Raw genomic sequence first — 61,763 nt, 5'->3', positions numbered from 1 at the left:
CATAGTGGAGAGTGGTGTGGGAGCAGTTAAAGAGGCAGTTATGTCCAGGTCCCAACTGTTAATAATGGAGGGAAGTGGAGTTTTAGACCTTTTTGCAGGTATAATTTCACCCAGAAGTGAAATTAAGTGGTGGTTAGGGTGTAAGTTGGCTAATTTGCAGGGTGTTGGCTTACACCAAAAGGACAACACATGAGGAGGGAATAGAATGGGTTAAGCACAAACCTAAAACTGCTAGGTGTTCCTTGATGCAGTGGAGTAGGTAATAGGCAATGGTAGGTCCCTGTATGCTGTCATTCATCAGGGCTTGGTTAAGTTTAGGTAAGTAAGGGTCTGTTTACATTGTGTAGGAGAGGGGAATATGGAGGTTGCAGAGACTTACTTAAGCAGGGAGAATGGGAGCTTCAGTTAAGCAGTCTACAATGTTGGTATGGGCTAGGTTGGGAACAACGTGTAAGCAAGGCTGCATAGATTGAAACTTGGGAGATAAGACGGAAGGTGAGTGAGAAGAAAAGGCAGTTGGAGAAGTTATAAGGGATACTGGAGGAAATACATTAAGTGGAAGAGCCAAGTGTTGGGTTTGGAGCAGAGGGGGCATCAGAATCTTTATATGATGAGTTCTGGCGTGAAATTCTGATAGGACATCTCAGGGTGTCAGGATCAAGGTTGGAACTGTCGATTGTGCTGAAGTCATCATTTGGGATGCTTTGGTCTTCGGGGCTGAAATCTTGATCTCTGAGCTGATGGTTGTCTGCTCTGTCATCTGTGATTGATAGCCTGTGGATGGTACCTGTAAGGACCTTTGTATAGTAGAGGATGGAGACGCCTAATATGAGTCCTGAGTTAACTGCAAGACCTCAAGGCAAAGTTCTACATTTGAGAATTGTTTCAAGAGTGACTGAAGACCAGTAGATGCTGTAGGGCACAATTGGCTCTATATTGGGTGGCCACATATGCGTGATATGTCAGATGTAAGTAGCCTTAAGAGCATTGCCCATGCAGGTCCACGTTTTGTCTTCTATCCTTTTTATCTCCACTTGTTATTGAGTAAATTCTTATGGGAAAGCTGTGAAGTGATTGAATGCCCCAAACAAATAGAGATGACAGAGGAGTTTGGCGTTGAGGAGGAGTGAGTTTAGGTGAAAGGAAGCCCAAGGAGTGTGGCATTGAGTTGGAGTGGTAGAATCCCAGACACAGATCATGAGCCAAAGATATGGTCAGGCCAAGTAGAGCCAGAATGCCCCACAATTACATGTTTGTGCCTCTGATGTATAGGCCTCAGCATGCAGGGGCTGCCTGTTTATTATGATGGGAATCATGGGCATTGTCATCCAGGTCATGCAGTGGCTCCCCCATTAAGTATCGCCATAATAGGCGGAAGCCAGAGCTGGTATCCTATTTGGGGATGTTGGTGCTGGGAACTGATTTAAGATCTTCCCTTGTTGGAAGATGTACACAATTATAGGTGCAGGGTGAAGTACCAAGACTAATGTTTCCTGCAAAGAGGGGCCTCCCTTTAGCCAACCTTTAAAACTATCCTACTGCGGAACAAGTAGTTTTGACAGAGAGCTTTCTTGTAGCATATAGAATAGCCTGTTCAAGGGTCATGGGCCTTCAATTCTCAGTGGATCTCATTTTATAATCTGCCCTAGAACTAGTTACCAGTCCAGCATACATTGTGCCAGAATTAAAAAGAAATAGGAGACTGTGGAAGTGTCATTAAGTGGGAAAGAGAGTTCTATCTGGGTATTGAAGAGAGACTAGAAAGAGGAGGGTTTGGGGCCTCAAATTGCATTTTGACAGAGCATCTTAGGACCTAAAGGTTGAAAGTTCAGGGTAACTAAGGCAGTGGGCAAAAGAGCAAGACATTTGGGAAACCATTATCCATTTTGTAATTTTAATAGGTTGTCCTTCAGTAGGCTATTATTTCTCTATTTGTAGATAATAGGACAAATGAAAGTTCCAAATGATGCCTTGTTGTAAAGTCTGTGCCTGAACTGAATGAGCACTAAGGTGTGTTTCCTGATCAGAGTCAGTGATATCTGGGGGCCCAAAGGAAACTAACCAAGTTTTGATGAGGCCTATAATGGTGATGTCGGCAGTGGCACACCCGGAAGGTTAAGCCAAGAGGAGACAAGTATAAATATCAGTCATTATGAGGGCAAAATGATTTGTGTCAGCGCACGGGCACAATGGCCCAATAAAATCAAGTTGACAGAGAAGGGTCATTTATCTCTTGGTATAGACCTTCATTGGCCATGACCCCAGTATTCACATTGAGAGGGTAGGGTTTGGGTTAGGGCCAGTGGCATGATATAGATTTTGGCCCAAAGTATAGAAGCCTGGGGTCCATGATGAGGGTAATACTAGAGTTTATTTGAGAAACAGGAACAAAGTGCACTCTATTAAATGCAAAGGCATTTAATAGAGCCTCATCCATGGTCTTGGTAGGAGCCAAGATGGGAGAATTTAATTGTAATGCATGAGGTTTGAGAGGCAATATATTCCCAATGTGAAAGGCCCCGTGGGGGATGAGCCTAAATGTGAGATCTGTTTTGAGTCCGTGAACTGGACCAAACAGCCTAGGAGTCTGTAAAAATATGAAAAATTGACATAATTTTGTTGAGAGTGTCCTCCAGTGCCAAAGTGACTAGTCAGCTTTGTGAGCTGGGCCAAGCCTTGGGTCCATCCTTTATCAGGGATGTCCCAGCCATGGGATGGAATAGGGTAGCTCTCTGTTGGGCTCCATCATGAATGATGTGGTGTTTCTGTCTGTGAGATAAATGGACTCCCTTCCTACTGGACTCAGTTTATCACAAGGGGCCCCACAAATGGCCAGTGGGTTGAGAGGGGTGATTTCTCCTGGATCCATGGACTTGGGCAAAGGACAGAGGGCAAGAGAAGCCACATTTGCCTGTAGTTTGGATATGCCTGAGGGCTCAATTCAAACTGTATCTGTTGGTACCATTTCTATTTAATAAGGAGGCTTCAGTGGCTGATTGACGCTTGTAGGCTGTTACTTCTACGACCCTAGAACTTCTAGGCAGTTGCTCTTGAAGGGGCATGGACTCAGGGCCTGTGATGGTTTCTTTCTAAAGTAGAGCCCAGTCAGTCACTAGGAGTTGTCTTTTAAGAGGAGTATAACTCTCAGCTACTGAGGGGAGTTGTTTGTATCAGAAACACGAACAGAGTTGTTGGCTATCCTGTCTGGTCTCGAGACTCCAAGAGGCATAAGACTTATTTGCTAGGACTTCCGCCATAAAGGAGTCTCCAGAGGGATTAGTGGTATCACTTATTGGATGTTTTTTTTGGGTGGGCCTATTGTTGGGTTGGCCCCTATTCAAATTGAAATGGTTTTTTAGTGACTTTTATAAATAGGTTTTTTAAAAAAAACTATTGTAAAGGGAGAATTGTTGTAGCCAAAAGCCAAATAGGACACGTAGATATTGGGCTTGTTTGAGAGAGGTGGGAGCAAAGAGAGCCAATATTTACTGCTTGGCTGGATCTGGCATAGACCTGCGTTCCCTGGGCCAAATTATGCCCCCAAATTTGACAGATGTGATAAAACCTTGGATCTTTTGAGTGATGATGGCGCAGCCATGATCGAAGTCTAGTAAACATTTCAAATGTCTTGTGCAATGACTTCATGCATTTCTTCCTTTAGTACAGTATGATCCATGTAATGCCATAGCTGGGTGCTTGGGACCAGTGCAAACCCTTGAAAGTCCTGTCTGCATAAATCTTGAACAATGGTGAGCTGCTGAGACAGCCCATAGATAAATGAGTGAATGTAGACTGGGATCCTTCAAGGGTAAATGCAAATTGTGGCTGTGATACTGGAGAAATGGGGACAGAATAAAACATATTGGCTAGATCAATAACTGAAGTAAGTTCAATAATATTTGGTGTAGGGGCCTTAATTGGAGGTAGCACTATGTTGAGATGGTGGAGTCTGCCTAAAGTGCCATTTATTTTTATTAGGCTTAAGGATGGGCCAAATAGTGCTGTTGAAGGGAGAAATGATGAGAATGAGGAGCCACCAGTCATTAAAAATGGATCTTAATTCCTTCAGATCTTCTTTAATGGGACATTGTGGAGTGTTTACAGGTTTATTAGGGAGTGGCAGATTCCCTGAGGTCCATTTAGTATGGCCAATGATAAGGGCATTGGATTTGAGCTTCTATTTTTTTTACTCCCAACACCTCTGACACCAAATGTGTGGGTTTTTTTTTTTTTTTTGTGGGGAAGATCAGCCCTGAGCTAACATCCGTGCTAATCCTCCTCTTTTTGCCGAGGAAGACTGGCTCTGAGCTAACATCTATTGCCAACCCTCCTCCTTTTTTGTCCCCCAAAGCCCCAGTAGATAGTTGTATGTCATAGTTGCACATCCTTCTAGTTGCTGTATGTGGGATGCGGCCTCAGCATGGCCAGAGAAGCGGTGCATCGGTGCACGCCCAGGATCCGAACCCGGGCCACCAGTAGTGGAGCGCGTGCACTTAACTGCTAAGCCACAGGGCTGGCCCTGTGTGGGGTTTTTCGTCACCACTTTCTCCATCTCTCTGACACCACCTGGATATCCAATGATTCAATTCAGTTCTGACACTAACTACGCAGTGTTAGCATCAAACCCCACAAGTTAAGAGCTCAGTCCCACAAGACTGCCCCCCCTTCAGACTCCAATCACAAGTCCTATGTCTCTGGTACTTCTGATAGACCAGCTACAAATTGGGGGTTCCCATGATCCCTTCCTTGAGTTTGCTAATTTGCTAGAACAACTCACAGAATGCAGGAAGACAGTTTACTTAATATTACAGGATATTATAGAGGATACAACTCAGGAACAGCCAAATCGAAGAGATGCATAAAGTAAGGTATGGGTGGAGGGCTCAGAGCTTCCATGCCCTCTCCAGGCATGTCCCCTTCCCAGCACTTAGATGTGTTCACCAACTAGGAAGCTCTCCAAACCCTGTCATTTAGGGGTTTTATGGAAGTTTCATTATGTAGGCATGATTGATTAAATCATTGGCCATTAGTGATTGAACTCAACCCTCTAATCATGGCTTGGTCATTCTGGTGCTATCTAGGGGCCCATCAAGAATTACCTCATTAGAACAAAAAGTCTCATATCACTCAGAAAATTCCAAAGGATTTAGGAGTTCTGTGCCAGGAACTCCAGATGAAGAACAAATACACATTTCTTATTATATCACAATATCACAGGGCTTAAACTAATATAAATGTCCATTAGTTAGAGCATCTAACCTAAGATGGAGTTGGGCAATTTCACTGGGGCCACGGCAAGTTTATTAGTGCCTATTATAAGAGATAGATATTTGAATTCCATGGACTTGGTGTACAGTGACATTCCTAATAGTGAAGCTTGTCCCTTTTTAAACTTTGAAGAGTCATGAGACACCAGTGTGACCTGGTATCCCATATCAATAAAATACTCAATAATATTGAGAATTTTATGGGGACCAAAATACCACCAATGAAGTATATCAGTATTTCCAGGAGGTGATCAGAGCACCGAGGACTGCTAGGTCCCTAACAGGGGCGAGAAGCAAGGGATTACCATTGATGGAGGTTGGTAAAGGGGTTTGTTATAGGGTTCAGCAAGGCTGTGGAACGAGGGCCTTGGGTAGATCAATGGGTGGCATGGCAGCTGGGGGGAGCTATAGGAATGTCCGGATGATGTTAGGACCGGGTAGCAATTGAATGGCCTATCAGGAGTGAGGCTTGCATCTTTGAGATGGACTTTTCTGTAGTTCAAATGATTGAGGAGTCTAAATCTGTGTATCTCCAGTACCAAAAAAGCAAAACAAAAAGCTTTTGCATGGGATCTTGATGGGGGAACATTGTTTTGTGGACCCTGTTTTTATTTGTGTAACCACCACAATAATTTTAAGTTTTATTTAGGTCGATCTGGGATTGAATTTGGTACACAGTGGCATCCAAGACAGTTTCATTGTTGCTATTAGTTCTAACTGATTAAGGGCCTCCCTAGTGGTGGCCTGGCGTATTAATGACAGTAATGAGGCTTGATAATTGGGAGGGGCTCCTCATATATTCCCTTATCCTTCTAACGTCAGTGGCGGCTGTAGCAACGTTCCTTCTTTCATCCCTGATATCAGTGATTTTTGTGTTGCTTCTCTCTCTTTTTTTTTTTTTTTGTGAGGAAGATCAGCCCTGAGCTGACATCCATGCCAATCCTCTTTTTTGCTGAGGAAGACCGGCCCTGAGCTTACATCTATTGCCAATCCTCCTCCTTTTCCCCCCTTTTTCTCCCCAAAGCCCCAGTAGATAGTTGTATATCATAGTTGCATATCCTTCTAGTTGCTGTATGTGGAATGCCACCTCAGCATGGCAGGACAAGCAGTGTGTTGGTGCGCGCCCAGGATCTGAACCTGGGCCGCCAGTAGCAGAGCGCGCCCACTTACCCGCTAAGCCACGGGGCCGGCCCCTCTTCTCTTTTGTTTTAATTGGTTATTGTTGCTTGAGGTTTACCAATTTATTGATCTTGTCAAAGAACTAGCTCTTGGTTTGATTGATTTTCTCTACATTTCTGTTTTTAATTTAATTTTTTTTATTTTTATGTGTATTACATTCTTCTGCTTGCCTTTTGTTTACTTTGCTCTTCTACTTTGTTAAGGTTGAAACTTAGATCATTGATTTGAGACCTTTTCTGATTTAATCATTTAATTGTATTTATTTCTCTCTAAGTACTGCTTTAGCTGTATGACACAAATCTTATGTTGTGCTTTCATTTCCACTCAATTCAAAGTATTTTCTAATTTTCCTTGGGACTTCCACTTTGACCCATGGATTATTTAGGATTGAGTTTTAAAATTACCCTATATTTGGGGATTACCTAGATATCTGTTTCTGATTTCTATTTTAATTTCAGAGCACACATTTTGTATGGTTCAGTTCTTTTCAATTTGTTAAGGTTTGTCTTATGGCCCAGAAATATGGTCTCTCTTGGTAAATATTCCATGTGCACTTGAAAAGAATGTGTATTCTGCTGTCATTGGGTAGTCTATAAATGTCAGATCAATTAGGTCAACTTTATTGATAATGTTGTTCAGGTCTTCTATAGCCTTACTAATTTTCAGTCTACTTGTTCTGGCAATTGCTGAGAGAGGAGTGTTTAAGTTGCCAGATGTAATTGTGGATTTGTCTATTTCTCTTTTCAATTCTTTCAGTTTTTCCTTTGAGTACTTTGGAGCTCTGCTGTTAAATCTATAAATATTTAAGATTATTAACAGTCTTGATGAAATGACTTCTTTATTTTTATCATTATATAACATTCCTGATAATATTCCTTGTTTTGAAATCTATATTGTCTGATACTGATATTAATATTTATCTAGTCATTTCTACTTCATTATGATTAGTGTTTGCATGGCATATCATTTTCTTTCTTTTTGAATTTTAACTTATCTTGATCTTAATATTTAAAGTGATTTCTTGTGGACAACCAATAGTTGGAATTTTTTTTCCATCCACTCTAAATATGAATCTTTTTTGGTGTATTTAACCTTTTACATTTAATGTAATTATTGATGTGGTTAAGTTTAGTTCTTCATTTTATTATTTTTGTTTTCTGTTTATCTCATGTATTTTTTTATCTCCTCTAATCTGTCTTCCCTTCCTGTTTTCTTTTAAAATTTTTTTAAATGTTTTAATTTTCCTTGAGAAAATAATTTTGAATGACTCTTAAAAGTTTATTACCTTGTTATTGTTTTGTATTTATATACATTGCTAATTTTTATATGTAATTTCATACATTCCAATTTATATATTTATATATACGTAAATAACATTAAAGTCACTCAGCAAATACAATGATAAAGTTCAATGTTACTACTTAAAAACTATTTTAATTATTATCAGAACATGTAACTTGAGATCTACCCTCTTAAAAATTTAAGTGTACAATACATTGTTTACATAGGTACAATGTTGTACAGCAGATCTCTAGAACTTATCCTCTTGCTCAACTGAAACTTTATGCCTGTAGATTAGTAACTTCCCATTTTCCCCTCTCCCAGCCCCTAGCAACCACCATTCTACTATATTTCTATGAATTTGACTACTTTAGACACCTTACATAAGTGGACTCATATAGCATTTGCTTCTTGTGACTGGCTTATTTCACTTAGCATAATGTCCTCAAGGCTCATTCATGTTGTAGCATGTGACAGGATTTCCTTCTTTTTTTAAGACTGAATAATATTCCATTGTATGTATATGCCACATTCTGTTTATCCATTCACCTCTAAATAGACATTTGGGTTCCTTCCACCTCTTAGCTACTGAAAGTAGTGCTGCTATGAACATGAGTATGCAAATATCTCCTCGAGACCCTACTTTCAATTCTTTTGGATATATACCCAGAAGTGGGATTGCTATGATCATATGGTAGTTCTAGTTTTAATTTTTTGAGGCGTCTCCATACTATTTTCTGTATTGGCTGCACCATTTTGCATTCCCACCAACAGTGTGCAAAGGTTTTATGATGTCGCGGTACATTCCTTCTATACCTAGTTTGTTGTGCGTTTTCATCATAAAGGGATGTTGGATTTTGTCAAGTGCTTTGTCTACATCTATTAAAATGATCCTATGATTTTTATCCTTCATTGTGTTAATGTGGTGTGTCACATTTATTGATTTTTGTATATTGAACCATTTGCATCCCAGGGACAAATTCCACTTGAGCATGGTATATGATCCTTTTAATGTGCTGTTGAATTTGGTTTGCTAGAATTTTGTTGATGATTCTTGCATCTATATTCATCAGAGATATTGGCCTATATTTGTCTTTTCTTGTAGTCTCCCTATCTGGCTTTGATATAAGGATAATGCTGGCTTTGTAAAATGAATTTAGAAATGTTCTCAATATTCTCTCCTATTCAGTTTTTTTGAAGAGTTTGAGAAGGGTTGGTGTGAATTCAAATGTTTGGTAGAATTCATCAGTAAAGAAAGTCATCTGGTCATGGGCTTTTCGTTGTTGGAACATTTTTGATTACTGATTCAATTTCCTTACTTGATATTGATCAGTTTAGATTTTCTATTTCTTCATGATTCAGTCATTGTATGTTGTGTATTTCTAGGAATTGGTCCATTTGTTCTAGGTTATCCAAATTTTTGGTATATAATTGTTCATAGTAGACTCTTATGATCCTTTGTATTTCTGTAGCATCAGTTGTAATGTCTCCTCTTTCATTTCTTATTTTGAATCTTTTTCTTTTTTTAGTCTAGCTAAAGTTTTGTCAGTTTTGTTTATATCTTCAAAAACAAAACAAAACAAAAACAAAAACCAGCTCTTAGTTTTGTTGATCTTTTCTGTTGGTTTTCTAAGTCTCTATTGCATTTATCTCTTCTCTGATCTTTGTTATTTCCTTCCTTCTGCTAATTTGGACTTAATTTGTTCTTCTTTTACTTATTCCTTCAGGGGGTAAACTTAGGTTATTTATTTGAGATCTTTCTTTTTTCTCAATGGAGGCATTTATCCCTATAAACATCCCTCACAGAACTGCTTTTGCTGCACTTCATAATTTTGGTATGTTGTGTTTCCATTTTCATTTGTCTCAAGTTGTTTTTTGATTTCCCTTTTGTTTTCTTCTTTGACCCATTGGTTGTTCAGGAGTGTTGTTAAATTTCCACACATTTATGAATTTTCCAGTTTTCATCTTGTTATTGATTTTTAGTTTCATACCATTGTGGTCAGAAAAATACTTGATGTGATTTCAATCATCTTAAAATTTTTTAGAGTTGTTTTGTGATGTAGAATATGATCTATCCTGGAGAACGTTCCATGTGTGCTTGAGAAGAATGTGTATTCTACTGCTGTTGGTTGGAATGTTCTGTATGTGTCTGTTAGGTACATTTGGTCTAAAGTGTAGTTCAAGTTCGATGATCTATCCATTGTTGAAAGTGAGGTATTGAAGTCCCCTATTAATATTGCATTGCTCTCTGTTTCTCTCTTCAGATCTGTTAATATATGCTTAATATGTTTAGGTGCTTCAATGTTGGGTGCATATATCTTTACAATTCTCATATCCTCTTGATGAATTGACTCCTTTGTTACTATATAATGACGTTTTCTGTCTCAAATTACATTTTTTGAGTTAAAGTCTGTTTTGTCTGATATAAGCGTATCTGCCCCCTTCTCTTTTTGTCTCTGTTTGCATGGATTATTTTTTCCATCTCTTCATTTTCAGCCTATGTGGGTCCTTAAAGCTGAAGTGAGTCTCTTGTAGGAGACATATAATTGGTCCTCTTTTTTACCCATTCTGCCACACTGTGTGTTTTGGTTGGAGAATTCAATCCATTTACATTTAAAGTAATATTGATAGGTAAGGACTTAGTAATGCCATCTTGTTAATTATTTTCTGGCTGTTTTATAGTTTCTTTGTTCTTCTTCTCTTGCTGTCTACCTTTGTGCTTTGATGGTTTTACATGGTGGTATGCTTTGATTCCATTCTCTTTATGTTTTGTATATCTACTGTAGTTTTTTTCTTTGTGGTTACCATGAGGCTTACATAAAACATCTTATAGTTATAACCATTATAACTTTGTTCACATGTAAAACTCTACCTTTTAAATCTCATTTATATTTAATGTTTTTGATTTCACAACTTACATCTTTTTATATTGTGTATCCATTATTGTACCTATAGTTATTTATTTATTTTTATTATTTTTATTTTTATTTATTTATTTATTTTTGTGAGGAAGATCAGCCCTGAGCTAACAACCATGCTAATCCTCCTCTTTTTTTTTTTTGCTGAGGAAGACCGGCTCTGAGCTAACATCTATTGCCAATCCTCCTCTTTTTTTGGGTTTTTCCCCCAAAGCCCCACTAGATAGTTGTATGTCATAGTTGCACATCCTTCTAGTTGCTGTATGTGGGATGCGGCCTCAGCATGGCCAGACAAGTGGTGCATCAGTGCGCACCCGGGATCCGAACCCAGGCCACCAGCAGCGGAGCGCGCACACTTAACCACTAAGCCATGGTGCTGGCCCCGCTATAGTTATTTTTCATACTTTTGTCTTTTAACCTTAATACTAGAGTTAAGTGATTGATACACCACCATTACAGTATTAGAATATTCTGAACTTGACTATGTAGTTACCTTTCTTTACCAGTGAGTTTTATACTTCCATGTTTTCATTTTACTAATTAGCATCTTTTCATTTCAGCTTGAAGAACTCCCTTTAACATTTTTTGTAAGGCAGGTTCTGTGATGATGAACTCCCTCAGCTTTTGTTTGTCTGGGAAAGTTTTTATCTCCCTTCATTTCTGAATGAAGGGGACTTCATTCAGGTTAAGAATTCTTGGTTGGCAGTTTTTTTTTTTTCTATCAGCATTTGAATATATCATCCCACTGTCTCCTGGCGTGCAAGATTTCTGCTGAGAAATCTGCTGATGGTCTTATGGGGGTTCCCTTTTGTATGATGAGTTTCTTTTCCCTTGCTGCTTTCAAAATTCTTAGTCTTTGATTTTTTGCAGATTTGTTATGATGTGTGTTGGTGAAGTCCTCTTTGGACTGATAATGTTGCAACATCTATGAGCTTTATATACCTGGGTGTGCATAGCTATCCCCAGATTTGGGAATTTTTCAGCCATTATTTTTTTAAATTAAGATTTCCTCTCCTGGGCTGGCCCCGTGGCTTAGCAGTTAAGTGCACGCACTCCAATGCTGGCAGCCTGGGTTCGGATCCTGGGGGCGCACCGACGCACCGCTTCTATGGCCATGCTGAGGCCGCGTCCCACATACAGCAACTAGAAGGATGTGCAACTATGACATACAACTATCTACTGGGGCTTTGGGAGATAAATAAATAAATAAATAAAATTAAAAAAAAAAAAAGATTTCCTCTCCTTTCTCTTTCTCTTATCCTCCTGGGACTCCCATAATGTGTATGTTGTTTCCTAGATTGTGTCCCATAATACACATAGACTTTCTTTGCGCTTTTTCATTCTTTTTTTTCCTCTAAATAATTTCTAAACACCTATCTTTGTGTTAACAGATTCTTTATTCTCCTTGATCAAGTCTGCTGTTCATGATCTCTATTGCATGTTGCATTTCATTCATTGTATTTTTCAGCTCCAGAATTTCAGTTTGTTTCTTTTTTATAATTTCTATCTCTTTGTTGAACTTCTTGTTTTGTCCATGTATTCTTTTTCTGATTTTGTTGGGTTGTCTATCAGTGTTCTCCTGTAGCTTGCTGAACTTCCTCAAACCAACTATTTTGAATTCTTTGTCAGACAATTCTTAGATCTCCATTTCTTTGAGGTTGGTTACTGGAAAATTGTGTGTTTGTACAGTGGTGTCATGTTTCCTTGATTTTTCCTGTTCCTTGAAGTCTTGCATTGCTGTCTTCACATCTGAAGGTGTCACCTACTGCAGTCTTTATGGACTGTCTTTGGGAGAAAAATACCTTTTCTAGTCAGCTGGCAGAGGGATTCTGAGGCTTTCTAAAAACTTTTCTATGGATGCACCCACTCCACACTTTTTGTTCCCTTTAGGGGGAATTTATAAATTTTATGCCTTTTCTCAATCTTGCAAAGCCAAGCTTGGTGCTGAGAGCCTCCTTTTTATTTTCCCTAGGGTGTTGCCCTGAAATGCTCATGTTTGTGTGCCTTCTCCCAATCCTGAAAAGTCAGACGGCTTTCTACACATGCTTGCTAGCTGTCTGCAAAGGCTCACACTCAACATCTGCTCAGGCAGGCACAGGGAGCCAGGCATGCAGTGGGAGGATGAGGAGCGTGGAGTGTTGGGAGTGCCCATGGGCCAATTGGTGAGTCTGCAGGAGAGGCCTCGCCAGCAGCTCATGGGCAGGCTTCCAATTGAGTTTGTGAAGCAGTTAGAATCTATGTCACTTTGATGAGTTCTGAGTCCTGGTTGCTATGCTCCCAGCCTCTCCCAACTCCTCAGCCGTGAAGATCACCTCAATATTCTGGGTAGGGCAGGAAAGAAGTGGGCCTCTTGAGCAGCATCTCACACAGCTAAGGAATCAGAGCACTCACTTACATGGTCTCACTTTCCCCCATGGGAGAAATCTCAGGCCAATGAGATCTCTCTTGGCAGTGAGCCCTACTGCCTTGGGGGAGGGGTGACACAGGTAAAGTGAAACTGTTCTTACCCTCTTCAATGTGTCTATTCTCAGATTTGTTGCTCCAGCAGTGTGCTGGCACTTCTCCATTGGAAACCTGAACTCCTACAAATGTACTGTCATCCATGAGTGATTGTCAAAATTAATGTACTGTGGTGGGATTGCAGTAGAAAACTCCTATTCCACAATCTTGCTGATGTCAGTCTTCTAGAAAAAACTACAATAAATCTCTTAGTATATATCTCTTACCGATTCTGTTTCTATGCTTGAATCCTAACTGATATGGATTTTGGCACCAAGAGTGTTTCTACAGGAGCAGAATCTTTTAAGTGTAGACTCCTGAGCCAGAATTCCTTATGCAAATCCTAGATCTTACTAGCCAAACAATCCTATGTAAAAGCTTTACTTTTCTGTGCTTTAGTTTAGTTTAATTATTTATCAATTGCAGATATGGATAGAATTTACCTAAGATTTTCCCAGGGTTAAATAAATTATAAGTACTTAAAATAATGTTGTACATAGAAAGTGCTTTTTAGTGATAGAAATTTTTTGATCAATATTGGTTTGTTAAACTTTTTTTAAAAATTAGCCTCCTTAAAGAGCCTTTTAAACTTTTGAAAATCTAATCTCCTACACTGTGAAATTTTAATATCATAGATAAACTGTATATCTGTTTATGTGTTGTATGTATATCTAATTGCTTTATGCACAAAAAGTAGAATTTTTGTTCATTCCACAACATACATGCCCTCCCTGGGGGTGATATCACTCTGATGGAGAATGCTTCCTATAAACCAGGGTTTCCCTATTTGGGCACTGTTGGTATTTGGGTCCAGATAATTCAACCACAGTTGAAAACCTCTAATTATTACCCTGTTATCATTTCCTCATGCTTCTCAAAAGGAGACTAACAGAGTTAACAGCTCATCAACTTGTTTGCACGATCTATTATCAAATGGACCAAACCAGATCATCAGTAGTAGAACAATATTATAGAGCAGCGAACTCTAGTTTCTCAGCATTCTTGTGTATAAACAGATAGACATGTATTATTTCAGTTTATCACTTTCCACATCCATCAAGATGTGACAAAAAAGTAAATAAAGCCAATGAGCACCGTTTGAAAACATATTTCAAATCATTAGAATTAATCTATTAAATGTTAAATTACTGAACGAGTTTCATCCACAAATTTACTTGGACAATTTACAAAGACCTTACAAGTAATCTTTCATCCCAAGAATTATACTGGACTCTGTATAGAAAAAGCATGAAAATGAGTCATAGACTAACACATTTTAGCATTTCTGTGTAAGATCTCTTGTAATTTGTTTGCAAAAATATTTATTAGATATTAATATTGTTAATGAATATCTTATCTAGTAATTATTTGTCAAGCATTGGGCTGTGTGTCCAACATACAGTTAATCTTCATTCCTCTAATGTAACACTATTTTTACCCCTACTTTCATGTTTAAAAATGGAGGCTTCAAGAGCTTAAGTGAGTCACCTGGGGTCAGAAACCTATAAATGGCAAAGCTGGATTTGTATGCAGATGTGCCCAAATGACTTCACTTATGCAAGATCCACCACCAGGATGCTCTGCCTCCAGACATCTGCAGGGATTAAGATGCCCTCAGTACATTTCTCTGATCATCCCTTTCATAAGGTTCTGACTATTAGAGCCATATTAATGTCTCACATGCTAAGACAACAAGAAGAAAAAACTCTAAAACAAACAAATGAACTAAACTATATTTCAATAAATAATATAATCACACTCAAGAGGAGGGAACAAATTTGAGAACATCAAAATAAATAATGTTTATAATGTAATATGAAGAAAGATTTTAAGGAAGGAAGGATGGAAGAAAGACAACAAGAAAGAAAAAAGTATCAATTCTTATAGTAGAATTCTAACTCATAAATGTAGAAGGAATGATGGAATTAGAAATCAACATCTGGCAATCATCATGGTAATAACTAGTCCAAGTGAGGATCATCAAGGAATGCTAAATACATTAGGTGAAAGTTTGAGGAGGAACAGAATATTACATAGTCCAAAATATCTCTCTACAAATTACTAATTACAAAGGTAAGTACAGTGAGTTTACAGTGGAGAAATTTGATGATCATCACATTAGCTAAGAGATCAAAGTTAACATTATAAGCAATAGAACAATCAACATTTCAGGCCTCCAGATATGATTACTGAGAAGGACACAATGTTACTTCTGTATTATTCTTGCCAAAAATATACAACTTGAATGTAATAAGGAAACGTCAGATAAACTCAAATTGAGAGACAGCCTTCTGCTTTCCAAAGATCCAATTACAGACAGCACAATCGACCAAAAGCCCCAGCTGCTTTGCTCTAAAACCACATTGTTCAGAGGCCCATCTCCCATTGGATGCTCCCAACTAATGCAATAGGGAACCTCAGCAGGTCCATTTCTGGAGACCAGAATTCCTCTTTACAATGATTTTTTCTCCAAGAACCTCGTGATGGCCTTGGTGAACGTTTCATACTTTAAAAAGCTAAATGATCATTCCACCAAATCTTTCTTCCCGTTCTCCGTTAGTCTGGGGCACATTTGCATCATGGTCAGATGGTTCTTCTAGCCTCCCCTGACTCCCTGCCTTTCTCTTAATAATATTCTTGTTCATTAAATTCTTAATGTCGTAGTGTCCATTTCTTGAAGGACCAGGACAAATTCAGCACCCTAGAAGCATCCTTGATGCCTCATTCTAATCACAACCCTTTTACTATGGCAGTCACTAACTTGTAACATGATAGATTTGCCGAGCCTGTTTTTGTATTTTACAGAAAGGGAATCATACAATATCTACTATTTTGTGTCAGACTACATTTCCTCAACATTATGTTTATGCAATTCAGTCATACTGTTGGGACTAGATGAATTTTATTCACTCTCATTGGTGAATATTTTTAGGTGAATATTTTTGCAACGTGTAAATTTACCATAATCCATTCTAATACAGATGATCCAGGTTTTGGCTCTTAAAAGTAGTGCTGGTATGAGCACACTGGAAAACGTCTTTGGCTGAATGTATGTATGGGTTGAACCAAAGGGCTATGGGGTATGAATAGATTTAGTTTTAGTAGATACTTCCAAAAAAACGTTCCAATATGGTTGTGCCATTTTACAGTACCAGGAACAGTATGAAAGTGTTGGCATTTTGCCAAGTTTTTTTCTGTCTTTTAATTTTAGCGTTTGTGGTCAGAATGTAGTGATACCTCATACTAATTTAATTTGCATTTTCATTACATCTAATGGTGTTTAGTAACTTTACATGATTCTTGATTGTATCATTATATGCTGGTACCACTATGTCAAAAGTAGAGGTTAATACCTTCTTCGCACATCATTGCCTCTCCAAAACCATTCTACCTCGCCCATTCTTCTCCCAGCTTTACTTCTCCTGCAGTCAGCTTATATCAAACATTACCCACCTTCTTTCAGCTCCCTACTGCCCCTAAATTGAATATTTCCCAGTTCCTTCCTTTAACTTTTTATCTCGTGGCTCATTGTTTACTCTTCCAACAGTACTGTACACAGTAGACTTTTAGACTTCAGGAAGTCTGTGTCTATCGAAAATCTTCCGCTCACAGATTCAGGAGAGGGTAACACTAGCACTCCGCGGAGGTATCCATATTGTCGCCATGAAGTCAACAACGTGAACTTTGTTCCCACGGGCATCGTGGGAACTGTAGTCCAATATCTCCAAAGAGTCTCGAGCACTTCCGCCTGAGGTGCCTGAGAGTGCGGACGGCGCTCTCCTCTGGCTTTCTGGGAACTGTAGTTCACAGGACCCGTAGAGCTTTGGACGCTTCCGCACAGGGAGCTGAGGCAGGGGAATTCTGGGAAATGTATTCCCAGAGTAGCCTGGGGTTTCACGGACTTCCGCTCTCGGTGGCCTGGTTGCCGCCATCTTTCCCCTCGCTGCGGTGAGTAGGGTCCCCGCTTCGCTATCTTTCCGAACTTTCCTGGGTCCTGGTGGACCCGGCCATCAATGTAGGGGACAGAAGCTGCGTCTGAGAGCGGTGGTTTGAGAGCGGGCCCGGCGGGCGGCGTTCCCCTCGGCGGAGCCTCTCGGCGTTTGGGGCGGTCGGGTCGTGCATCGCCTGGTTGGAGTCTCCCGCGCTCTCCGCCTCCCCAAGCTGCGCGCCTTCTAGCCATTCTGCAGTTTCCCGCAGTAGAACGCTGCACGAGCTAACTAAATTTCTCTGTCTCCGATGTTTTTCAGTAAAATTGGGATGGCATCACTCTTTTCCTATACAGTGTTTTGAGAATTAAATGAGATAGTGAAAATAAAAGTCTCGAGACAGTTCCTGCCACGTGGTGAATGGTGGCTTCCTGTTATTAGTGCTGTTTAGTTTTGAGAAGTACTCAGTTCCCTGAAAATCGTGAAGCCGGGTGGCGTAAGCGCTCCAGCTGCCGCGCACCGGCACTGCTCGTTGGTCTCTGTAGGCTTCCTCCCAAACCATTTCTGGCTGCAAAGGAGGGGGGTGGGGGAGGGCAGAATATCTGTGATTTCTCAGCTACGGAGATGTTAAAAAGACGACAACAGGCTCAAAATGGAGGCACTTCTAAGCCCCAGGTCACCAAAGTGAGGTTTAACGTAATGACAGTTTCGGCTCTTCCAGTCAATCAGGAATGGCGTGAACAGCTCTAGTTAGGTCATCTGCTTGATAAGACCCCTGCCATCCGCTAAAGGAAAATGGCTTTGTAGTAACCAAGCTGCTTTTTTGCCTAGTATAACTTCCTTGTTCCTGCTTTCTTTTGCCTATAAAAATATTTAATTTTGTACAGTTCCTTGGAGCTCCTTTCTATCTGCTAGATTGGCTGCTGCCCAATTCATGAGTTGTTGAATAAAACCAATGAGAATCTTTAAAATTTACTCAGTTGAATTTTGTTTTTTAAACAGAGGCATAATTTGGTATTTCAGAGCCTCCTTTCTTTCCTTGGCCTTTAGTTCTCAAAAAGAACTGCGTTTCTTGTTGCATCGTTGTGACCGAGTGCTTATGCCTGAAATCTGTTGATATTCTCGAAATTATCTAAGATGAGTTGAAAACACCAATGCCTAGCTGGTGCCAGCTATTAGCTGTCCTTGCCATTTTTTTTCTTCACACTTTTACCTATATCTATCTTTTTTCCCCCAAAGAATCTGAGTTGTGATGGAGACATGGCGTCTCTTTGCCCCTAAATATTTGTGTGTATTTTTTAAGCACAAGGACATTCTTTTCCGTGATCACAGTATCATGATCAAAACGTGAAAATTAATTATATTGTTAATATAATGTTACCTAATCCACAGCCGTTATTTAAATTTGTTTTTCATTTAAAATTCTTATAACTGTTTACCCCCCCAGTTAAGGCCAATTTTATGGATTGCCCTTTGCTGTCATGTTTCTCCTTTAATCCATAGTGTCGTCTTTTTTTTTTTTTTTTTTTTTGTGAGGAAGACCAGCCCTGAGCTAACACCCATGCTAATCCTCGTCTTTTTGCTGAGGAAGACCGGCTCTGAGCTAACATCCATTGCCAATCCTCCTCCTTTTTCTCCCCAAAGCCCGAGTAGATAGTTGTATGTCATAGTTGCACATCCTTCTAGTTGCTGTATGTGGGACACAGCTTCAGCATGGCCGGAGAAGCCATGCGTCGGTGCGCGCCCAGGATCCGAACCCAGGCCACCAGTAGTGGAGTGCACCGCACTTAACCTCTAACCCACGGGCTGGCCCATATTGTCGTCTTTAATCTGGAATGATTCTTCATCTTTCCTCATTTTCTTTATTCATGATGTTTTTGAAGAGTGTAGGCAAGTTACTTTGGAGACAGTTCATCATTTGAAGTTTACCTGATACATTTCACAATTTGATTCAGATTATGCATTGTTGGCAGGGATTCCACAGAAGTGGTGACTTGTCCTTTTCAGTTGACATAACAGGAGCCAAAGGATGTTTTTTGAATTTGGTGATCTCAGCTTTGTTCACTTGGCAAGGGAGATGTCTCTTCCATTTCTCTACTGAAGTTACTAGTTTTCTTTTTGTAATTAAAGTTTCCTACGGGCAGACGTAATTATTTGTGGGCTTTCTACTATAAAGATGAGTTTCCCTTTTTCTCGCACTTATTTATTCATTCAGTCAAATATAAATGCTATATCCATATGGACTCAGAATCCAGTCTTGTTAATTTAAATGAGGTATGCTTATCAAATGATTCTTAAAAACAACTTAATTGACGTATTTTATAGATCAGAATTTCCTCTTTGCTTTTGCACAGTGAAGTGATTTTCGTAACATTACTGAGTGGTGCAACTATCACCTTAATTCAGTTTTAGAACATTTTCATCCCTATAAAAGACCCCTTATTCCCATTTATAGTTAATCCCTGTTCTCTTCCCAACTCAGGTAACCACTATCTTACTTTCTCTCTCTGTATTGTGAACCTTTTATTTAAGTGGGATCATACAATATGTGGTCTTTTTTGACTGGCTTCTTTTACTTAATATTTTGAAGGTTCATGTGTGTTGTAGTATGTATCATAATTCATTCCTTTTTATTGCTCGTTAATGTTTCATTGTGGCCATACCACACTTTCTCTAGCCCTTCACCCACAGGTGGACATTTTAGTTGTTTCCAGTTTGAGGTTCTTATGAATAACTTTTATAAACACTTAGGTGCAAGATTTTGTGTGGAGATATATTTTCAATTCTCTTGGATAGATGCCTAGGAGTAGAATTCCTTGGTTGGTTGGTAGCTTTAGGTTTAACTTTTTGAGAAACTGCCAAAACTGTTTTCCAAAATTTTTTTTCCAGAATCTTGTGTTTCTTAATAAACACCAGAAACCAATGTTTTTTGTTTTTTTTTTTTAAAGGTGTCTACAACAATTTAAAAATTACTGCTAAGGTAACACATTATCAGGGAAGACAATGAGGCGGAGTTAACAGATTTCTCGGAGGTTATGAGTGACTTTCACACGACAGAACAATCACATCAGAAGTCCACGTATCGTATAATGTCTTTCGGTAGAAATCACATTTAGAAGAGCAGTTTCATGTTACAGAGTGTCATCTTTGTGACTACAGCTTAACAAACCCTGATAAGTGTGCAAAGTGCTCTCCAGCTCTCAACAGTTCCAAGAGTTAGGAGTATTATTCTCCCAGTTGCACAGATGGCATTGAGGACAAGAGATGTTGTTAATTTGCCCAAGATGACACAGCTCGTGAGAAGCCAAGCTAGGATTTGAACCCAGATAGCGTTGTGCCAGAGATGCCTCTTGCTTGGTACATTATATTGTCTCACTTTCCGTCATATCCGAATCGCCACCTTGAGAGCCACGAGGCTCTCAGTGTGTGTGTGTGTGCAGGAATAGAGTACCCATGCCATGATCTGCTCTTCAAGCTGTGTACAGCAGCAGCCACCCCAAGGAAGGGGCTCCTTGGCTAATTCACAATAAGCATTCATGTAGGTGAGCAGCATCCCTGGTCACCCTCTCATGTCCTTTTTCTGCCTTTCCAGACACTACCAGGCATAGTTCTGCCCTACCAAGACTCTCCGTATCTCAGGACTCTGTACATCTGCAGGAGTAGGAAGAAAAAATGACCACATTCAAGGTGCATACGGCTTGCCTTTCTTGCTGATAAAATCCATCTCGCTACTCAGAGTACCATGTGTGGGTTTTTTTTGTTGGAATGACTTGAGAAGACCAAGCATTTAAAGACCTGTTTACTTTGTATTTGTTTTTAGTGTTTATTTTGTCGTTATTCATTTTATTTAAAAAATAAGTGTGGACAGGTTAATAGGAATGACCCGTTCTCCCACTTGATTACTTCACTGCTGATGCATTAATTATTTTTATTTTCTCATACTCTTTTCCTCCTGTGCATTTATAGCTTTATTAATAATCATAATATACATGTAATATTAAATTATGCTTTTTCATTTAATATTATGTAACATTTCGTTGTTTATGGTTATATTATATTCCTATTAAATTGATACACTTTTTTATTTTTAACTACTTACCACTCACAGACATTAAGGTCATTTAGGAGTTTTATTGTTTTAATTGACAATGCAGTGACAGTTTTCCTACCTGCAACAAAAAATCAGTTCTCCAAATAATCTGCCTATTTTTTGTCCTCGATGTACTAGGAGCTCAATATTGAAAAAGTGCATTTGATAAGTGCCACATTGGAGTTTTATAGATAGAATATTTAAATACAGCACAACGCAGTCGACTCTTAACTGCTGGTTTACACAAGTATTGTTGGAGAATTTCACGCAGGAGGAGCTAGATTCTGTTTTTCCTGTGTCTGAGTCATACCCTGCATGTCTTTTACTTACTGACCTACTTTTATTCCTTTGTGTATTAATTAGGTTTTTTCTGAGTAACGTATAACTTTAGGTTTGTGTGTGTATTTTCATAAAAGACTTTATTTTTTAGGGCAGTTTTGTGTTCACAGTAAAATCCAGCAGCAGGAACAGAGTTCCTATATCTTCTGCCCCAACACATACATAGTCTCCCGCATTATCAACATTCCGCACCAGAGTGGTACATTTGTTACAGTCGATGAGTCTATATTGACACATTATCACCCCGAGTTCACAGTTTACATTAGGGTTCACTCTTGGTGTTGTACGTTCTATGGGTTTGGACAAATGTATGACGACGTGTCCGCACCATTATAGCATCACATACACAGTACTTTCACTGCTCAGAAATCCTCTGTGCGCCATGTATTTATCCCTCCCTTCCCCAACTCCCGGCAACTACTGATGTTTTTACAGTCTCCGTAGTTTTACCTTTTCCTGAATGTCACATAATTGGAATCATACCATATGTAGCCTTTCAGACTAGCTTCTTTTGGTTAGTAATATGCATTTAAGGTACCTCCATCTCCTTTCATGGCTTGATAGCTCGTTTCTTTTCAGCACTAAATTATGCTCTGATCTGGGTGGACAACAGTTTATCCATTCACCGCCTGAAGGACACCTTGGTTGCTTCCATTTATGAACTAAGGTCTAACGTTAGTTTAAAACGTCCAGTCTTGCTGGATTTGCCGGGCACTTAGTTCTGTCTGTGCATTTACTCCTTAGAGCTGTTAGATAAGGAGGTTCTTGATTTCATCTTCCATTTAAATATGTAAAATAGAAGAAACCTGCTCAGGTTCACACAGTAAACCAAGCAAGGGTCTGGAGTGTTAGCCATTCTGTTTGAGTGAAAGTGACAAAGAAGATAGCATCTGCTCAGCGCTGTCGCTCTCCCAGTGGAGGCTGCTTGTAAGATCGAGGTTACATGTGTTTGGTGTTGTAGGAGGCGGTGGCGTTCAGGGATGTGGCTGTGGTCTTCACGGAGGAGGAGTTGGGGCTGCTGGATGCTGCCCAGAGGGAGCTGTACCGAGACGTGATGCTGGAGAACTTCAGGAACCTGCTCTCTGTGGGTGAGGACATGAGCCCTCTCTAACTGAATGTCAGCCCCCAGGAGTGGCTTTGTATCTTGGAGTTTTCAAGGCTTTGGGGCCCTTGAAATGGTTCCCTGAGTTTGGGGATCTGACTTCTGTAATATACGTGGGACACAGGGAGAGAATTATTTTGGTTTTTATCAACAGGAAAGTTTGTGTTTTGTTGAAGAACTGTAAATGGACAGTATACTCCTATACCTTATCTATTTTTATCCCAATCATGAGTTATAAAACCAATTTATGGAGACTTACTATCAATATTTAATGAAATAAATTGGATAACATCAGTCCTTCTCACACTCTTCCAAAAAATTGAGGAGAAAGTACTGCCTAACTCATTTTACATATATGTATGGGTCTTGACGAATGATATTTCTTCAAATGGGTCATGAAAAAAAGTGTTTGAAAAATGCTGCATCTGATACTTGAAGAGTATGCAGTGGGAACCTAATATTCCAGTAAGTTTTACCTAGAATGTGTTGGTTTTAAGTATGTGACTCTGAATGATCGTGGGGCATCAACCATTCACACAAGACATGTTCCACTTTGTAAGGGAAGAAAAGTTTTGGGTGATGAAGATAGCACCCCAAAGAAAAGAGAGTTCAGGTAAGAGCAAGCAGCTCTGAGTCCTGGAGGCTGCTCTCACACCTGGTCTACTTCTCTCTGTGCTTATTTCCATCACTTTGTTCTAAATTGCCAAACGTCTTTCCTGGATTGTTGTGACCACCTCCTTACTGGTTGCCTTGCTTCCACTCTTCCCATCCTACATCTGTTCTCCACATGGCAGCCAAAGTCATCCTGAGGAAAAGTGAGTCAGATTGCACTCCTCTGTTCAAAATCCCTCATGGCTTCTTTTTTTCTTAAAACCACTTAAAGTGGCTCTTGGAGTCCCCCACTCCCTCTCTGAATACATCTCCTATCCTCTCCCTGTTGCTCCATTTTTCCACCCACCTTGTCCCCCCTGCTGTTCCTCATTCCTGCCAAGGATACTGTATATTGCCTCTTGCTGCCGTGACAAATTACTATAAACGTAGCAGATTAAACAACAAAATTTTCTTATATTTTAGTTCTTTAGGTGTGAAGTCGGGCATATCTCACTGGGCTAAAATCAAGGTGTCTCTAGGACTGTGTTCTTTCTGAATGCTCTAGGGGAGAATCCTTTTCCTTTGGTTGTCAGTATCTAGGGCCTGCCCATTTCCTTGGCCCTTATTCCCCTTCTTCCGTCTTCAAAGCCAGCGATGTTGCACTCTCTGACCGTTCTTCCGTACTCTTCCTCTGCTGCTCTTCTGCCTCTGTCTTCCACTTTTCAGGACCCTTCTGATTACATTTGTCCCTCTTGGATAATACAGGATGCTCTTCCTATTTTTATGATCAGCTGATTAGCAACCTTAATCGCATCTGCAACCCAATTCCTCTTTGCTGTGTAATGTAATATGTTCGTAGGTTCTGGGGATTGGACGTGGACCTCTTTCAGGAACCATTATTAAGTCTACCATAGAAGCTTCTCTCTCAGAGTCCTTTACTTCTTCTCTCTGCGTGGAATACCCTTTCACTTAAAATCCTGCTGGCCCTTTCCTTCTTCATTCATTCTCTGCTCAGTTTTAATATGACACAGGCCTTCTGATCACCCTATTTAAAATACCGTTCTATCTTTACTCTACATTCCTTATGTTGTATCTCATGTATTTTTGTTTATCTGTCACTTCTCTCTCCCCAGTAAAATATAATCTGCAGGAGGAGAATTTTAATTGTTTTGTTTATTGCTGTATCCTTAGTGCCTACAATAGTTCTGGGACATGGCAGATATCTATAAATATTTATTGAGTTAATGGATAGGCACACCTTATTGTCTTTCTTGCTGATGGTGATGCTTTGATAGTTTCTATCCTGTTTATTTTTCTACATGTTTATTACAAGCTTCTAAATTTATTTCACAGCTCACTAAAGGTCTGTAGTTTTCAATTTGAAAAACTGATGTGAAAGACCAGTTTATCTATATCCAAAGTTTTTCCACAGTTTTCAAAGAGAAATTTTTCAAAGAGATAGTCCAAAATCCTCGTAAGAAACCAGTCCATAGGCCTCAAAGCTTCTTTTTACCCTGGGTCACTCCATGACTCATGGAGACAGCTAGAAAGTGATACATAAACTAGAGTGAATTAAAGATATTACAGAACATTTTTTGTCTTTGAATGGCTGCCTATCCAATTTCTACTTACTCAGATGCTCTTAGTGTGATTGTGTGTGTGTATGCGCACTTGACCCGTATCCCAGGGAAACTTCTAAGCATTGTGATTGTGACCACACCGAGGAACGTACCTTCTCTGTGGCTTTCCTGGAGCCTTCCATAGGGGGCATCTTCATTTCTGGGGAGAAATACTTTTTTTAAAAAATTATTTTATTGAGGTCATATTGGCTTGTAAATTTCAGATGTACATTATTATATTTCAGTTTCTGTATAGACTGCATCGTGTTCACCAGTAATAGTCTAGTTTTAATCCGTCACCATACATATATGCCCCTTAGCCCTTTCACCCTCTCCCCACCTCCTTCCCCTCTGGTAACCACTAAGCTGTTCTCCTTATCTACATGCTTGTTCATTTATCTTTCACATATGAGTGAAATCATACAGTATTTGTCTTTCTCCATCTGACTTATTTTGCTTAGCATAATACCCTCAAGGTCCATTCGTGTTGTTGCAAACGGCACGATTTTGTCTTTTTTTTTGTGGCAGAGTAGTATTCTGTTGTGTGTATATATACCACATCTTTATCCATTCATCCATTGATGGGCGCTTGGGTTGCTTCTGTGTCTTGGCTATTGTGAATAATGCTGCAGTGAACATAGGGGTGCGTAAATCTTTTTGAATTATTGATTTCATGTTTTTTGGATAAATACCCATTAGAACAGCTGGATCATATGGTATTTCTAAAGAAATTCTTTTTTTTAATAAGGATTCTGATGTCTACTCCTAGACAACTCCCCCACAAATGGGAAAAAAATCTCTATTTCCTGAGCTCTAGACAATCAGTTTGCAAGTTCCCTTTCCTTTTGCAGCCCATTTGCTTCTTACAAAGTCTACATCCACATCATTGTTGGCAAGTTTACCCTTCATATGCTAGAAGGGGAAGAATGAGGATGAAAGTAACACCAGTCACACAGCTGAGTGTTGTCTATTCGTAATCATTTTTTATCAAAAACGGTGTATATTTCTACACCTTTATTTTCTACAGATTTGACCATTAAACAGATGCTAAAGAATAATGATTTCACATAATTTCCCTTTATTTTTACAGAGATTTATTGTTTCATTTTCAATTGGTGAACATTATAACCTGGAAAGTATCAGGAAACTCCTCACTCAAGATTGTCACATCCTCAGAGAGACTTCACTCTCCTCCCAGAAAAAAACTATTTTAAAGTGACAATTTATTGAATATAACCATAAACTACAGTACCTACCAAGAGGTGCACACTCACCTAGTAGTATTTCTTCAGGGTTCCAGCCTTGGAACTTATTCTTTCATTTGAACAATTTATTTAATTAAGGACTTGGTAAGTTCCTGAACCAAGTTTTCAAACATTTTAGAGCACAAGCCATACTAAGAAATGCATCTTTCAGTGTAACCAAAAAATATTTCACGTGTGTTTAGATTTATATGTATGACTTTGCAGGACAGTTCATGCAATGACCCCATTCCTGCCAGTGATGATGCTCTGCGAGTTTCTATCTAGACTCTTTTTGCCAAATGCTCATTGTATGATTTTAAATTTATTTTATAGCTAACTAAAAGGCTGTAGTTTTCAATCTGAAAAACTGATGTGAAAGCCTAATTTATCTCTATCCAAAGGTTTTCCACACTCTATTTTAAAAGAGACAGTCCAGAAGCCTTAGAAGAAACCGTTACATAGGCCCTATTATGTTCTTTTCACCCCTAGTGATTCTTGCCACCTTTAATTTTCTCATCAGGAGCATCACCCTTTGTGTACTCCTGTGGGGTACAGACTTTCAGCTTCACAGCAAAATTGCAGTTTCCTGTCCCTTTTCTATTTCAGATATCTTCTAAGTTACTGTGTGTATGAACATAGAAAAATAAAATGAACTACACGTATGGTGTAGAATTTGCAGGAATATTTTGAATATATAGATATAAATAATTCTGGGTGCTTGATATATAAGATTACAAAAAGTTTAGCCAACTACAAGGTTTAGAGGGACAGTTTACACAGACCTTCCACACTTAACACCAACTGCAAGTTTAGGGGGTTCCCAAAACTACCTTCAGATTGAGTAGTTCTCTGAAGGACTGATAGAACTCATTGAATGCTGTTATACTCATGGTTAGTGTTTATTACGGAGAAGGATACACCTTACAATCAAACAAGAGAAAAAGCACATGAGAGGGGGTCTAGGGAAGAACCAGACACAGAACTTCCACTGTCCTCTCTCCGTGGAGTGAAGGACATGTTCCTCTGTTACTTTCCAACGTGAAGATGTAAAATTGTACACAAGGTATTACCAATCAGGGAAGCTCACCTGAGTCTCAGTGTCCAGAGTAATTATTGGAGCTCCATCCCATGGCCACTGCAGCTTGAGTAGTTTCATATGGTTATTCTCAGTCTCATGGTCCACACCACTGGGTAACTGAAAACCCTGCTCAGAATCATATTCTTGGTCATTCTGGTGTGGTTGGCCTCATCTCTAAATCATATTGTTATCCCATATCCAATGTGACCCAGGACCCTCAGGCCCTCTGTTCATTTATTTTTCCCCCAAAGCCCCAGTAGATAGTTGTCTATGTTGTAGCTGCACATCCATTCCAGTTGCTGTATGTGGGACGCGGCCTCAGCATGGCCGGAGAAGCGGTGCGTCGGTGCTTGCCCGGGATCTGAACCCGGGCCGCCAGCAGCGGAGCGCGAGCACTTAACCGCTAAGCCACGGGGCCGGCCCAGGCCCTCTGTTCAGACATGACATTCCACAGGCTTAGAGCTTCTCTCTCAGATGTCAAGAGCAAAGTCCAGACCCCTTGTTTGGTAAGATTAAATCCTTTACTACCTAAGGATATGTACCATAAACCCAAATATATGAAGTATTAATTGTGTTATTGCTTTTTCTTAAAGTTTGTGTTGATTCATACTTCATTGTGTATATAATTTATTTGCTGCGTAATTTATTATCCAAGAGTTGACCCTGATTATAAAATTCAGTAGAAATAGCAACAGATTAACATTAGGTATTGTATTATCATTTTTGTTAGTAAGTCTTTGATTTCTAACTTGTACCTCATGTGTGAGACTTGGTGTGGTTCTCAATTGGTTTCATTGATGCTTAGTGGATAGGAGCCTACTGGACTACCTCTTGGTTTCCACAGGCACGTAAACCAGAGACCATGATACACCTAAAGGACATAGTGAATATTCCCTGGATTCATTAAAGTCTCATGTTCTTTTCTAACTGAAATCTTGAAGACACTGAACAAACCCTTTACTTGTCCATATCTCTACATTCTCTGTCCTAATAGGAGGTAAGATCAGACATGAGATGGAGGCTGTTCCAGAAGCAGAACCACATGAAGAACTTTCCTGCTGGAACATTGGGCAACAAATTGCAAGTGACTTAACCAGGTCTCAAGACTCCATGATAAAGAGTTCTCAATTCTACAAACAAGGAGATTCACCTGGCCAGATTGGAGCTGCACTGTCTCTAATTCACACAGGCCAGAAACCTTACCAGGGAAATGAGTGTAAAAAATTCTTCAATGATTTCTCCAATTTTGATCTTCATAAACAGTTAAACTCAGGAGAGAAGTCTCATACATGTCATGAGTGTGGAAAAAGCTTCTTTTATAACTCAGCACTTCATATTCATCAGAGAGTTCACATGGGAGAAAAACGCCATAAGTGTGGTGAGTGTGGTAAAGAATTCAGTCAGAGCTCACGTCTGCAAATTCATCAGAAAGTCCACACCGTAGAGAAACCATTCAAATGTGAGCAGTGTGGGAAAGGCTTCAGTCGTAGACCAACACTTACTGTTCATTGCAAGTTACACTTGGGAGAGAAACCTTATAAGTGTGAGGAATGTGGGAGGGCCTTCATTCACGCTTACCATCTTCAGGACCACCAGAGAGTCCACACTGGGGAAAAACCATTCAAATGCGATATATGTGGCAAGAACTTTCGTCGTAGATCAGCACTTAATAGTCATTGTGTGGTCCACACGGGAGAAAAACCGTACAAATGTGGGGAGTGTGGGAAGTGCTTCACTTGGAGCTCAGGTCTTCATATTCATAAGAAGGTCCACATGGGACAGAAACTGTACAGATGTGAGGAGTGTGGAAAGAGCTTCTTTTCTAGGGCAAATCTTTATTGCCATCAGAGGGTCCACACAGAAGAGAAACCCTATAATTGTAAGGAATGTGGGAAGAGCTTCAGATGGGCCTCACATCTTTTGACACATGAGCGAGTCCACAGTGGAGAAAAGCCATTCAAATGTGAAGAGTGTGGGAAGAGATTTGGTCAGAGAGCACACCTGCAAGCTCATCAAAAAGTCCACACCGGAGAAAAACCATACAGATGTGAGGAGTGTGGGATGGGCTACAAGACGAGCTTGGATCTTGACATACACCAGAGTGTCCACACAGGAGAGAAACCCTATATGTGTAGGGAGTGTGGTAAGCACCTCAGTAAGGCCTCAAATCTTAAACTTCATCAGCGAGTCCACACTGGAGAGAAGCCATACAAGTGTGATGTGTGTGGTAAGGTCTTCAGTCAGTGTGCACATCTACAGTCTCATCAGAGAGTTCACACAGGAGAGAAACCTTACAAATGTGGGATGTGTGGTAAGAGCTTCAGTTCAAGTTCCTATCTTAAAATTCATCACAGAATCCATGTTCGTGATCAATTTCATCCAGCCTCACAGGGGGGAAAACATTTGTTTCATTAAAGGGAGTGTTTCACCTATAGCTCAGCATATCCCAGTGATCCCAAGACTACACCAGTGGTGCAGTAAGGGCTTCAGTCAGAACCTTGATAATTATAGTTATCACTCAAGAGGCCTTAGAAATAATAATTTGTTCAGGCACTTATAAAACTCTAATGATGGGTGTTAAAACTGATGTCCACTAGAATGTAAGCTCCCGGAGGGCAGGGAGTTTGTTTGCTGTTGAATCTACATAATGTTGCTCTCGGTACTTGTTTGTTAAATGACTCAAGGGGAGAAAATGTACCATATTTAACAGTTGTATCTGGAAGAAGAAACCTGCAAAAAATAAGCTTAATTCAGAGAAATAAATATGAGTTGAAATGCAGAACTATGTTCTACAGCATTATTTTGGCATATCCTATTGAAGTTGGCTCCTGGCCTACCCTCAGCCCCTGTTCTGAGGTTGGGTTCTTATTATTTGGGTCTCTATCTAGGTTCCATTGGTGTATACAGTATAAATTCAACTCTATTTTGTGATTTTTCTCACGGTACAGACTGAAACAATTTTAACTTTGCCAGTAACCGGCTACTGCACATATCACAATTGAAATTTTTCAACAATGTTAAGGCAGAAGTTCAAAGTAGCACACTGCAAGTGTCAGGTTTAGTTATCAGTGACAAAAATTTTCTTAGTTAATCTTGAATTCATCATTGATTTTTGAATTTCTGTATTTCCATGTAGGCTTTGATATGACTACCTTGTGATTGTTGTAGCCCTTCTTTTATCAGACTTCCCTGGTAGAGGCTCTGCCAAATTCGAAGGACATTTAGTTTGTCAACTTCCTATATTCTTCCCTCATCCCCGTGAAATAAATAACAGGAATACTTGTTGGGATTTGGTAATTTCATCAAAGGTATTCATTACTGGTGCAGGAATGACATTTACATGCCTTTCTTTCTTGGTAAGAACACATCTTTTGAAAAGCAGTATATAGGGGCTGGCCACGTGGTGTAGTGGTTAAGTGCGTGTGCTCTGCTGCTGGTGGCCTGGGGTTCGGATCCCGGGCGCACACCGATGCACTGCTTGTCAGGCCATGCTGTGGCAGCGTCCCATATAAAGTGGAGACAGATGGGCACAGATGTTAGCCCAGGGCCAAGCTTCCTCAGCAGAAAAAGGGGAGGATTGACATGGATGTTAGCTCAGGGCTGATCTTCCTCACAAAAAATAAATAAATAAATAAACTAATTCAGGAAGAGAAGAACATTAAAAAAAAAAAAAAAAGAAAAGCAGTATATAGCAGAATGTGTAAGGTGCAAGTCTTTGATCTGTAAATCCTAGTATAGGAACTTAGGTTTATGAGATTCAAACAAAAGGTGAATACCATATCAATAATGCCACGTAATTTTTAAAATATAAATAACAAGTGTTCATCAATAGGAATTTGTTTAAATTTTATATATTCTCATGATAACATGGAGCCATTAAAGTGATGGCAAGGACATTTAATAACAGAAGAACATAATATGGACTTCGTGAAGTCACACTGTGGCCCTCATAGTGTAATCAAATTCATAAATCTCTGTGTATGTGGTGTGTGTACATATACATACTATAATGTGGAAGGAGTTACTCTTATTAATGATCTTCTTTGGCAAGGAGTGTTTTCCATTATGTAATTCCATTAATTACGTGTGTTCATTTCTCAGCATCAGTTTGATCAAACTGGTAAATTATATACAATAGAATTTGAGCAGTTAATTAATATTAATCCTTTACAGTTATGGACTCCTAATAAGATTGTGCTACATTATCTTATGGCATATAAGATCAAAATTAAGGAATAGGACTGGATATTCAAAAACAAATTCTCTGTTGTTTGAATACACAGATAAATTAATGAGCGTGATCAACTGTCTTTGCAGTTAATGCGTGTGATGCATCATTAGCCATAAGCCAAGGAGCAGGCAAATACTGGAGATAGAAGTAAAGTGGGTATACATAGTTGTGGAGGTTAAGAAAAAGATTCCTTGAAGAAAAGATGTACATGGGCAGGGAACATAGCATGATAGTGGAGCCTCTAAGGAGAAAGCAGCTTTGGATGCCATCCCATGCTTCTTGGACACGTGATATTTTAAGTGTATTGGGTTAAAGGACTTTACTTAGCAAAGTATATCAAATAGATTCATTTGCATAATTAGTTTTCGATTCACGGGATACCAGGTGCTTACTAAGACCCAAGCTGTCTATTTGCATAGTGGTTTAGAGGTCCCTAAGACCATCTTTAGGTTCTGTGATTTGGAGGACTCAGAATGTAGTTGGATTGAGGACTGTATTATGGTGAAAGGATACAAAGCAAGATCAGTGAAGGGAAAACCAGGCACGAGCTTCCAAGAATCCTCTCCCCATGGTATTATATAGGACCCATTTAACTCCATAAGCATTGAATGGTGACCACACATGTGAAATGTCTACGATAGAACCTCATTAGAGACCAGTATCTGAGATTCTTATTGGGGGGTGGTCACGTAGGTACCGTCTGCTTAGCGCGTAACAAAATTCCGGTCTTCAATAGGGAAGAGGAGTTGTTCAGAACAAATCACATTGTATAGTTTAGGCACAGTGAACGGCTCTTAGCAGTTATGGAATGGTGGAAACTCTCCCCAAATTCATGTTGCTTGACACCAGCCAAAGTCCAGCTTTGCAAGCAGGCCTTTCTAAGTATCTCAGTCTCAGGACTGCTATATTACCTTTTCTGTATACATAGGATCAGAAATCTAGGACTTGTAGTTTTTTTTTTTTTTCTTTTTCTTTTAAACTTACCAAATACTGGATTAAGTCATCTCCAAGGTAATTGTTTGTACTGAATCTCAGCAGATTAAACCGAAAGTACTTGTCTCCTAAAACTGGAAAGACCACAGGTAGGGCTTACACCTAACCTGCACGGCATGGGTCCTCAAGGTGGTCCCAAGATAGTGGTAACACCTGGGATTAGCTGGTTTCTGTTGTTCACATTTATGTCTCCCGAAGTGCTTGAGGCCTAGACTCCCAACCACACTCGATATTGAATCCCTAGCTCTGTATCTAGTTCCCCAAGCCTTTGTGGGGCCTTTCAGTTTCAGCTCCCACTTGGCACCATGGACTTCACTTCCTTTTCTTTTGTGGACCCTGGGGATTTCCCTATCTTAATTTTGAACTTGGCTACGTTTATTGGGGGTTGTTACAGATCACTGTCCTGTCTCTATTTGAAAAAGAAGAGAGGCTCCCCAAGTTATTAAAGTAAGTCTAACCACATTGATTAGGATATCCGTTTAAAGATTTGAGTCCAACACCACAATTTCTCTTGTTTGACACAAAAAATGTGACTGATTCTAAAGTAATCAGTCTCAGAACCTCTGTCTTACTCATTTAGAACTTTGATGTTTTGTTACATAGGCCATGTGTTAATACAAGTATTTAATTCTTGAGAGGTTTTTTTTTTAATTTTCGAAATATAAGTACTTTGATACATTCTTTTACTGATAAGAATAATGCCTGGACATTGAAAACACACGTTAGAACAGGAAAGTCCAAAGGAGAAAGTGGAAGGTAGTAGGACTTTACCACTATTAATATTTTGGTGAGCATGCTTTAGTATATCTCTGCGTTGTGTAGAATTTTGCAAAACTGGGAACACAATGCATACTATTTTCTAACTGGGTGTTTGGCTCATTGAAACAGTTATTGAAGGTCATTTCAATAAATTGACAAACAACCTCATTTCTAATGCCTGCACAGTATTCTGTTGTACTGAGTATCATTTCCTTAACCAGTTTCCTCCTGATGGAGATCTGTGTGACAATTTTATGTGGCAAACTTACCTAGACTACCATCACCAGTTATTCAGTCATACACAAACCTAAGTGTTGTGAAGGTATTTTGTAGATGTGATTCAAGTCCATAATCAGTTGACTTTGTGTAAGAGTATTATCCTAGATAATCTGGGTTGGCCTGATTCAATCAGTCGATAGTCCTTAAAAGCAGAGCTAAAGCTTCCTTGAAAGAAAACATCATTCTACCTGTTGGTAGCATCTTCAGTTCATGGCTGAGAGGTCCATTTTGGACTTCCTGATGACCTGCCCTAGGATTTCTACTTGCCAAGCCAGCCCCACAATCAAGAAATCTCTTGTATTATATCCTAATGATCCTGTTTCTTTGGTTGAACTCTTTGTGTGTGTGTGTGTGTGTGTGTGTGTGTGTGTGTGAGGAAGATCAGCCCTGAGCTAACATCCATGCCAATCATCCTCTTTCTGCTGAGGAAGACTGGCCCTGAGCTAACATCTATTGCCAATCCTCCTTTTTTTCCCCCCTTTTCTCCCCAAAGCCCCAGTAGATAGTTGTATGTCATTGTTGCACATCCCTCTAGTTGCTGTATGTGGGACGCGGCCTCAGCATGGCCGGACAAGCGGTGCGTCGGTGGGTGCCCGGGATCCGAACCGGGCCACCGCAGCGGAGTGTGTGCACTTAACCGCTAAGCCACGGGGCCAGCCCCATGGTTGCACTCTTAATGAAAAAGATTTTTGTTCTGAGAGTAGTTCTAGAGGAACAAAATGTTAAGGATGTGTTTTCTGAATTGATTCTGTGTTTTCTGGAATTGGTTCTCTAATCTTACTAGATTTAAAGTCACTCGGCTGGCCCCGTGGTGTAGCGGTTAAGGGCGTGCTCTCCGCTGCTGGCGGCCGGGGTTTGGATCCTGGGTGCACACTGACGCATCACTTGTCAGGCCATGCTCTGGTGGCATCCCACAAAAAGTGGAGGAAGATGGGCACAGATGTTAGCTCAGTGCCAGTTTTCCTCAGCAAAAAGAGAAGGATTGGTGTGGATGTTAGCTCAGGGCTGATCTTCCTCACAAAAGAAAAATAAATAAATAATAAATAAATAAAAATAAAAAACATTAAAAAAAAAAAAAAGGGCCGGCCCGGTGGCGTAATGGTTAAGCGTGTGCATTCTGCTGTGGCAGCCTGGGGTTCAGATCCCAGGCGCGGACATATGCACCACTTGTCAAGCCATGCTGTGGCGGCATCTCATAAAGTGGAGGAAGGTGGGCACAGATGTTAGCCCGGGGCCAATCTTCCTCAGCAAAAGAAGGAGAAATGGCAGATGTTAGCTCAGGGCTAATCTTCCTCACACACACACACACACACATATATATATATATATATATATATAAAGTCACTAATGACTCTGCTTCCCATGGAACATAGGGCATTGATAGTCAATGGTGTGATGTGGCAAAAATATACAAAATATCACATTTGATGCTCCTAATGAAATAACTCTTGAAGGGAAGGTTCTGGGTTACCAGGAATTGTTACCTTAGAACATATTGGTCAAACTAAGGCATGTGATGGGATTTGCTGGTTGCTCCTGACTGTGCTGGAGAAAATGGGAAAGAAAAAAATGAGCTCATGGCCTCAAATTCCAGCTCAAGCATAATGACGTGAAAGCTTCAGGTCATTATGCATTGGCTTTTTGACCTTTTCTTGTTGATCTTAGTGTCCCTAGTAAAGAAGTAGATGGGAAGTCTACTCAATTGTTATTTGATCTATGTGGGCAGCAGAGTTCTAGGTCAAGTGAACAGAAGTCTAACCTGAATCACCAAAACAGAGAGTCACAGCTCCAAATCAATTCCAAGATGTGGCCAGTTTATAAACCCAAAATCCTTTGGATAAAGGGGAGGCCAAGTCCTCTTGAGGATGGAACCTTCTGTACTGCAAAAATGTGGGCTGTTACTCTTTTTCGCAGTGTTTCCTGAAGGGAGCTAGGGCTGTGCACCGGGGTGACTCTGCACCAAGAGGGGAAATAATCAGACTTTTTGGCAGTGGCTGGATCCTTGGTCTCAACTGGCACATTGATGATATTGTGCTGATTAGACCTGGTGAGCAGGAGGTGGGAACTACTTTAGATGTATTGGTAAGACCCTTGCATGTCAGAGGGTGGGAAGAAATCCCAGAAATATTGTGACCTTGCACCTCAGTAAACTTTCCAGGCATTCAGTGATGTGGGCATGTTGAGATATCCCTTTTAGGTGAAGGACGTGTTACATCTGGCCCTCCTCACAAAAATGAGTCACAATGCCTAGAGGGACTGCTTGGATTTTGGAGATAATGTGTTCATCATTGAGGTGCGCTACTCTGTCTTTTATGAGTGACCTGAAAACTTTTTGACGGGCCCAGAGCAAGAGAAGTCTCTGCAATAGGTCCTGGCTGCCGTGAAAGCTGCTCTGCCACTTGGGCCCTGTGATCCAGCAGATTCAAAAGGGCTTGCGATGTCAGTGGCAGCTGGAGATGGCATTTGGAGCCTCTGGCTGGCCCTGATAGGTGAGTCAAAGCACAGAACCTTAGGATTTTGGAGCAAAGCCTTGCCTGCCATCCTCTGCAGATACTACCAACCTTTTGAGAAACAGCTTTTGGGTTTGCTGGTGGACTTAGTAGAGACAGAGCACTTCACCAAGGATCATCAAATTATGGCGTGACCTGAGCTTCCCGTCATGAACTGGGTATTGTCAGCCCTTCCCTATCTTTAAGTTGAGTGTGCACCTCAGCCTTCCATTTGGATGTAGTGTGTATGAGATTGGGTTTGAACAGGCTCTGATGTTGCAGGTACGTGGCCCAAATGCCCATGACCCCTACTCCTGCTACATTACCTTCGCTCTCCTAGTCTGCACCTGTGGTTCGTGGGGAGTTCCCTACACCTGTTGACTGAGGAAGGGAAAACTCGGTTCTGGTTTACAGATGGTTCCGCACGATGTGCAGATAGCACCTGAAAGTGGACAGCTGCAGCACTGCAGCCTGTTTCTAGACATCCCTGAAGAACATTAATGAAGGCAAATCCTTTATTTGGGCAGAGAGTCTAGCAGAGCACCTCCTGTTTCATTTTGTCTTGATGAGGAAATGGCCAGAGGTTAGTCCATATTGTTTCATTGGCTGTGGATAATGGTTTGGCTGGATGATCAGGACTTAGAACACAGTTGGAAGATTGGTTACAATTTCCCAGTCAGGTGAAGTCTGGGGAAGGCCTGGGGATAGACCTCTCTGAATGGACAAAGACTGTGAAGACATTTGTATCCCTTGTGAATTCTCCCCAAAGAGTGACTTAAGCAGAGAAGGATTTTAATATTGAAATGGATAGGATGACCCTTTTTGTGAATACTAGTGAACTGTCTCCCCTACCAGTCATATCATTTCCCAATGGGCTTGTGGAAAGGGGCCATGGTGGCATAAATGGAGGTTATGCCTGGGCTCATCAACATGGACTTCCACTCATCAAGGATGACCTGCCTATAGGTACTGCTGAGCGCCCTATGTGGCACCATTCCCTGGGATGGTCATCCAGCTATCTGGTGGCGGGTTGTTTATATTGGATTGCTTCCACTATGGAAGGTGTGTTGCTTATCCCTACTGGAATAGACACTTATTTTGGATATGGATTTGCCTTCTCTGCATGCAATGCTTCTGCTAAAACTACCAACCATAGACTGACAGAATGCCTCTTCCACCATCATGTTAATTCACCATGACCAAAGAAATCACTTCACTGTAAATGAAGTTCAGCAGAGGACCCATGCTCATGGAATCCACTGGCCTGTCCACTTTCCTCATCATCCTGAAGCAGTTGCCTTGATGGTTTGAAATGCCATTTGAAGCCTGAGTTATAGTGCCATAACTTGTGGAGCTGGACAGTCCTCCCAGATGCTGTATATGCTCTAAATAAGTGTCCAGTATATGATGCTGTCTCACCCATAGCTAGGATACACACGTTGAGGAATCAAGGGGCAGAAATGGGAGTGGCTCCACTCATTATTACTCCTAGTGATCTATTAGCAAAATTTTTGCGTTTTGTCTACAGGACCTTAGGCTCTGTTGGTGTGGAGGTATTAGTTCCAAAGGGAAGAATGCTTCCATAAGGAGTTAAAACAATGTTTCCATTGGATTGGACATTGAGAGTATCACCAACCACTGTGGGATCCTTATGCCTTTGAAACAACAGGCAAAGAAGGGGTTTAGCCTTTGAAACAACAGGCAAAGAAGGGGTTTACTGTACTGACTGTGGTGGTTAATCTTAATCAAGGGAAAACTAGGTTGCCTCTATACAATGGAGGTGAGGAAGAATATGTCTAGATTAAGAAATCCCGTAGGATGTCACTTACAACTACCATGCCTTGTGGGAAAAATGGAAAAGTATAACAACCCAATACAGGCAGGTCAGCTAATGTCCCAGACCCTTCAAGAATGAAGGTTTGACTCATTCACAGGCAAAGAATCACAAACAGCTGAGGTGCTTGATGAGCACAAAGGGAATGTGGAATGAGCAGTGGAAGAACTGTTATAAATACCAGTTAGGACAATGTGACCAGATGTAGATATGAGGACTGTATAATTATGAGTGTTCCTTAATTTTGTATGAATATGTTTGTATATACATTACTCAAGTATTTGTTTTCTTCTCTCTCTTTTATCATCTAACATAAGATGTAATAATATTAGTTAACATTATATCACATTGTCTTGACATGAGTACAGCCATGTTTGGCCATTCCATTGACCTACAGCCACCAGCACACAAAGAAATATAAAGCTGCTTTCTGTGTGGTGGGAACTGGCCTTTTTCCCGGGAACTGGCCTTTCTCCCACGGAGATAGTTGCAATTTGTAACATTTCAAGGTTCTTTGGGCATCGTAGCTTGGGGCAGACTGGCCATCTGTGCTGGGCTGGGATGATAGCCAGGAGGCTCAGTGCACGTATGCCACTGATAACCATTGTGTATGGGAACCCTGAATGCTTGCTCTGTAAACTCTGTAACTGTTTACTCTGGAAACTACTGATGCTATATAAACTGCTGGAAACTGAGACCTGGTGAGAGTCCCACCTGTGGAGGGGACGCCTTGCCTAGGACCTCTGATGATCGGATTCCCGCCCAGCCGTGTCAGTTGAAGGGACTCTCCTGGACAGTGGGGTGTGGATGTTGTGAGTAACCGATCTGATGTGTTTTCTTTTCGGTCAACCTGGTGTTTCTCTTTCTGGTTGATTTGTGTCATTTCCCTTCAGTCGATTTGGTGTTTCCCTTTCCGATTGATCTAATGTTTTTCCCTCTTATTATATGACCTATTTGAATCTGCTGCTATCTCAGTCGATCTGGTGTTTCCCTTTCCGATCGAGCTGGTGTTTTTCCCTCTTATTATTTGACCTATTCGGATCTGTTTGCGGACTATCACCTTTACTTTCCTCTATATAATAAAATACACCTTGAGTCCATTTGTTTGGAGTGGAAAGTTTCTTTTACGTCTCTGATCGAATCCCCCAAACCACTCAAAACACACAGTATTTAAGATACTGGATAGCAAAGGGGAAGAGTGACCATCACCCAGAACTTCGCATCTGCTGGAAAAAGATCTAGTGTGTTTTGGGTGTATGCAGGATACTTGTATCATGGTAGATTGAAGTAAAGCTTTGTTATTGTATCTATTTGGAGATTAGATATGGTTTAAGGAGATGTGTATAGGTGCCAATTTGAGAGAATGGACTATGGTGATCAGCATTATGTGTCAACTTGGCTAGACCACAGTACCTAGTAATTCAGCCAAACACTAAAGTATTTTGTAGATGTGACTAAAGTCCACAAACAGTTGACTTTGAGTAACAGAGATTATAATAGGTAATCTGGGTGGGCCTGACTCAATCAGTTGAAGGGACTATTTGCAGTCCCTTGAGATTCTGTATAAATTTTAGGATGGGTTTTTCTATTTCTGCAAAATACATCATTGGAATTTTGATAGGGATTGTATTGAATCTGTAGATCACTTTGGGTAGTAGTGACATTTTAACAATATTAAATCTTCCAATCCATGAACATGGGATATGTTCCATTTACAGTCATGTGTCAATAAACGATGGGGATACAGTCTGAGAAATGTGTCATTAGGCAATTTCATCATTGTGCAAACATCATAGAGCATACTTACACAAACCTAGATGGTATAGCCTACTACACACCTAGGCTATATGGTACTAATCTTATAGGACTACTGTAGTATGTGCAGTCCATTGTTGACTGAAATGCTGTTATGCAGCACATGACTGTATTTATGTGTTTTAATTTCTTTCAGCAATATTTTCTAGATTTCATTGAACAAGTTCTCATTTTCTTGGTTAAGTTTATTCCTAAGTATTTTATTCCCTTTGATGCTATTGCAAATGGAATTGCTTTTATAATTTCCTTTTCAGTTTGTTCATTGTTTGTGTATAGGAATACCATTGATTTTTTGTGTTGACTTTGTATCCTGCTATTTTGCTGAATTCATGTATTTTAATAGTTTTTTAATGGAATCTTTAGGGTTTTCTATATATGCAATCATATCATCTGCAAACAGAGATAATTTTACTTCTTCCTTTCCAATATGGATGCCTTTTATTTCTCTTTCTTGCTTAATTGTTATGGCTAGAACTTTCAGTACTATGTTGAATAGAAGTGATAAAAGTAGACATCCTTGTTCCTGATCTTAAGGAAAAACCTTCAGTCTTTCACCACTGGGTGTGATGTTTGCCGTGAGTTTTTCATATGTGGCTTCTATTATTTTGAAGTAGTTTCCTCCTATTCCTAGTTTGTTGAGTGTTTTTATCATAAAAGGATGTGAGATTTTGTCAAATGCTTTTTCTGTAGCTCCATTGAGATGATCATGTGTTTTTTTCCTTCATTCTGTTGATGTGGCGTATTACATCAATCTATAGTCACATGTTGAACCATCCTTGCATTCCAGGAATAAATTGAACTTGCTCATAGTGTATAATCCTTTTAATATGCTGCTGAATTTGGTTTGCTAGTATTTTGTTGAGTATTTTTGCATCAATGTTCATAGGGAATATTGGTCTATCATTTTCTTTTCTTGTAGTGTCTGTCAAAGCTTTGTCTAGCTTTGTACTGTCTTTGTCTAGCATCAGGTTAATGCTCACCTCATAGAATAAGTTAGAAAGTGTTTCCTTCTCTTCAATTTCTTGACAAAGTTTGAGGAGGATTGGTATTAGTTTTTCTTAAAATGTTTGGTAGAATTCACCAGTGAATTTTCTTTTGTTTTGTTGGGAGGTCTTTTCTTTGTTGGGAGATTTTTGATTACTGATTCAATTTCCTTCTAGTTATGGTTCTGTTCAGATTTTCTATTTCTCTGTGATTTAGGCTTGGTAGGTTTTGTGTTTCTAAGAATTTTTCCATTTCATCTAGTATATCCAATTTGTTGGAGCACAATTATTTATAGTATCCTCTTATAATCCTTTTTATTTCTGTAGAATCAGTAGTAATGTCTCCACTTTAATTTCTGATTTTAGTAATTTAAGTCTTCTCTTTTAGTAATTTTAGTAATTTGAGTCTCTTTTTTTCTTAGTCAATCTAGCTAAAGGTTTGTCAATTTTGTTGGTCTTTTTGAAGAACCAGCTTTTGGTTTCATTGATTTTCTGTATTGTTTTCTATTCTCTATTTTGTTTATCATTGCTCTAATCTTTATCAGTTCCTTCCTTCTGCTAGCTTTGGATTTAGTTTGTTCTTCTATTCCTAGTCCCTGAAGTTGTAAAGTTAGGTTGTTGATTTGAGATCTTTCTTGTTTTTTTTTTTTAATGTAAGTATTTATAGCTATAAATTTCCCCCTTAGCACCACTTTTGCTGTATCCCATAAGTTTTGGTAAGTTGTGTTTTCTTTTTCATTTATCTCTAAGTATTTTTTCATTTCCCTTGTGATTTGTTCTTTGATCCATTGGTTGTTTGAAAGTGTGTTGTTTAATTTTCACAATTTTGTGAATTTTCCAGTTTTCCTTTTATTATTGTTTTCTAACTTCATCTCATTGTGGACAGAGAGGGTACTTTGTATGATATCTGTCTTTTTAAATCTATTGAGAATTCACTTGTGGCCTAACATACAGTCTGTCTTGAAAAATGTCCCATGTGCACTTGAGAAGAATGTGTATTTTGTTGTTGTTTGGTACAGTGTTCTCTGTCTGTTAGATCTACTTGGTTTATTGTGTTTAAGTCTTCTACTGCCTTACTTGTCTTCTGTCTAGTTATTCTGCCCATTATTGTGAATAGGGTATTGAAGTCTTCAAATATTATTGTAGAATTGTCTATTTCTGCCTTCAATTCGATCAGTTTTTGCTTCATATATTTAGATGGTCTGTCATTAGGTGCATGAATGTTTATAATTGTTATATATTCTTGCTGTATTGAAGCTTTTGTTAGTATATACTGTCCTTCTTTGTCTCTTATAACCTTTTTTGATTTAAATTCTATTTTTTCTGATATTAGTATAGCTGCCCCTACTCTCTTTTGATTACTATTTACATGAATATCCTTTCCCATCCTTTTACTTGTTTATGTCTTTGGATCTCAAGTGAGTCTCTTGTAGATAGCATATAGTTAGCTCATATGTTTTTATCCATTCTGCCAATATTTGTCTTTTGATTGGAGAGTTTGATCCATTTATATTTAAAGTAATTACTGATAGGGAGGGATATACTTCTGTCATTCTGGTATTTGTTTTCTTCTATATGCTTTATAGCATTTTTGTCCCTCATATCCTGCATTATTGTCTTCTTTTGTGTTTAGTTTTCTTTTTTTTAGTGAAATGTTTAAATTCCTTTCTCATTTCCTTTTGTGTATATGCTATAGCTATTTTCTTTGTGGTTACCATGGGGATTACATTTAACATCCTAAAGTTATAACAATATAATTTCAATTTATACCAGCTTAACTGCAATAACATACAAAAACTCTGCTTCTTTACAGCTCTGTCCCCAATCATTTTGGTTGTTAATGTCACAAAATTACATCTTTATACATTGTAAGCCCCCAAACATAAACTAATAATTCTTTTAAATGCATTAGTCTCTTAAATTGTGTAGAAAACAAGATTTGAAGTTATAAGCCAAAGTTAAAGTAATAATAGCTTTTACACTACTAATTATTATTTTTTCTTTAAATGTATTAGTCTCTTAAATCATGTAGAAAACAAAAAGTGCAGTTACAAATCATTGTTACAACAATACTAGCCTTTCTAATTGCCTATGTATTTAGCTTTATTGAGATATTATTTCTCCAAACACCTTCACTTCAAGTTACTGTCTAGTGTCCTTTCATTTCACTCTGCAGAACTCTGCTTGAGCATTTCTTGCAAGGCTGGTCTAATGGTCATGAACTCCCTCAGCTTTTGTTTATCTGGGAATGTCTTAATTTCTCCTTCACTTTTGAAGGAAGTTTTGCCAGATATAGGATTCTTTTCTGACTTTTTTTCTTTTAGCACTTTGAATATACCAGCCCACTGTCTTCTGGCCTCCAACATTTATGATGAGAAATCTGCTGTTGATCTTATTGAGAATTCCTTGTATGTGATGATTCTGTCCTTGCTACCTGTTTAGGTTTCCTATGGCTGCTGTAAATATTTACCATAAAATGGTGGCTTAAAACAACAAAAACTTATTCTCTCACAGTTCTGGAGACCAGAAGTCTGAAATCAATGTCAGCAGGGCTGTGCTTCCTCCAGAGGGTCTAGGGAAGAGCCTTTACTTGCCTCTTCCAACTTCTGATGGTTACCTGGCATCCACTGGTGTTCCTTGGCTTGTGGCCACATTACTCCTATCTCTGCCTCTGTCTTCAGATCACTTTCTCCTCCGTCTGCATCTGTCTTCTGTGTGTCTCTTATACAAACAAGTATCCTTGGATTTAGGGTCCAGTTGAATAATCCAGGCTGGTGTCATTTCAAGTTCCTCAACTTAATTACATCTGCAAAGACTTTTTTTCCAAATAAGGTCACAATCACAGTTTCCAGGGAGTAGAACGTGGACGTCTCTTTTGGGGGGCCACTATGCAACCCATTACAGTCTGCCTCTGGTCCCTCAAAATTCATACCCATCCCACATGCAAAATACATCCACTTTATCTCAAATTCCCCCAAAGACTAAGCCAATTACAGCATCAACTCACAGTCCAAAATCTCGTCTAAATATATGTCACTTTGGCTTCACATATTTTGAAGTTCTGTTATTTGGTGCGTACACGTTTTTCATTATGATGTGTTTTTGGTGAGTTACACTTTTGTCATTATGAAATGTCTCTGTTAAGTTCTGTTAATACTCTTTGTCTTTAAATCCGCTTTTTTTCATATTAATATGGCCACTTTCGCCTTCATTTTCTAAAGTTTGCATGGTATATATTTTTTCATTCACTTACTTTCAATGTACTCGTGATTATTTTTAAATTTCATCTTTTTTTCAGAGCATGTTCTTGGGTCTTAGTTTTATAAATTTATTCTGACAAGCTGTGTCTTTCATTGGAGCTAACATGGGAATCTCATCCTATATAATATCCTTCTCTCAAGGGTACATGATCCTCCAGTTTCTGTCTGGTTTTGGTCTCTTTTCACATGTGTTTTCACATAGTTACTGTTTTATTTTGCCTAGAGTTTAAAACTATTTTACACATGACAGTTGATCTAATAGGAGATGCTTTCCCATTACTTGAAGGAGAACATGTATAATTTTTTTATTTAGCTTTATTTTGGCTCAGATTTCCACTTCTCTCTCCTTTCCACGTTATGTTAATGAATTAGTTATATACTTCATGCTTTTCTCAAATCTTAGGTATACTTCTTCAGAAACACACACATACATATACACACAGGCACACATACATACATACATATGCAAAGCTATGTTTTTAAATTTTTGTTTGTAAAATGTGATTGTATTTTAATTTTCAGAGATGACTTCGTGTTTGTGTTTATAACTCTACTTCATTCCTTTTATGTCTTTATATCATTCAGTCATACCCACTTGCTAGGCAATACCTTTGTTTCCTTTTTTTTCCTATTACATACACCACTGGAAAAAAAAGTCTTTGTAAATATGTCATATATATATATCATATGACATATATGACATATATGATATATATATCAGTGACTTTACATCTTTGGAATAAATTTCCAGTTAATTCTCAGTTTCAAAGAGAAGAACCACAAGTACTGAAGTCTTTGAAGTTTTCAAATCTGAATCTCTCTCTGATCAATCTCTCTGAATCAAATCTGAATCTCTCTCTCAGTGATGGCTATAGCTTGAAATTCATCTGCAAGTGGATTTGGGGGAGAATCCCCATATATGTTATAAAATATATTGATGTTCAGTAATAGCTCAATTCTTCCCATTCAAAAGAGTTCCCAACTCAAGGCCATCATCAACTCTGGACAGCAACCTTAGAGATGTGATGTACCTTCAACTGGATTAAAGTCATCAAGTTCATTGAGGAGTCCCTGCTAGTGGTAAATCTTATACAAGAAATGAGTATGTTTAGAGTCTTGTTCAGAATTCAGAATCTTCATTTTAACTAGAGAAACAATACAGGAAAGAGGCTCTATATAATTATGTGCTTTAAGTACTCCAGCCTGTAGTATATTCATCTTTATAGCAATACAATTGTAAAATATAAATTATTAATTTTTTATGAATGAAGAGGTCCATGAAGACAAAAGTGTTGAGGACTACAAGAGGCAAAATACAGCCCCATTATTACCTCAATGATGTTGAGAAGATCCCTATGGAATGGAAAAACTATTGGAAACATTTACTCAGTTCACCAAAAATTACATTAAATTGTACTCAGCTAAAGAATCCTGTAAGTGTAGCTTTAACAAAATTAATTCAAGGACACAAACATTACTTGAATATAGGAAACTACACAATATTACAATCACAGTGACAGAAATTTGGGTATAAGACCTAACTGCAATCAGTTCAAAATTTTTGTTTGTCAAAAAGACTATCCTATCTCACTTGAATTGCTTTTGCATCTTTTAAAAAATCAGTTAGCCATACTTGTGAGGGGTAATACAAGTTATCTCAGTTGTCTATCCTGTCTTTTGATCTATGTATCTATCCCTCAGACAATACACTGCAATCTTGCTTACTGTAGATATATAATAACTTTTGAAATTGACAGGCTGATTCTTCCCATTTGATTCTTCTTTTTCAAAATTGTTTTAACTACTTTAGTTCCTTTGTTCTTACATATGAATTTTAGAACAATCTTATATCTACAAAAAAATCTTGCTGGGATTTTGATGGTAATTATATTAAACTTGCAGATCAATTTGGGAAGAATTGACATCTTTACTATGCTGAGTCATGCAATCCATGAACATAGAATCTCTCTCCGTTTATTTAAATTTTCTTTGATTTCTTTCATCAGCATGTGGTAGTTTTCAGCTTACAAGTCCTATATATGTTTTCTTAGAATTACACCTAGGTAATTCATTTATTTTTGTTTCCATGTGTTCATTGCTAGTACATAGAAATGCAATTGATTTTTTATTTTAAATTTTTTTCCAGCTTTATTGAGATATAATTGACACACAACATTGTGTAAGTTTAAGGTGTCCAACATGATGATTTGATACACATATACATTGTGATATGATTACCACAATAAGGTTAGTTAACACATCTATCACCACTATATAATTACCTTTGTGTGTGTGTGGTGAAAACATTTAAGATCTACTCTCTTAACTTTCAAGTATATAACACAGTCACTGTGCTGTACATCTATGCTATACCCAGAACTTATTCATCTTATAACTGGAAGTTTGTACCCTTTGACCAACATCTTCCTATTTCCCCACCCTCCAGCCCATGGCAACCAACATTCTACTCTTCTTTCTATGAGTTGTTTTTTTTTTTAGATTCCACATATAAGTGATACCTTACAGTATTTTTCTTTTTATATCTGACTTATTTTACTTAGCATAATGCCCTCAAGGTCCATTCATTTTGTCACAAATGGTAGGATTTCCTTCTTTCTTTAGGGCTGAATAATATTCTACTGTATGTATATACTACATTTTCTTTATCCATCATCCATAGATGGACGGACACTAAGGTTGTTTTTATGCCTTGGCTATTGTAAATAATGCTGCAATCAACATGGGAGTGCAGATATTTCCTCAAAATAGTGATTTCATTTCCTTCAGATATATATAGAAGTGGAATTGCTGAATCATATAGTAGTTGTGTTTTTAATTTTTTTCACTTATTTTATTGAGATCATAATGGTTTATAACATTGTGTAATTTTGGGTGTACATTATTATTTATATTTTTAATTTTTGGAGGAAACTTTATACTCTTTTCCATAGTGGCTGAAGCAATTTACATTCCCACAAACATCACACAAGGGTTCCCTTTTCCTCACATCCTAGCTACCACTTAGCTCCTGTCTTTTTGATAATAGCCATTCTAACAGGAGTGAGGTGATATCTCATTGTGGTTTTGATTGCATTTCCCTGCTGATTAGTGATGTTGAGCATCTTTTCATGTACCTATTGAGCATTTGTATGTCTTTTTTGGAAAAATGTCTATTCAGGTCCTCTGCCCATTTTTCAATCAGATTGTTTTTTTGCTATTGAGTTGCATTTCCCAGCATGCATTGTAGTGCCTTGTTTCCCTTGTGCTGAAGTGCAGTGTTTAGTGTTCATAGTGCTACAAAATCCAAGAGGCCCATGCACCCCAGTGGTGATTTCCAGTTCCCCAAACTCCAATCAGCCTGTGTAGGGGTTGTGGACACTGCAGTTCCATCAGGCTAGCAGGCTCCAAAGATCCCAAAGGCAATGCCTGGGCCACAGCTTCCAAGGCCTGCTGCTACATAGGGCCTCATTCAAATTTTGGCCCTGCAGGTCACCTTGACTAAGGGGGCCAACAGAACACCCAGGTGGGGTATATACTGTCTCCAGTACCCAAAGAGGCCTATTAGCTGTTGGGTCTTATTTTTATTAGTGGGTGCTGCTAGGGCCAACAATTTTTATGTGACTGTATCTGGGATACTTCTTTGGCTCCTGTCCAAGTGGCCTCTAGGAATTGCACCCGCTGTGCTGGGGCTTGGACTTTACTGGGTTTATAGCCAGCTGGCACTAGTCATTTTGTCAGTGGCTAAGCACAGCACCATTTCCACATGCTTTTCAGTCGACCCCACCATCAGGATGTCATTGATGTAATGGATGACCAGAATTTCTGTGGGGACTTGGGATGGTTGAAGGTCAAGGCCCACCCACTGGTGGCATGTTGCAGGGAAATTGAGGTATCCCTGTGGAAGCACAGTAGAAGTATACTGCAGGCCATTCCATACGAATGCAAATTGGTTTTGAGCCTCATCCTGCAAGAGGATTGAGAAAAAGGCATTAGTCAAGTCAATAACAGCATACGAATCTCAAGTATGGATTGCCACTGTCTCAGCGATGATAATGATGAGGTGGAACCTCATCGTTCAGCCTGCAGTAGTCTGTCAGTCTCCATGCCCCAGAGTCATTTTCGACTGGCCAAACCAGGCTGTTCAATTGTGACAAAGTGGTGTGAAGCACTCTGGCTTGCACTAAGTCCTGAATTAACAAAGCATGTCTTTTTTTCCCACCTGGTATGCTGCACTGCTTTTGTCAAAAAACCCACTGGGTCTTGGGTAACTTAGGTGGCAGGCAGGGGTCACATTTCCACAGTTATGGCTCGAATTCTTTGCTGTGAGGGGCCATACCCCCTCAGGGGGCAGTGATGTTCTGTGCCACAAGCAGCCAAATGTCAATGCCCATAGGCACTCAGCTATGGGAACTATGGTGACCAGCACCTGAAATGTCCCAAAGGACTTCACCCACAAGCACATCAGGCACATAAGCCACCCAGGCAGATAAGCACCACAAGTCACTATGTTCACCCCAAGACCCCCAATGTCATCAGTTTAATCTTTAGCCCTACTGGGGTCTGAAAAAACTGTCACGTGGGCCCTAGTATCTAAGAGCCCCAGAAAAGTCTGAATTCCCCTTTTGTCCTCCTTTATCTTGACAGGAGAATAGGGCCACTGGTCTCCAGTGGGGACATGGAGACCTTGGCCCCATCCCTAACTGTGCCATTTGGCCAGAGTCGTTTGGATCTGCAGTGTGCCCTTATCAAACAGACGCACCATCCAGGTAGCATGGGGTCTTCCAGGCTTCTGTCCATGTCTGTACTTCAACTTTTTAATTTCCCCTCAGAGAAGACCTCACGTCAGCAGTTTTGTTTTCAGCAATGCTGTCAGTTGTTTGGCACTGTGTGAAAATGGGTCTTATGTGAGGCTGCCAAGCAAGTTGGACTTGGCGGAGCTTTCTGCACAGGCCCCTTCTACTTCCCCCAGACATTGCGACCCCTGGAACACCATGGGAGTTGGCGAATGGCATGGGAGAGCAAGCGTGGCCAAAAGCCTGGGTATAGTTTCCCTGCTCTTCTTAGGACCCACCTCTCATACTTCTGCCCTCACCCATTGCACCAACTCATCCCTGTTAATAGGGTGATTATCTGCATCCCATTTGTCCCCATGTGGCCAGAGGATAGCCAGCACCTCAGTCAGCTTCTCACTCCCTGGGGAGCTGGCACCATCCGGGGGCAATGGAGCTGACATGGATATGTGTGACTGCAAGGAAGGTGGGAAAATGAGCATTTAGCTTTTCTATTCTCTGCAGTGGAGGTAAGTAAGAAAGGAGGGATATGTGGTTGGGAGTTGGTTCGCTGGCCAACAGTGTGTCCCAGAAGAACATAAGACGATGTTCATTGCAGCTTCATATACAATAGCAAACCTACTACTCATCAGGAGATGTGCCATAAAGCTTATTTAATTCATGCAGAACACACCAGTGGTTGGAAAAGCTCAGTTTATTGTTTGTTGCAGTGAGAGAGTACACCCACCCTGGGGAACCATGAGGTGTCACAAGGGTAAGAGGGTATCACAAAGAATCTATCATAGGATTTGGGCTTTGTTGGGTGGTTTGGGGGAGGGCCTAATGAAGCAGAATTTACTCTAGATTGGATGCTGTCAGAAAGCAGGAGCAATTCTAAGGTTGAGTATCTCAATAGATTTTATCTTTTGGGAGGGAAGACTAGAACAAGGATAAACTCTTAAGTGGTAAAGTGGTAAAGAAGTAGCAGGCACTCATTTAGCCAAGAGGAGGATGTTGAGCATTGTGTGGGTGGCACAGTGACCTTGTGGTTTTTATCTGTGTCTAAACAAGATTATGAAAGGCTTTGTTTTGTCTCACTTTACCATGGTCTCAGAGAAACATCATTTGAGGATAGTGTTCTGTGATTCGTTTATGTTCCAAAGAAGAAGAACATGCCCTAGCTGTGAGTGCCATGCCAGCTCCCAGAGGTCAGGGGCTGCTTTGTTTCTAGTTCTCAGTCCATTCAAGGCAACATTATACGGCCATCATTTGGAAAGAGATTTTCAGTGACTGATATTAGAAAATGTCTAGCTTAGAGTTTAGAAAAATCGATACAGAACATGAGCTTTCATTTTAAAAAAACAAATATGTATGTTGATAACTATATGTAGGTTTATGGGGAGAGAAAAATCTGGTTGTCGTCAAGGGGAAGGATTCTAGGTGCATTTTTTCCTTCTAATTTTGCTTTATACTATTTTTAATTACTTTACAGTAACATGATATAAAATTGCTAACTATAATAAAGATATTTTAATCAGAAAATATAAAAGAAAAAACTAATAATAACACATGCTCCCTCACCTACAGAATCCTCCTCAGCGCTCTGGCATTAAATCATAGGCTCTGGGAGTCAGAATGACTCCAATGCCAAGCTCTTCAGCCATTATGCTTGCTTTGAGATAGTGGAAAATTTCTTAACTTCTCTGAAATTTTGTGTTTTCACCTCCAAAGTAGGGATAATAATAACTTCAATGAAAAGTTGAAATGAGGGAAGAGCGCTTTTCCATGAGGACAAGCTTCCAGTTTGTCCCTCTGAAATTGTTTTTGCTGTCAAACCAGTGGGACCACCGGGTCCAGAGTAGGGGCTGGTATCTTCTTCGCTCCTCATCGCTCCTCCCAAATCATTCTACCCCGTCCATTCTTTAAACTCTCAGTTTTAGCCTCATATCGTCAGATTATACTAAACATTATCCTCCTTTCAATCATCTAATGTCCCCTAAGCAGTCATTCCCCGTTAATTTTTTGAAGGTTGTGTCTCTTCCCTTGTTCCCTTTCCAAGAATACTCCTGTCATAATTGAAGGCAGTTCGACTTCACGCAGTCGTGTCTAGGGAATCTTTCCTGGAGGACTCAGGGAAAGGTAACGCAGACTCCCAATCTACGAATCCACATCACTACCCGGAAGTCGGGACCGTGGAATTCTTTCCGCTCTGGCATTTTGGGAAGTGTAGTCAAGGAGCTTCCTGTAGCCGCAACACTTCTTCCCGGAAGGTGAGCGCACGGAGGTTTTTTCCTTTGGCATTCTGGGAAGCGTAGTCCAGACACTCTGTACTCGCGTGCACTTCCGCTCAGGAAGGCGGGTCTGGTGAATTCTGGGAGTGTAGTCCAAAAGCTCCGTGGACTGGCGGGCGCTTCCGTGCCCGGAGTGTGAGGTCGCCGCTGTTTTTTCCGTGGAGTAGTGCCCCTTGTCCGCGTCTCGCGGGCTCTTCCGAACTTCTGGGATTTATGCTTGGGACGCGCAACGACCTGGCGATCGACTTAGGGGAAAAGAATGCTTGGCGGAGACCGCAGGTGTGGAGGGGCGCGGGCGGCGGGGTGCGTTCCCGCGGTGGATCCTCTGCATTTGCGGCGGTTCTCGCGTGCCCGGGCGGGGACGGGCTCGGGTCGTGTGTCGCCTAGTTTGAGGGTGTCCGGGGCTCCCAGCTCGCCCAGTCCGCACCCCAACCTTCCACGCGCGTTTCTGTTTCCTCGCGTTGGGGAGTCAGTTTCTCTGTGCCTCTCGTTGCTCTTCTTTAAAGTAAGGATGTTAGGTCCTTCCTAATAGAATTACTTTGGGAATTGAAAAAGGTGGTACAAATATAAATCCTAATACAGTTCTTGGCACATAGTGAATGGTGATCTCTCTTTGTTAGTATTAATTTCCCGAGGGGCGGTCGGGTCCCCGGGTTAGGGACAGAGATCCAGCTGCAGTGGCCCTTGCTTTTCTCTCTGATCCCTGCGGGACGCTGGGTAATCCCGGACCCCTTCTGACCTCTCTTTTCGGAAGGTGAGCTTGCACGGAGGGAGGGGGGGCTTTAACTTTTATCGAGGACGGTGACACAATCCTGGCATTTCATAGCGTTCTTTCTTTCCCCAGCCTGACTTCTCCAAGAGGACTAAACGGAGGCAGAGGGAGTGACTCCTGGGCTGCTGACAGCAAAGCTCCATGTGAGTGGCACTCGGCATTTGGAGAATGTGTAGGATGAGAAATCCGGCATGGTATTGATAATAATTAGTCCTTAACTGCTGACTTCAATGGTAAGGGCTTTATACCGATAAGTACATTATGCCACACTGTGGCTCTGTGAAGAGGTATTGGTGGGTTTTTTTCCCCTATGAATTGAGATTGAGACCCAGGGAGTGTAAGTTATTTGCCCAATGTCACCCACCTAGTGGGAGGCTGAGCTGGGGTTGGAATGTAGGCAGTCTGAGTTCAGAGCTAGAGTTCATAATCTCTTGGATATATTCTCCTTAAGCCATAGGAACTACCTGGAACCAGGCCGGTAGTTAGGGCTTGATTGTGGGGGACCTTTAAAAGCAAGGCTCATGGTCTTGGATTTTTCTATGAGTTTTTTTAAAACATTGTCAACTATTTTGTTTTGCTTATTACAAGTAATGTTTCTTATTCTTATAGAACCGTGTCATTGTGGAGCATTCAGAAATTACAGAAATATGAGAGAAATTTTGTTTCAAATTTTACCTATTAATCCGGAATGTAAAGACAGCAACTGTTAAGCTTCTAATGCATTTCTGTTTAGTGGTCGTTTGTGTATATTTGTACATTTGTTTATAAATATTTTACAAAATTTCTATCATACTTTTCTTAATGTTTTTCCCCTGATGTGTTTTAACTATGGAAATTTCCAAACACTGCCAAGAAAGAATAAACTAATGAACTTCCATATAACTTTGTGATCATCCTTATTATTCTCATTATTGTTGTTATTCCTATGACTGTTACCTGATTTTTAAAATTTTTTTATTTTTATATAATTTTAAACCTACAGAAAAGTCGCAAAAATAGTATAAGGAATTCTCATATACTCTTTACACACATTCACCAGTGGTTTACATTTTGCCTATCTGCTTTGTGGCTCCATCAGCCAAATAACCCCAGGAATATACTGTATTTAATGACAGCTTGTTTTAGCTTTCTATAGGAAGGAAGCCCACATACCATGGGTAATAAGGAGGTGTCTTGGTAAGAGGGCTTTAGGAGAGGCTGATTATGGGATTTTAGCATCGCATATTTGGTAATATTAGACATTGAACTAGATAATAATGTTATGTATTAGATATTAGACATCTATCAAGTTATTACTAATAGTAATTAATAGTATTACCTATTAAATAATGCTAGATACCACATTAGGTAACATACTGCTCTATAATCCACAGTCCTGTATTTATTTTCTTCTCTTTTTCATTTGAAGTCCTTATAATTGGTTTCCCCCCAGTTCAAAGTCCAATTTTATGCATTGCCTTAAGTTGTATATTTGTTTATAACCATTTATGAAATTTTTATCATACTTGTCGTAATGTTCTTCTTTAATGCAGAATGATTCCACAGCTTTTGTCTTTTTTGTTCTTGATGTTTTTGAAGAGTATAGAGGCAAGTTATTTTGGAAAAAGTCCTTCCTTTGGGGTTTACCTGATATACGCCATGTTTAGGTTCAGTATGCATTGTTGGCAGGGATTCTACAGAAGTGGGGAGGTGTCCTTGTCACTGCGACATAACAGGAGCCAGAGGATGTTAGTTTGTCCCTATATTGGTGAACTCAACTTCGTTCACTAGGCTAAGGTGATGTCTGTCAGATTTCTCCATTGTAAAGTTAGAATTTTTTTGAAATTAATAAAGTTTTTAATGGGGAGATAGATTTATTAGTGGGCATTCTACTGTAAAGACAAGCTTCCCCATTTCTCCCCTTATTTATTCATTCATTCCTTCAAATATAAATATTATATTGGAATGGACTCAGAATCCATAAGTTAGTTTTGCTAATTTAAATGACACAGATTAACAAACATTTATTTTTATTGTCTTGAGGTATATTGTACATATCATAGAATTCACCCATCTCAGGTGTGCACATCAATGATTTTTAGTAACTTTGCTGAGTGGTGCAACCATCACCATAATTCAGTTGAGAACATTTTCATTTTCCCGGTTGGATGCCTGATGCCCGTTTACACTTAACCCCATTCTCTCCCAGATACCCAAGCAACCACTAACCTACTTTCTTTCTCCATAGATATGCCTATTCTGGACATTTCATATAAATGGAATCATGTGACATGTAGTCTTTTGTGACTGGCTTCTTTTTACTTTACACGATGTTTACAAGGTTCATCCATGTTGTAGCATAATCAGTACTTCATTCCTTTTAATTGGTGAATAATATTCCTTTGTATGGATATGCCACAATTTGTCTATTCATTCACACATAGGTTGATATTTTGTTTGTTTCCAGTTTTAGCTTATTGTGAATAATGCTGCTATGAACATTCGTGTGGTCATTCACAACAAGCATCCATGTAGGTGAGCAGCATCCAAGGCCACCCACTCATGTCTTTTTTCTGCCTTCCTAGGTGCTCTGCCAGGCACAGCTCTGCCTTCCTGGGATCTGTGTAACTCAGTACTCTGCACATCCCCAGAAGCAGGAGGAAAAATGATCACGTTCAAAGTGAGTAGGGCTTGCTTTTCTCGCTTTGAAAATTCCACCTCATTACTCAGATTGTCACACGTTTTTCTTGGGACAACTCAAGCAGAACAACAGGCATTTGAGGACCTGTTTTGTCCCTTTTGAGTTTACTTTGCATTTGATTTTAGTTTTTGTTTTATGGAGTAGAGAAATTACTAGAAACGAACAGTTCTCCTACCTTAATACTTCCCTGCTGACAAATTAGCTGCTTTTATTTTCTCATACTGTTTTCCTCGTGTGTGTCATAGCTGTATTTGTATTCATGACATACATCTAATTTTAACTTGTGACTTTTTTCCTTTAATGTCATATATAATGTTCATTTGTTATGGTTATGTCACATTCCCGTTGAACTGATCTACCTTTTTCCTTTTAACTACTTCCCACTCATAGACATTTAGATGGTTTAGGAATTTTAATGTTTTAAGCTACACTACAGTGACAGCTTTCCTGCATAAAACCTTTTCTCCCAAAATTGATTCTGAAAACAGTCTGCCAGTTTTTTTTTCCCTCAATGTGCTATCAGCTCAGTATTGAAAGAGAACATTTGATATGTGTCAAGTTAGCTGTTCACTAGGTGGAAAATCTGAATACAGGCACAGTGCAGCAGGCTCTCACTCCTGCTTCACGCAAATATTATTGGAGGTTTTCACACAGGAAGAGCTAGATTCTGTCTTTCTCCTCAAAAATTGGGAAGAAAATCTGCCATTATATAATCATGAATTTAAACTTTTTTTTTTTTGCTGAGGAATATTTGCCCTGAGCTAAGATCTGTTGCCAGTCTTCCTCTTTTTTTTTTTTGTATGTGAGCCACCGCCACAGCTTGGCCACCAACAGACAAGTGGTATAGGTCCCCACCTGGGAACCGAACCCGGGCTGCTGAAGTGGAGCGTGCTGAACTTAACCACTAGGCCACTGGGGCTGGCCTTAAATCTGCTTATTTTTGACATTTTAATTTTCATTTACGATTGTTTTTAAATAATCAGACAGAGAAATAAGGTCTGCCTAAAGAATCATGGCTTGTGTGTATTTTATTTATTGGTCTTCTTTTTTGTTCTTTTCTGTATTAACTAATTTGACCAAAGTAATAGGTCACCTTAGTTTAAAATGTCCAGTGATAGTAGAAGATTTGCCGGTAACTTGCACTTTGTTGCCACGTTTACCCCTCAGAGCAGCTGAGTGAGGCGATTTTGGTCTCGTCTTCATCTTAAACACATGAAATATGGGAAACCTGTTCAGGTTCACACAAGAACCAAGGGTCAGGACTGTTGGGCATTCTGCTCGAGTGAGAGAGAAAGAGGAGAAACAGGACAGGAAGAGTTCGTTTTGGGACCTGTGCCCTGTAGGTGGGTGTCTGGGGAGCCCTTTTGAGTGATGATTTCCACAGGTGGGCTGCTCCTCCCCGACCCCCTCCTTGGGGTGCATCTCTTCCCTTCCCGTCACGGTGCCTCCTCAGGTGCACCGAAGTGCTCAGCGCTCCAGTCACAACAAGACAAGCCGGTAGCATAGTCGCATAAAATCTTTAAATTTCTCCTTGGCGAAAGACACCTTACACAGTATTACCAGAAAGAATAACAAGCTGGGGCAAAAATATTTACCATACAGATGCCCCCAAAAAAGACAGAATCCGTAATAGGAGTCTTATGCATAGGTTAAAGAAAAAAATCCAACGGAATATGAATAACATGAACAGGCATGTTCAAAAGGAGAAACATAGATGGTTAATAAACATCTGAAAAGGTAATTGTATTAATTTATAATCAAATACGTGGGAATACTAAAATGAATTTTTCTTCCAAATCAGAGTACCAAAACCACAGGAAAAAGAAATTTTCTAACCCTCTCCTGGCCATTGTATGGAGAATCAGCGTATTTGTCTTCTCTTGAAAGATTGGGGAAGTGGGAAAAAATCTGCCATTATATGATCATAATTTTAAACCTGCTTATTTTTGACATTTTAATTTTAATTTGCAGTTATTTTTAAATAATCAGGGAAATAAGATCTACATAAAATGATGTTCTTTGCAGGGTGGATTATAGTGAGAAAAATATGTAAAATTAAATGTTCTTTATTTAGAACAGATAAATATAGATCATCAGTTCCCTGGAATAATACGCAGCCACGAAATGAGATGAAATAGCTAATGTTAATGTGAAGAAATAATAATAGCACATGTTTATTAGGCACTTATTCTGTGCCACACCCTGTTCCAAATGCTATAGATAGTCTCTTATTTAATCCTTGAAAGAACTCTGTCATGTAAGGACCGTTACACAGAAGAAACTCAGGCACGCAGGCAAACTTGTCCGAGGTCACATGGCTAGAAAGGGAAAGACCCTCGGGAACCGCACTGAGCCGTGCTGGCTCCAGAGCATGACGTCGAATGCCGCAATTAAGAGATGTGGTGTGTGCCTGGAGGTTACACAGGACAAACGGCATAGCTGTCCCACCCAGGTTACCGAAAGCTTGTTAGTTTGGAGGACATTAAAGAACAGTGATGGCATCCAGGGTTTGTGTGTGTGAGAGGAAGAAGGCGGGTGCTATCAGATATGTTTGGACTAAATTGCTAAATGCTTCTGGGGGCAATAGGCAATATTCACCGAAAAGTATACCACGTGTAGCCCAGGATGCATATTTAAAGTTCTTGGGGGTTACTTGTAAGTAGCCTCAATGAGGGCGCAAAAGAAACATACAAGGACAGTTGTCATTGTCATACTTTTGGTGGCTGAGGAAAATCGGTGTGTGGCTTTGACAGGATAGAAGGAGAAGGCTGAGAAGTCTACAAATTGACTTAAGTCCCTCAAAATCTGGAACCACTTCCCACCCATCCTCTCCACCCTCTCTGTGCTGTCCCTTTTCAAGTGGCCATTGGTTGTAAGATTGAGATTACATGTGTTTGGTATTGTAGGAGGCGGTGGTGTTCAGGGATGTGGCTGTGGTCTTCACGGAGGAGGAGCTGGGGCTGCTGGACGCTGCCCAGAGGCAGCTGTACCGAGACGTGATGCTGGAGAACTTCAGGAACCTGCTCTCTGTGGGTGAGGACATGAGCCCTCTCTAACCGAATATCGGCTCCCTGGATTGGCTCTGTGTCCTCAGGTGTTCAAGGCTGTGAGGATCTTGAAATGGTCGCCTGCATTTGTGGACCTGACTATTGTACCAGCAATTTTCAATGAAACAAAATAAGGTAGAAAATACTAGTTTGTTAGGAAGAACGGAACACACGGCAGCAAAAACTCTGGCCATTTGCGTGAGTGATGTAAGAACCAGTGGGAGGAGATTTAATGAAAATAGACATTGGTTAGAAATAGGTTTTTCTCCTATATATTTATGCATGTGTTTCTGGGTCTTGAAATATTGGTCTTTCTTCAAGTAGATCATGTTTTTAAAAATATTTGGAAAACACTGCTATTGATTAATTGATCAGTGAGCAGGAGGAATCCAAATTTCTAGTAAGTTGTACTGTTAGTGTGTTTATTTTAAATATATGATTTCTCATGTGCACAGGGCATCACCCCTCCAAACATATCTATTCCACCACCTCCATACTGGTCCCCCTGCTCCCCCACTTCTCCTCCTATAGTCTGCTCTCCACGTGGCAGCCAAAGTGATCCTTAGGAAATAGAAGTCAGATTTCTGTTCCTCTGCTCAAAACCCTTTATGGCTTCTTATTTTTCTTAAAACCTGTTCAGGTGGTTCCTGGAGTCCTCTGTCGTCTGCTCTGCATCCTCACAGCCTTTCTGAATACGTCTCCCGTCCTCCCTCTCGCTCTGTCTCTTCCTCCTGCATTGTCCTCCCTGCACTTTCTCACACCTGCCAGGGACGCCATATTGCCTGTTGCTGCCGTAACAAATCACTACAGACCTCATGGCTTAAACCAACACACATCGATTACCTCACAGTGCTGTAGGTCGGAAGTGTGCCGTGGTTCTGACTGGGCTAAAATCAAGGTGTCGACACAGTTGCATCTCTTTTTGGGGGCTCTAGGGGAGAATCTGTGTCCTTGCCTTTTCAGCTTCTGGAGGTGACCCGAATTTCGTAGCTTGTGGCCCCCCTTCCTCCGTCTTCACAGTCAGCAACATCACTTCTGTCTGCCCATTCCATAGTCACGTTTCCCTCTTCTGCTCTTCTTCTGCACCCCTCTTCCTCTTTGAAGTACTGTTTTGATTGCATTGAGCCCACTGGATAATAGAGGATAGTGTTCCTTTTTAAGATCAGCTGATTAGCAGCCTTAATTCCTTCTGCAACCTTAATACCCCTTTGCCGTGTAACCTAGCATATTCTAGGCTCCACAATTAGAATAATTGGGGACAATTATTCTGCCTACTACAGATACTTTTGCCTCAGAGTCCTTACTTACTCTCTCCACCAGATACACTTTTTCACCTAAAATCCTTCTGTTCCCTCCCTACTTCGTTCAGGTCTCTGCTCAATTTTAATTTCCCAAGAAAGGCCTCCTCTGACCACCCTCTGTAAAATCCCGTCCTCTCTTTACTCTCCTCATTCTGCCTCTTATTGTGTCTCATATATTTTTGTTTACTGGCTTATCGCCTCTTTCTCTGCACTGGAGTGGGATCCCAGGGGTGAGGAATCTATCTGTCTCTTGTTTACTGCTCCATCCTGAGTGCCTAGAAGAGTCTGCTCTGTGGAGGTGTCTGTAAATATTTGTTGACTTAGTGATTGTGTTAATGGATGGGAGACCTCAGTGTCTCCATGGGTCATGGGGATACCTACAGGTCATGTACAAACCAGAATGAATGAAGGATGTGGCAGAACATTTTTTGTCTACTGATGCATGCCTATCCAATTACTTCCCATTTTAATTACTTTCTTAGGTGCCGTCGGCATGAATTTGTGTGTGTGCACGCACTTGACCTATATCCCAGGGAAACTTGTAAGCATTGTGGTTGTGACCACACTGAGGAACATGTTTCCCCTGTGGCTCTCCTGGAGACATCCATAGGGGGCATATTCATTTCTGGGAAGAATACTTTTGCAATGAGGATTCTGATATCTCATTCTCAGATAGCTCCTCCACACAAGGGAAGGAGCTCTATTTCCTACAGTGTCAGACAGTAGCCAGGTTTCAAGCTGCCTTTCCCTTGAAGATTTGCCATCTGCAGCCCATTCACCTCTTTCAAAGGGCCTATCCGTGTCAGTGCCCCCAGGTTTCCCCTTCTCTGTCCTTGAGGGGGAAGATTTAAGATGAAAATGACATGAGACACACACCTGAAGGTTGCCTGTATCTCTAGTTCAAAAATCTGTTGTGCTTTTGTTTTCTACAAATTTAGCAATTCAGCAAATGTTAAAGAATATAGATTTCATGTAATTTCCCCGTGATTTCTATAAAGATTTGGTGTTTTTTCAACTAGTGAACATTGTAACCTGGAAAGAATCAGGAAACTTCCCACTTAAAATTGTCACATCCTCAGAGAGACCTCCTGTCCCCCTCACACAACTATTTTTAAGGGTCGGTTTGTAAATATAACCATAAACTACATTACCTAGCAAGAAGTACATACCTAGCAATATTTTTTAAAGCTTCCACTCTTGGAATGTATCTTTTCCTTTGAACGATTTGTTTCATTAAGGACTGGGTAATTTCTAGAACCAACATTTTCAAGTTTTTTTGCGCATGAGCTATAGTAAGAAACGCGTCTTTCGTTGTAACCAGAACAAACATGTTGCGTGTTGTCGATTCATATATGTGACTTTTGTAGGCATTTCATGTAGTGACCCTTTCCTGTTGATGACAAGGCTCTGATAGTTTCTGTCCTGGTTCTTCTGAATGCTTATTACAAGCATTTCAATTTATTTCACAGCTCACTAGAGGGCTGCAGTTTTCAATTTGAAAAACTGTCACGATAGGCTACTTTATCTCCATCGAAAGTTTTTCCACACTCTGTTTTCAAAGAGACAGTCCAGAAGCTCTGGAAGGAACCGGTGATATGCCCTCTTGCTTTCTTTTCACTCCAAGGGATTATTGCCACCTTTGATTTTCTCGTTAACATCGTGCTGCGTGTACTCCTGTCTCTGGTTCAGCTTTTCAGCTTCCCAGCAAAACTGCAATTTTCTGTCCCTTTCCTGGTTCAAGTAACTGACTCAGAAAAGATGTTTTCTTCCTAGGACTTGGCTTGAACTCTCACCAAAAAGGTCAAACTGGGATTCATTTATTCAACCTGCATGTATGGGTACTCACCATGCCCCAGGTACGGTTCTGAACAGGGTTGTAAACTAGGAAAGTATAGGGCCGGCCCTGTGGCTTGGTGGTTAAGTGCGCGCGCTGCGATGCTGGTGGCCCGGGTTCGGATCCCGGGTGCGCATCCAGGCACCACTTCTCCGTTCATCCTGAGGCCGAGTCCCGCATACGGCAACTAGAAGGATGTGCAGCTACGACATACAACTTTCCACTGGGGCTTTGGGGGGAAAAAAAAAATAAAATAAATAAAAAAAAAAAAACTAGGAAAGTATAAAATGTGTTCAATGAACAAGGTGTAAAACACTTCCCTCTTTGATGCTGTGTTGTGGTGGGAAAGACATACATTAAACAACAAATGACTTAGTGTGTCATGTGGGAAAAACCTAAGAACCTAAATAACGAGTAAGGAAGTTGCCAGAGGTCAATTGAGTGGAGACAAGATTTATTATTTTACATTGGGTGGTGAAGAGGCCTCGCTGGTGGGCTGACACTGAGCAGAAACCTGAAAGATGTGAGGAGCCATCCACGTGTCTGTCTGGAAGAGTTCCAGAAGAACCTAAATCCAGTTATAGGCTTGGCTTTTAGAGTTTACACCGTGACCTCGTCTTTTCCTTCTCCCAGGCTCTGTCTCCATTGTAAAAGATTAGCCTCCACTTTTTTTTCCCCTAGAGATCTGAATGACTGTCAGCTTTTAGAACAATGTATGTTATCTTTTCAACTTTATTTCCCTTTTGTCCTCAAGAAGGAAACTTGCCAGTAGGAGCTGAAGTTCCACTCTCTGCTTTATGCTGTGTTTTAGTCAGTATTTGATTAGAGATTCACTCCCAAACCTGCAAATCATTCCAGCCGTTCTAGTCACCTTGACGTTGAAGTAACTTTCCAGTAAAATGACCCCAGGCAGAGTTGTGTAGAGGCTCTTTATCATGTGTCAAAGGAGGATCCATGTGTCATGGATCAAAGGAAGAGGCAGCTTTTAATTGACCATTCCTACAGAGAGGAGAGTGAATTTCTCCTTTGTAAAAATTTCTTCAGAAGTGCTTTGTTCTTTTAAAAAAAGACTTTTTTTTATAGAGTTAATTTTTCTAGAGTAGTTTTAGATTCACAGCAAAAATTGAGAAGGTACAGATATATCTCATAAACCCTCTAGCCCCACACACCCACAGCCTCTCACTATATTAATATCCCCCACCAGAGTGGTATAATTTGATTCAACTGATGAACCTACATTGACACATCGTTATCATCCAGAATCTATAAGTTACATTCAGGTTCACTCTGGGT

General features: G+C 39.9%; 2 protein-coding genes across 3 annotated transcripts in view; both read left to right on the top strand.

Moving 5' to 3' along the window:
- Positions 1–17,007: 17,007 nt before the first annotated feature.
- On the top strand, positions 17,008–33,284 carry LOC106800025 (uncharacterized). 2 transcript variants are annotated; one of them, XM_087421631.1, is made up of 4 exons: positions 17,008–17,092; positions 20,663–20,757; positions 22,461–22,587; positions 28,128–33,284. In XM_087421631.1, the coding sequence occupies exons 2-4, from the start codon at positions 20,743–20,745 to the stop codon at positions 29,546–29,548; spliced, it is 1,563 nt and encodes a 520-aa protein (XP_087277757.1). In that variant the 5' UTR covers positions 17,008–17,092; positions 20,663–20,742; the 3' UTR covers positions 29,549–33,284. The 2 variants fall into 2 exon arrangements, with proteins under 2 accessions (XP_087277757.1, XP_087277758.1); XM_087421632.1 differs by lacking the exons at positions 17,008–17,092; positions 20,663–20,757; positions 22,461–22,587 and adding exons at positions 23,237–27,354; positions 27,559–27,639.
- A 17,638-nt stretch (positions 33,285–50,922) lies between these two features.
- Positions 50,923–61,763, top strand: part of LOC101404240 (uncharacterized) — a 17,833-nt gene continuing 6,992 nt past the window's right edge. Inside the window, exons 1-4 of the mRNA XM_014795134.2 lie at positions 50,923–51,115; positions 51,681–51,751; positions 54,173–54,267; positions 57,195–57,321. Coding sequence (XP_014650620.2) covers positions 51,096–51,115; positions 51,681–51,751; positions 54,173–54,267; positions 57,195–57,321 — 313 coding nt within the window. The 5' untranslated portion in view covers positions 50,923–51,095. The remainder of the gene's footprint in view (positions 51,116–51,680; positions 51,752–54,172; positions 54,268–57,194; positions 57,322–61,763) is intronic.

The sequence above is a fragment of the Ceratotherium simum genome, chromosome 33 (genome assembly GCF_057802395.1).
Source record: "Ceratotherium simum simum isolate JZ-2026a chromosome 33, ASM5780239v1, whole genome shotgun sequence".
NCBI lineage: Eukaryota > Metazoa > Chordata > Mammalia > Perissodactyla > Rhinocerotidae > Ceratotherium > Ceratotherium simum.
Note: the sequence above shows the minus strand (reverse complement) of the source record. Positions and strands in the feature narration are given on the sequence as shown.

Coding starts and splice junctions, on each gene's coding strand:
- LOC106800025 (XM_087421631.1), top strand. Junction 22,588..28,127: donor CAGGAACCTGCTCTCTGTGG/GTGAGGACATGA, acceptor CTGTCCTAATAG/GAGGTAAGATCAGACATGAG.